The sequence below is a fragment of the Blennius ocellaris genome (genome assembly GCF_963422515.1).
Source record: "Blennius ocellaris genome assembly, chromosome: 18".
NCBI classification, from domain to species: Eukaryota; Metazoa; Chordata; class Actinopteri; order Blenniiformes; family Blenniidae; genus Blennius; species Blennius ocellaris.
In genome coordinates this window covers 4249792-4321372 of record NC_137667.1, presented here as the reverse complement: position 1 = coordinate 4321372, position 71581 = coordinate 4249792, and the positions used below count along the sequence as shown (strand labels likewise).

Genomic DNA, 71581 nt, shown 5'->3' with positions numbered 1-71581 from the left:
TGATTAAGCTCAAATGATTATACCTCCATATTTGGTGCATGATGAATATGCCACAGGTACCCAGGGTCAAGCTTTTCTGACCTTAGTTTTAATGATGCCAGAGCCGAGCTGTGAGAAACGACTCGGTTGCCAGGCGTGACTGCGAGGGCTGCTGTGTGCACACGTGCATGTGTGCACGTTGTAATAAAGTGCATCCTGCTGCGAGGTGGCGAGTTAGGAGCCGCTAAAACGGCCACATCTGAGATTGCAGCTGCACGAACACATCATCTGTGCTCCTGGTGATAGCCTATAGGCTCGGAGAAACTCCGTCCTCCAATTGAAATCCCTGCTCGTACAGGTCTCATGGTCGACGTTAAGGGGGATTAAACTCCAACGTCGAACCTTTCCAATGCGTGAATCGACGTATTTCGGTAAAATTGAATGCTTCCTTTATTCTAAATCCAAACGACTTAGTAGTCGGGGCTCCAATGTGTGGATTGCTGATGGACACAGTGGAGCATTTAGCAACCAAAAGAGAGGAATCTTTAAAATGTTGTACAAAACAAAGATGTTTTGAAATGTCGAATCTTGACGTTTCTAAACCATCAACGATTCTCAGTCATCTGGGCAAGAATGAACACATTGTCAGCATTATGATGTGGTTGTGGTTTGGTGGCGCTCAGGCACAGAACTTGGTTCGGCTTCTAAGAAAAGGAACACTATGGTTTGACTTTTTTTTGTGTGTTTTTTTTTTAAGTATGTAGCTTTAAAATTTTTATGGCGCTTACTCACTTGAAATGTGCTTTCACTGAAGTACGAACAGTGGGCTGAAATGTATGGCGCATTATCCAGCCAAGCAACGCCGATCAATCCCTCAAGTGTGAACTTTATGCCGTGTCACCTGATTTTCTCCATTGCAACCGTCATAATTTCTGCTGCCACTAGAGGTCACCGACTTGCCCCATTAGTGAGATCTGTAAAAATAAATAGGTGGTAACAGCCTCTAAAGGTTGCGCCCAATCGTATACATGGTTGGAGAGACTGCGCCGGCTTTAGGAACTCAAACACAAAGAGAATAACAGTTAATTTTGGCTTTCTCAACCTTGACCACGAATAAAATGTAATGTTAGTTTGTGTCCGCTAAATATTTAAACAGACTATTGTTTTGTGGTACATTAGCACATATTAGGTTTTTATCAGGTGATAATCTGCTGCTATTGTGTGTTTTCTGCTTTCAGCATTGTGCTAAAGCGGCTAAAAGAAGACTTTTTGTGGCGTCACTTCTTCTTGACATTGAAGTGTTGTTTCACATCAGGTCTTTTTTATAAACTGTAAAACACATAACCGGACTTTATGTGGATTAGTAAACAGGAGATAAAAAAAAAAAAAAGCATATCTATGAAATAATTACCAGCTGTTTCACATGCTAACACGTCTGTGTGAAAGTGTAATGGCTCTCTCACACACACACTCACACACACACACACACGCATACGTGCACACACCACTCTCACATCCACAAACATAGGCCCGTCTTTGTTATGTCCAAGTACACAAGCGCAGTTGTGCACCACTTTAACGACCTCATTTTGCCTGGCCAACGAGGTGTGCTATTAACAACATAACACATGCTTAATGAATACACACTCGCACACAGGCGCTCAAGCGCATGTTGTGTTACAGCACAGAAAAATATTACCTGGTTAACAGAAACGCAGTTCAACGCAACTACAGCTAAAAACAAACACACACACACACACACACACACACACAAACAGAAATTAATTTCGCCAGGCCACTTTAACGCGCACTAATGAAAGGGAACCGACTTTATTGGCTGTATTTAACAGCCAACACCCCAACTAATCATGTTCACGCAGACAAAAACATGTGCGCATTTTCCTACACAGGTCCAAACAAAGACATTATAGACGCGTAAAATGAGATTTGAAGCCGAATAATCACTCATGATTCCATTTCCTGTTGGCTGAGGTAGAGGGACGCAGTGCCATCCGAGTATCCATCTGGTTTCCGTTTTGAATCAGAGGATCCCTCGCTGCCCCGCCGGCCCCGCCGGCAAACCCCACTGCAGCCGACTATGGGTAGCAAGAAGAAATATGAGCTCACAAAACATCTTTTAATTGTGCCATTAAACTTAGCTAAAACTGTAATTATTTGTAAATTGAAATAACTGATCTCTCTCTTCCATATTCCGATTATTTTCTAACTCTGTGGTTCTTCCCTGTGAGGTGATTAGTTTAACTTAGAGAATTGTTATAGTTTTGTTTTTTTGTTTTTTTTCCCCCCAATCACGTTTTAGCTGATCTCATCCTCAGGCAGAGTCAGAGGTGCTGGTAGCCAGCTGTCAGCTGGGACAGCAGAGCGCCTGGAGGGGGGGGGGGGGGGGGAGTCACAAAAGTACTTATTGAATGCAACGCCTCGCAAAACAAAGCACAGTGTAATGTATGACTGAAATGATCCAAACGCTCCGTGTCTGACACCTCCTGTAGGGCGTCTTAGGAATAAATAAATTAAAAAAAACCCTCACAAACAAAATGTAAATATATTTTGACTTATTGTACTTTACAATTAGATCTTGTGTCGCCACGATTGAGGCCTATAAAGGTCAACAACTTTCAATTATAATATATATTTTCATAGTGAACATTTCTGGTTATTTAAATAGTCTCCTTCTTTTATCTTATAATATTTTTCCTCCCACAACTTTACATTTCAGTGCAACAGATGACGTGTCTTTTCTTTGAAACACCTTTAAATCATTCCTGGCTCATGCACACTGCGCACATCAGATCTCGCTCACCGGGAGTGCTTTTCTTTTCAGGGTTTACACACTCTGCAAATGTGTTGAGAGTTGCCTCGTAAACATGCAGCGTATCTGAAAACTGACTCTATTTCTTCAAGCATATAAATAATATATTGATAAAGTGATTGCTCAAACATTCCTGTTAGGTAGAATCATGTTAAATCATTATGGGATCTTTTTTATTTTCTATTTAAAGACACATTATTATTATTATTATTGGCCAGTTTGAAGGATTATCTTTGACGAAACAAAGAATATTGTATTCAATCCTCTTGGGGAAATTATTACTGGGAAACTCCTTTCGTCCTATTCAACTTTAACACATATTCTTGTGGCTCCTGGGGGTCAAAGGTCACGCTCAGAGACCCATAGCGGTAACCTTTCATCTGTGGGATTCGAATCTGAGTCGTTCCTCTGATCACCAGTCCATTTCTAATATCTGGGCCACATCTTTAAGTAATTCATAATTTCATTTGGTGAAGCTTCTTTTCCTTTTTCTTCTTTTTTACTTTTATTTTGTAATAATGATGACTTCCTTGTTTCAAAAGTGTGTTATGTAAGTTGGCTCCAATAATGTCATTAACTTGTGTTTTACTCATCTTTTCTCACACTTTCTTCCCTTTGGTCTTTTTACGACGTGGCTGGTTTAAAGTTTTGTCACACCAGCTCCCATCTTGTATCGTCCATATAAACGAAACCCGTCCATGTGCATTTCACAAAGGCAATAGTGCAGAGAGAAAGAGCGAGAGAGAGAGAGAGAGAGAGAGGGAGAGAGAGAGGGAGAGAAGTGTATCGGCTGATACTTTACAACGCTTTGAAAAGCAGTCTGAGTAATTTTCTGCACATTATTCACACCCTTTAAACAAAGGCTCCTCGCTCATGACACATCGCGATTTTTGGGAAAACAAATTATGAGCTTTTTATGGTGTGTGTGTGTGTGTGTGTGTGTGTGTGTGTGTGTGTGTGTGTGTGTGTGTGTGTGTGTGTGTGTGTGTGTGTGTGTGTGTGTGTGTGTGTGTGTGTGTGTGTGCGTGTGTGTGTGCGTTCATGGGAATGGAGTTAATATTAAGTGGTCACGGCATCACTGCGGGTGGAGCTGGCAGCGCCTTTACCGTCCAAATTAAAACAGCAGAAATCACCACAACAATTGAGAACAGATTTTCACTCAAGGTGCCTTTAATGACATCGTCGGGTTTTTACCCTGCAAACACACACAAACACACACAAGATGAGGAGAAGCACCACATGAGAATGCTGAAGGCTGAAGCTATATCCACTTAGAGGCTTTCCGATATATATTTATATACACTGAGTACATGTATGAATTTAGATTTCGTGTGTGTGTGTGTGTGTGTGTGTGTGTGTGTGTGTGTGTGTGTGTGTGTGTGTGTGTGTGTGTGTGTGTGTGTGTGTGTGTGTGTGTGTGTGTGTGTGTGTGTGTGTTTGGTAGGCATCAGAAAAAAACCCACACCCGCTGTTCCAGTCTGTTTCCTCCCCATAAAAAGCAACACTTAGCACTTCATTCTCGAGCAGTTCTGACAACATTATACAGGTTAGTTTAAGAGAAGGGAGGAAAAAAAACCCAACAAAACACACACACAAAAATAAACCCAACAAGAAAAAAGTTTAAACAGAAAAATAAAACGAAGCAAAAAGAATAAGAGAAATGGGGGGGAGGAAAAAAAAACGGAAGCCTGGTCACTCAGCTGGGAATATTCAGAGAATTGTTTTTAACGAGTAGAATAAATTCTCCCACAAATGAGGTGAGGGAAAGAGAGAGCGGCAGAGGAAGGTAGAGAGAGCCCGGAGTGTGTGAGAGAGGGAGAGGGAGGTGAAGTTGAAGTGAGTGTTTGGCGTGGTGTTGGGAATATTTTACAAGCTGCATTAATGGCTGTTCTTAAAACACGGCTATTAAGAAACGGCTGTAACGCTGTATATCACGGGCGATTATGTTCACATACACATGCTGGGGCTCTGCACAGCTAAACACTCTCTTATTACACACACACACAGACACACACACACACACACACACACAGGAATGCACAGGCCAGAGCTCTTAAATGTGCGCTGGTCCGACACCTATTGAGTAAATAGCAGCTTCTTCCTGCTCAAACAAACTGCACCTCTTCTTCTGCACAATGTTCTCATTCACGCTGTCCGGCTGCAGCTCATTGTGCCCAAGGTTTTTGACGAGTTCGGCGAACATACGGTTCCTGATAACACAACAAAGCCCCGAGTTATGTTTGTCCAGAGGACATGTTGGGTCTTCACTGTCTTCTGCATCCCGTTGAATTCCAGTCCGGGATGAGAAAAAGAATCTTATCTGGACATGATTCTAACAACACAGGTGAAATTTTAGAGTATCCTACGTTTTTATTTTACTTTATTTCTTTCTTCTTTTATTTTTTTTCAGATTTCCACAAGTAGCAGCAGATTTGTGTCCCACTAACTTGAGGACGGACAAATTACAGCGTCATAGGCGAAGCCGGAAAGTCACGACGCTATTAGCTTAGCACCACTGTAAGCAGAGACAATCAGAAAGTTTAATACAATTAATAAACTCCATATACAGCAGCACAAAATAAATGCGGATCATTGATTCGTACCACATTTCTATTTTAATTTTTTGCAGAGGACGAAAAAAAAAAAAAACCCCAACCTGGATATTAATGTTCATAAAAACACATTATAAAACAGACTTTGTTTTTGTGTGAATATCATGGAGAGAAAATTTAAATCGTAAAATAAGCTTCAATACAAAACCATAAATGTAACAGGTGCAACTGTTGCTGATTTCACATAAAGACCAGATATTTACAATTAAAAACACCCAGCTTGCACTTTTTTGCTTTTCATTGCATGCGGTTGTCAACATCTGTTAACGTTATCACCAGTGTGAAAAACATTAAGACGTCTGGCATTGAACCAGACGTTGCTACGCCGCATGATATGCAGAGTGAAATACGACAGGGCGCACTGTGGTTCAAAATGTCCGTCCCACTTTGAAAAGCCCCGATCTACAATATTTTGGTGCATTTTCGTGACTTTGGTGCAGCTTTGCTAAGTAGCCACGATTTAGGGGTTTATGGTGACGGTTTCAGGAGAGTGAGCAACACATCAAAACTCGCTCTTCGCTTTTGTAAAACCAATAAATAAATGATCCACTTAAATGTAAACGTTGCCAAGTTAGTGGTTTTCCTCATGAAAAACGCCTTTGATTTGGCTTGATGCTCGGGACATCACTGTCAATACAATTACACTGCGTTACTCAAAGGGTCCGGCTGTGCATTCAGTGTCCTTGAAGATTAAACACGTCGCAACACTGAGGATCATCCACACCCCGACGTTATTTCCTCCCAAAGTGACTTCTGACAGAGTTTTATTGAGCTGGCGGAAGGATGGCGGGGAAAGGATCTTATTGTATTCCTAAGTTAAAATCCATGAATCATGCATATATGAGAACAGAAGGGTTGGAAATATTAAGACATCAGGCAGAGCGAGGCCTGAATATTTTCTTTGTTATTGTAGGCGCCAGGGCCGGCTCCGAGGGGAAGTGGCGGGCATTGTGGTCAGTAGCCGAGTACAGTATGGAATAGTGTGTGTGTGCGCGCGTGTGTGTGTGTGTCCTGAGTGGTGATTGGAGGTGTGGCCATCAGTCTGTCAGCCTTCTCTTGCTTCCTTGCCCCCCCCCCACCCCCCTTCCTCCTCCTCCTCCTCCTCCTCCTCCTCCTCTCTTCCTTCACTTTCTACACCGCTGCAGTCTCACAAACTCCAATTAAAGTAATAAACCACACTGCATCCACCACCCCTTAAACACACATGAATGCACACCTTTCCGAAGCAAAAACAAAATAACACACACACACACACGCGTGCACACACACACGCACGGCCTCAGTTCCTGCCCTCTGACTTCCCGCCTCCCCCGGTTAAATATCCTGATTATTAAGCAGAAATGTGCTGCAGATTTTCTGAGGCTCTGTGTGCGACACATCTGGCCTGGACCTTCAGGAAACGACTGGTTCACTTCACTCTTGTCATCACCTTCCAACATGTTTCTTTCACGTTTCAATTTGGGGAGCGGCACAGCGGGCCGCCACAGCGCACATACACACACACGTCTGTGCGTCTCGTACGCGCACAACCACACCAGGGCGAACATCTGGGGGTACGCACATGCGCGCGCGCACACACACACGCACACACACATTCACGCACAGACACACGGTCCACATTAGCGACAGTGGGAGTGCACTTTTTTGCTGTTACAACGCTCCATTTTCAACCTCTCAGCTCCGAGGGGTGGGCTCTTTTCATCCTCTAGTTTCAGTATTCTCTCTCTCTCTCTCTCTCTCTCTCTCTCTCTCTCTCTCTCTCTCTCTCTCTCTCTCCGGTTAGTGTTTTGTTGACAGTAGAAAAACCTCTAAAGCACCCGTGACACAAACTTCCATTTCGAGCTCGTTGAGGATTGTGTGGGATTAGTGGAGTGTGTGTGTGTGTGTGTGTGTGTGTGTGTGTGTGTGTGTGTGTGTGTGTGTGTGTGTGTGTGTGTGTGTGTGTGTGTGTGTGTGTGTGTGTGTGTGTGTGTGTGTGTGTATATCCTTGACCTACGATACCAGCTTCAAAGCAGCACAAACATTAAAGTGGATTATATTTAATTCCATCAATCAATGTCTTTTCCATCAACTTAGAGAATATCCCCGGTTCTAGTGGAAGTCCCTCGTCTTTACGTTCTGAGTTCTCCTTTCTTTTCTCGGCTATTTCAGTTTTCTCCCTCTGTATGCAAAACATGCATTCATTTGAGAATTTGAGTCCAAGTCCCTGTTTTCAAAGACAGTGTTTTTGTGTTTTGGTAACTGTTTTTAAAAAAAAGTTGCATTTTCAGTGGTGTGTAAACGAGGCCTAAGATTTCCCAGAGGTTTTTCCCGGTAGTGTTCGCTCTGAGGAACCTGCACAGTGTGTCCTTCATCGCCATCGATCCAATATTAAAGATGGATAAATCAACCAATGGATGAATGTTAAAACTTGGCTATTGTTCTTTAGATCCAATATGATCAATTTGGACATTTATCGTTCAACTGATTTGAGGCCTGTCGTGTTCAGATATTCATCCGAATGGTGAGCAAATAGGACTTATTAATAATTTTATAATCGGGGGTGGTGATGAATGTGTGAAAATAGTGTCAATAATTTAGCTCTGGGATTAATAAAATCTTTCTATTCTATTCTATTCTATTCTAAAAAAATTTAACTGTGGGTCACAACTGCATGTGTTTTCCATCTTCTTTTTAAACACTGTATTTATTTCAGTTGCTCTTGGCACATTGCATTTTCACAAAACTTCCCCAAACAGTTTAGAGAGAAATTTCACGACAGCTTTTGGTTGATTTCAGCTCTCGGATCAAACCCGATCCGGCTGAAATGTTACACATCGGTTCGGTGGCGCGGGCCGCTGTCACAGCGCATGTGATGTGGGAGACGCCGGGGCCCCGGGGCCCTCCACTGCTGCTCGCTCTCTTGTTCCGTCTAGAAACCGTGAAGATCATTTCTAATCAGCATCACCGGGGGGGGGGGGGGGGGAAGACCGCGAGACACGACGGCTTTAAGGCCGCGGCAACATGCAGACGGTGACCGATGACGGTGACGGCTTGACTGTCGCTGACAGCTGATGACACGTCAAAGAAGCCGCCGCCGCCGCCGCCAATGAAGCCGTCAGCTTCGCCTTGCCTAATGACAACATGAAGCAAGCGATAATTCAGGACTGGGACGACTTCCAGCCCCAGAGAGAGTAATCTCCTTATTTTATATCGGATAATTGGAAGCATGTGAATGAGCGCACACGCACCTGTTTTCTCTGCTCCGACCTTTGTCGGTGGGGTTTTTTTTTTATTTTATTATCACGGCCAAGTCATTACTCACCCGTGATCCACTGCAACGCCAAATGTTTACATTTTGACGAGACTCAACTCTCCCCCTCAAGCTTGTTTACTTAATTATCCCCCCACATTTCCTCAAATCCTCTTAACAAAAACAGGCTTTAACATTAACAAGTTAAAACACTTGTTGTATTGGGAGGGGGGGAAGGGGGGGGGGGGGGTTCTCCTGTAGTAAATGAAAGACACAGGAAAAACCCCTTTTTTCCTTAACTTTCCAAGTGAGTTCCCTCACAAGGCTGAGCGGCAGGTTTGCTTGACCTTGCATCAATATGTTGTGTCCACTGGAGGGCAGAGGGGGACAGTAGGTCTGCGAGAGAGCTGACTGTGATGAAAATCAACATCTATGCAACAACCTGTGATGACGTGACACACAGAGGCCTTCAAAACACAAGCGTGAATAAACTAACTTTTATGACGGACGACGACCACCGGGGATGTGACTTCATGGTACTGAGAGGTTTCACTGAGTTTACTAGTTTATGTGGAACTGGAGGAAAAAAAGGTCATCAGAAGGCAGAGAGGACTCCCGCCCTTCTCTTTTCACATCATCAGCATTAAAGCTACAAGCAGCCTTGATCGGCACCTCGCAATCATGGCCTCTGGTCCATTTAAATATTTATAAAATAAACGTTTTCAAGGTTTTAATAAACAAGGACTTATGTTCTGGAGAAATTTGAAGAAACTTAATTAATTTTTAAGTGTCATTTTTAACAAATAAGGACTTTTATTCTGAAGGAATTTGGGGCTTTTTATTTTGAAAGCCAATTCACCCCTAGACAAATGAAACACTTAATATTCATCCATAGTGTAACAAAGGAGACATTACAATCAAAAGAGTTAAATAAAAATGTCTTCAAGCAGCCAAATTGGTGTTTTATGAGCATATATGTATTAATTTGTCTCAATCTAACTAATGTTACCAAAAACAAGCGACACATCAGACCTATTTCCTTTTTGTCTATTGTTCTTTGATCCGTCCACCTGTTTTCTAAACTGCTTTATCTGAAGTGTGACCGGAGTCGATGGGGTCACAGCAGTGTGTCTGGGATGCACTTTTGTTTAAAACTATATGTGCTTACCTTTACTTGGCGACAAGAAGTACAGATTGTTCAGAAACAAAAGTATTTCTTTATCATCACGGCCGAAGAAACTACAAAGTTTTGGTGTGATGCCACTCGTAATTGCCTTCACACACTAGTCACAGATAAATATCATATAAGTATAATCATAATGCTGTTACAAATACTGGACGTTTTCATGAACTTTTGTCATAATAATTTGTTCTTAAATCCATTTTGTTTCTTCAAGAACAGGTGTAATACAGAATTTTGTAGGCTCTTGAAACTTGCTTGTAGGATCATATGCAATTTTATATTTTACATTTTAGAGAAGTAAGTGGTGACTCGATTCAAGGGCAAAATTTATAGAAAAACTGTTGAATCTAAGACATTTTAATAAATGTTGTATTTGACATTTTACCACAAATAAATTTGACTCACTTACCCCCAGAAAAGATTTGGATTTTTGGAGGTTATAATAATAAAATTGTGTATCACCCTTGCGCCTTTCATTTGATTGTTTGCATGTTTCCTAAGAAGCGCGCTGATCGCGCTAATTGTACAGCAACATTTTGAACTCACATCCATTCATTACATGTTATTCAAAGGTCAGCATTTGCAGTTTTCTGTGGCGACAACAACTCAAATGGTTTCAATTCCGCAACAAAGAGGACAAAAGTGAAAGATCGTTTATATCTGTGATTGAAACACACTTGCAGCCTACAAAACAATAAGTGGCACCGAATGGGTTTTATTTTCACTTTAAAGTCTTTTTTTTTTTTTTTTTTTTTTAAGAAAATGAATAGGAAACAGAGAGTTGAGAAGGATGTTGAGAGGGTGGGGGTCGCCTGTGTCTGTTCTGGTGTGGTTTTGTGGAGTTATTTGGTGTTAAAATATGCCTTAATGGTTGCTGGGGATCCATTTATTACAGGCAGGAAGCAGAATGGGGGTTTCTCTACTCATTTAATGTGACCGCCGAGAAGCTCGCCAAGTCCTACAGGCAAGCCAGCATTCCTGTGCACCAACGCACGCACGCACGCACACACACACCCACACACACACACACACACACACACACACTACAGACTATCTATACACTCATAATTACACCGTGAGGCATGTAAATGAAGTTTATGTGTATGTTTGTCTAGATGCAAAGACGCATAATCTCAAAAACACACGTTCATTGCAGCGCTTTTAGAAACGGCGTACAAATATGTGCGCACTCGTAAAAGCACACACACACACACTCACTCACACACACACACACAAATAGACTGTGGTCTCTGGCAGTGAGAATGACCTTTTCTGAACCATGGAAACACACACACACAAACACACATGTGTGTGTGCACGTTCACGTGCACACAAGTGAAGCCTCTGCAACACATTTAAGCAATACAGTGGTTAGGTTCTATAAAAACAACCCAAAATGTCTCCTGAGAGCTTATTAATTCACATTTGTTTTGCAGTTGTGAAGCTCGGTTTCTCTCCTTCTCACTCGTCCCGTCTCACTTTTTCACTGTCTTCTTCCGGTTCCGTCGCCTTCTCGGGCAGCCTCCTCTCTCCCCTCCCCTCTCGTTTTCATTTTACCCTCTCTCGCCCCGGAACCCATCCGGTACTAAGCCGGATCCGGCTTGACGCCCGTCCTCGGCATTAGGCGGGGCGTGTTAACACCTCCCGCGCACACGCCAGGGCCTTAAGACGCCTTCATGAAGTGCAGCGCGTGAAGTTTTGAGTTTTTTTTGGTTTTCTTTTAGAAAAATGAATGATTTCTTTGAAAAGGGTTTAGTTGGTGTTTTCACAGCATTTTGAATTCTGGTGATGTGAAACCACTAATCGCAGGCTGCTTCTGTATTTTGTGGCTCATTTCAAACTTGACACCGGCACTCTGCGTATTTATGCCTTCTTCTTTTTCTTTTTTTTTTTTTTTGTTGCCTCGTGGCTCAGACAGCTTGAACCTCGTCTGGTTTGTGTCGCCGATCGTATCTCGCAGTGCGCTGGCACGGCCGCCTAATGGGAGAAAAATCATCGACGACGGTTGTTTTCGTTGCGATTACACCGGGTTTAACGGCGCCGGGTTGCGCAACTGTGAGTTCGGTCCGAACGCCAAAATCAAATTATACAGTATCAACGTATTTAAGGCAAAGTAACTCTAGAGGATTCGCTCCGTTACTGCAGTCGCTCAGTTAACGGTTGTGCAAAAGCCTCTGTGTGTGTGTGTGTGTGTGTGTGTGCGGCGTGTTGGGTTACATAGCGGATATAAGGCTATATCCCTCCTTTCATCAGCTGAGTGAGGAAGAATCGAGCAGCAGGCAACACGGTGCAATCCAACTCCCCCCCCGACGTGCACTTTAATCCACACAGTAGCAGAGATGCAGAGACGTTCCTCGGTGCTGAACGGGGCTCATCGCCTCAGAAAACCTCCATTGGCCGCCACTTTTCATGGCAGTGGTTTCGATCGCTCCGGCCAGTATTATATCATCAAGTCAGCATCACCTGAAGCCTTTAAAAATAAATCCCTGAAGGCCGCCAGCCATTCCGGGGAATTCGCATGCAGCAATAAGCTTTTGAGCAGATTTATGATGTTCAGCCAGTACGGTAATTGTTTCCTGCGATGATGAGATGCAGAGACTCATCCGGCGTCACAGTGGAAATCATCTGGCCTGCAGAGGTTGTCACTCTTGTCTTAAGGCATAAATGACACGGGTTTGAGTCGGAGCTCGTCTTGTCTGTTGGTTTTCTCCTCGTGCTCCAGTTAACTTGGTCCAAAAGAAATGTACTTTTAAGCGTGTGTCTGTTTCTCTATGTTTGCAGTGTGACTGAGTTTAACACACCAAGCCTGCAATGCTGAAGCGCTTGAAACATTGATTAATAAAGTAATTAAAAAAAAAGGAATGAAAAGCTTTCTGAAATTTTCTGAAATATTATATTATTGCATTTACAATAGTTTTTCTTCACAATAATGACCTGTAGGTTCACAGCTAACCACTGAAAGAACAAAACTGTTGGGTTACAGATGAAAGCTTTACCTACTAAAATATCTAATGAAACTCTGGAGGAAAAAAATATGAATGAATTGTGATGCTGAGCAAAAGAACGCCCCGTTTACATGCTGAGTTTCAAGTAAAAACGTTTTTGCATTTTTGTCTCAAGAAAGCTCCGCGTTTACAGGACAACGTTATGAAAATAATAAATGTTTACACAGAAATGGCAGAAACACCGAAAATCGTGTATTTTTCATGTTGTCCACTAGTGGGTGCTTTTGGTTGTTATTATAATAAAACCACACATGCATGGAGAGAATAATACCCTGTAGACAGTAACAACCCGGGAGAATATGGACGGTTCCATTGACTGATTGCATTGATTGTTGTCACTGTCCAGCAGTTACATGGGGAGTCGGAGGGTTTTTCGGAAACGGCCAGCGCTGTGTGTGTAAATGGACCCCAAAAATACCATTAGAACGACACCTACACACACTTGGCTTTGAAAAAAAAGAACAGACCATCTCTCTCACACTGCCAGTTAACCAAAAAACATGGCTTCAGATCAACATCTTCAACTCTCCGTCGTCACAGATTCTGGTTTCAATGTGTTTAGATGATTTATGTTGTTCAATGATAATAAAGAGAAAAGGTATTCCGAAGTTGATTCAAGGAACCACGGTTAGACTATTTCAAAAGGTTACTGTGTAACTGTGGCAGTGTGTGTGTGAGTGTGTATCTGAGGGGGGGGTGGAGGAGGAGGAGGGTGATTACGGTGTAGAATGTCCTCCTCATCACTGGAGCTGACCTAAGAACACACCGGTTAATCATCCACTAACCGGCAGCGAGACGGGGGAATGAGGGAAGGAGAGAGCAGCCAGGGCCTGAAGGAGAGACACTCGGAGGCGCAAAAGTTAAAATATACATCGGAGACCAGAGGAGGGTGGGAACAGGGATACACAGACCTGACGGAGGACTGCACCTGCCTTTGGACGATTTGGATCCGAGCTCGGTGGCAAACAGCATTCGATGTCCTTCATGTAACCCACGCTGCTGACTGATTGCTTAGGTGTGTGTGTTTGTTTGTGTGTGTGTGTGTGTGTGTGTGTGTGTGTGTGTGTGTGTGTGTGTGTGTGTGTGTGTGTGTGTGTGTGTGTTCAACATGTACGCTCTTAAAGGATCGCCCTGCTTCTAGACTAGACTGTGAGCGTGTGCGAGGCGGCCACATGGGGCCTGGGCCCTGTCCGCCATGCCAGCAGCAGCAGCAGCAGTGAAGCCCGCTCTGGAGGACATGGTGGCAGAGGGAGCGGGCGTGGGAGAGCCCCCAGTGTCCCAGTGGGAGGCCCCCAGGCCGCCTCTGCCCTCCCTGAAGGTCCCCAGGGAGCTTCTGCGGCGCTTCCCCCACTCCAAGCGGGTGGGCTCCTACCTGGTGGGGAAAATGATCAACAAGGGCTCCTTTGCCAAAGTGATGGAGGGGCTGCACATCGGCACGGGGGAGAAGGTTGGTGACTCGAGGCTGGAGGGATCACACATGTACAAGTGTACTACTACACGTTTACAACTAGCGCCTTGCAGCTAACAATTATGGAAGCCTGTTATTACTGTCGTGATGTGAACAAAACCTCAGCCAGGCCAGACGCTTATTTCATAATTGTGTCACGGAAACATGTAAAGAGACATGTTTTCCCACAGTCTGTGCTGATGGAGCTAATACATCATGAACATGTGAATACAATTAGTCATCTCATGGTATTTTTAACGTGTAAGAGAAGCTACTAGACATGACAGTGTGCTGAGCTCACAGGCCGAAGAGGCCACCAAGTCCCGACTGGATTGTGGGGTTTGCATGTTCTCTCTGGGCATGCATGGGTCTCCTCCCAAAGAACAGGCCCGGAAAGTGAACTGGTGACTCTAAATCCGGGGTTGGCAACTCATTTTCAGGCCACATGAAAACATGAAAACAAGGAAATTATTCCTTGATAAAAAAAAAAGTGGTTTTAGGACATGATTATCGAGCTACTGTTGCTCTGTGCTATTTTTTTTTTATAAATAAATATGAATATCTAAATATAATAATGTTTTTTAAATTAAAATTAAAAACATACCTTTAAAAAAAGCCTTTTCCTAATTGCTTGGTGTTCCTTTTGAACACTGTTTTTTTTAAGATACCTTTAAAATTGCATTATTATTATTATTATTATTACTATTATTAATGATAATGCTGTCGTTATAAATATGTAAACAGGATTTTTTTTGTTATTAACCATATTCATTTCCACTGAGAAACGCCAGTCTCGCTTGAGACGCCAACAGCACAGTGGACAAGACAGTGTCTCGTTTGCGGACTGGCTCAGTCGGGTGCGTAAACGTATGTCTGTGTTCAACTTCCATGGGTCACTGAGTGTCTGACCCTTGGCTGTGTACCTGACCTGGTTGCTGTAGCAATGGACAAACGTAGCGCCCCCCCAGGGTGGGTGTTTGTTTCTCTTAACCCCTGTTGCCCTGCACAGGTACAGGATCTGTGAAGGTGAGGTCTTCAAATATGCAAACGCTCACTGCTGGAGGCCTCAGGGCTTCTACACAATCTGTCTCAGAGTTATGTTGTGCCAGAAACAGACAGGATGTGAAACTACTCTTGATCTAAACTGCGTTTTCCTGTTTTGTTCTGACTGAGGGGGATTTTTTTTTAATAATAAATACTGATTTTATTTCCCCATGTCCAACCAAGGTCTCTTTTTCTCATCGTCATTATCTTGAAGGTAAATTAGTTGTGAGAATGTAAAATGTTGCCAGTGTCCAAACCGAGGAATGGGAGAATGAGATGTAATAGAAGCTGACTTCTTTAATATCCGTCAGTGCTCGTTATAATATAATTTTGTCCTGCAATCAAGGAGTGTTTGCCAAAAGATTTTTCTTTTCACGTGAATTTAACAAAAAACGGTTCATTACAGAAACTTAGAGGCACATTAGAGGCATTAGTCTGATAGCTCATTTTTATAAATTAGTATGGGGATCACATCCAAGTCAGTTATTATTCACATGTGTTGAAGTGTTGTAGATGCACCAGACCACTGTTGTGCTTGAAAAACATGCTAAAACCTTTTAATGAGCAAATTTGCTTTCGTTTAAAAAATGTTATTCATCACTTTCTTACTGCGAACAGGCAGTTTTGTCATAGATTCTCTAATTTGTAAGACCCATGGTGTAAAAACTTGACTTAGTCAACTGTGTTATAAGAATTATATTACACTATTTCAATATTTATAAATGGAAATCATACGGATTTCTATATGCATCTGGTCAGGATGTCTTATATCGTGTGTGTTCAGGTCGCCATCAAGGTGATAGACAAGAAAAAAGCCCGCCAGGACTCCTATGTGCTGAAAAATATGAAGAGGGAACCCAGAATCCATCAGATGGTCCGACATCCTCACATTGTGGTTTTGCTGGAGGTAAAATCCTTAAAAACACTTTTTTTTTTCCAAACTCCCACATGAGCGGTTGTTCCCTGCATTATACTGCTGTGTGATATGAACGCCCGCATGTGTGTCAGACCCTGGAGACGGAGAACAGCTACTACATGGCCATGGAACTCTGTGCCGGCGGAGACCTGATGGACAGGATCTGTGACAGGAAGAGGCTGGAGGAGAGGGAGGTGCGGCGCTACACCCGACAGATCCTCTCCGCTGTGGAGCACCTGCACAAACACGGCATCGTGCACAGGTCACTACACACACATACACACACATACGCACACACACGCATTGCATAGAGAAATTCTATTTGTACAGAATTCATTCATTAAAACTTCACCTCAAACAGCTTTCACTCAAGTGCTTTTCATTTTATGGTCTTTGATATTACGGCTCTCCTCCCAAATAATAAATTGCAGAATTTTGCAATATTCCGAGTTCATTGTGGTTATATCTGTTCTTTTTCATTTCCTTTGTCATTTCCTGCTGACTGGATGAAATAATAATCTGCTTATTTGAAATACAAAACCATTTTACTGATCATGAAAACAATACATTTTTCACAAATGACCTTGGGCTGTGTTAAAAAACCGTTATGACCTCAAAAATCTGTGTATTTATTATTCTGGGAGCGTTTGTTTACTGCTTGTTTACAGCCACGGATTCTTCATCTGGGCTCATCACTAAGAAGGAAACAAACACTTGAAATAACAAATGGATTGTGAAAACTGTTGGATGTTGCTGAATCTTTAAAGGTTCCAAATGGTTTACACCATTTTCAAGCTCGTCCATATTATTTGCATAAATAAGTAATTGTAGGCATCACCTCTACTTTGGGGTTGACATGAACAGTTGTGACAACAATTGACCTACTAAAACTATATTATGTATGTCTTTTACTAATGTATTAACATCGTCAACGTTGCTATTTGGTGGTTTTCTGCACCAATACTTGGCTACGTATGTATGAAATTGTAAATTCTTGGTTGTAGTACTTCTGCCATTGTTGAGTTTAAACAAAAACTCCTCAAGCGAGTTCCACCAAACAATCATATCCTGTTTACTGATACAGTTTCTGTCATAATTATTACATATCTATTACTTGCTAATAAGTCGTTTAGTTTAGTGTGATGAGACATAATCCAATTACATAATACGGCAAAGAGATTCTTTAAGTGAAAGGAACATTACTAAGGACTTCAGGATCTTTAAAGTAAGCGTCGGCTGTGCAAAATATCCAATCATGAAAGACTTAAACCAGTGTCCATGAAGTTGAAGCTATTTGAATGGAAGTGGAAGAATCACAAGACCAAAACAAGAAGGACGCATTCACATTCCCCTGTTTGATCCGGACCAGAATTCTCTTCGGAGAAAAAAAAAAGTTTCGTTTGGATGATGTGAAAATTCCCACGAACTCCGAACCGTATCTCACAAGCGATCGCTGGTCCTCTTGAAGACTTGGGTCTTGCTCTGCTTGTAAACAATGCATTCTGGGTAGTAAACAAACAAAGCAAACTGCACGAATTAGAAGAAGCAGACCCACGAAGAAACAGTTGTAAAATATCTCACGGGCAGATGTGGAGAAGAGGGGAAGAAGTTGTGAAAAGGGCGCCTATCGATATCTGGTCTGAAGGAAATCATTGACACGAGCTAATTAACCTAGCCACCATAGAGGAAAGCGGCGGGACATTTGTTTGTTTCAGGCAAGCAGCAGCTTTTGTAATTGCGTAACATTTTCCAGGCGGTTTGTGAACCAAATGGAGGAAGCTTGATGTTCTGAAGGATACATTCCAGGTTTAATTGATCCGTTTGAGCAAAAGAGCCGAAAATTGAGAGGAAAGAATGTATTTTCACACCGTGGTACAACAGTAGCTCCAGAGTCTGCTGGTCATTCGTGCACTTGAGAGCTCAGCCCGACACACTGTGAGTAGTTCGCAGGGCATTAACAGCCTGCAGAGGAGGACGAGCTGCAGGAAAGGCGATACCTGGCACGAGGTCGGTGTGGGAGATGACAGTCTTATTTTACTGGCATTTTAGTGTGTGTGCAGGTGTTAGAGATCCAACGCTCACACACACACACACACACACACATCTACACCCACACACACGTTCACGCTGCACTGCAGCCACACTCGCCACGCTCGGCGCTGCGTTTTGCTTTAAGACTTTGGCTCCTCTGAAGGTGGGAATGTGATTACCAGGCGATGACCTCATCATCCTGCGCCGGCGCCATGATTCACACATCATCACGACATCATGGACTTCCTCTCTAATGAAGTCCCTCAACGACGTCGCTCTCGGCCGTTCGCCGGCACCTCGCCGGGTCCCTTCACCCGCCCACGCCCACGCCCCCCCCCCACCCTCGACCGCCATCCCACACAGAGATTATTAAACTGGAAATAAATGGAAAATTTGCACTTGAACGCACCTCCTGCCACCCACAGTCAATAGGTTTACCGCATTACATTTTCTCCTTTATGGCGACGTCTGCTCTCGCTCTCTCTTGCTCCGTTTCCCTCTTTGAACTCGCCCCGGGTCCTGAGAGCGGGGTTCTCTGGATTTTCGAGCGTCTGCTGCTTAGATGAAGGCAGATGAAAGGAACATGGCGGATTCCCAGGCTTTAGTTTATGGGAGCTCTCTCTCTCTCTCCTGACCGCAGATTTTCATTTAGCACGGTCGTTTTAGAGCAGGCAGTAGTGTGCGGTTGGTGGCGAGGCCGGGGTACTTTCTAGGGAAGTCAGGCAACTTTTTCAGGTAAACAGGAATAGATCTTTGTTGGAGGCTATTGGGTGAAGCTAAGGAGAGCCTTTGAACTTGCTTTGGAAATCGTGTTTTCTTGCTTTGGGGTTACATTTGTTCAAAAAAGATGAATAACTTTGATTACAACCAACTGTTCATTGAAACTCCATGGTTTTTTTTTTTTTATATATATATAAGCTTGAGCTCCATTCAAAACCAAAGTCAGCTTTTGTTTTTTTTGTTTTGTTTTGTTTTTCTGGCAAACTTTATTTTGGTCACCCATAAAAGCTCCAAACAGATTACAGTATTTGTTAAACAGCTGCCATCAAATCTGTGAGGGGAAAATGCTCAAAAGGCACTGGGAAATAGTTCATTTCGGATAATTTGCCAGATTTACTGATCTTTCTTACGTTACAACATATAATTGTTGACAGAAGTTGAGCGCCACAGGAAAGAAAAAGGATTACTTGCCTTGTGGGAGTTACAGGCTGCAGGGTATTTATGGAGATTACCACTGTGGCTGCATGCATCAGAGTACATTTTATCAATTTAATTCATGCAAAACAATCTCATACATTATTTTATTTTTTTAAATTGTGGTTTAAAGCGATATGTTCTGTTCTCCATCTAGTTTTCCTGAAAAATCAAAAGGAAAAAAAAAAATCCCTGTTTCCCTTTTTGTGAAAATCCTGCAATAAAACTACTTCCTTGATTGATCATTTATGCTCTTTTACAGAGACTTAAAGATTGAAAACTTCCTCCTGGATGAGCACAACAACATAAAGATAGTAGGTATGTTGGCGAGCCTGCTTTCTTTACGAGTTGGGAAAATGTTAGGAACTTAATGTAATTTTTTATTATTATTTTTAAAAACAACAATAATGTTTCACACAGATTTTGGCCTGAGCAACACTCTGAAAGCTGAATCTTTATCGCTGGAGCTCCTCAGCACCCAGTGTGGAAGTCCTGCCTACGCCGCCCCCGAGCTGCTCGCTCACAGGAAGTACGGACCCAAAGTGGATGTCTGGTCTGTGTAAGTCATACGGCCGGACCGGACTCACGCTTTCCAGTTAAACTTCAGAGGAGGAACCCAAACGGAATGGGAATGAAGTGGGCCACGTTTTGAAATGATGAAATGGTTGAGTGGGTTGTATTACGATCCAAAGATTGAGCCCCGCCTTGATATTGTTGTGAATTTGTAAGACTGCTAATGCGCCATTAGCGATGTCCAGTTGCACTTTATGCACCTTGTTTAATATTTAAACTCAAGAAAAGTATACTTTTTAATTACTTACTGCTTTAACTTCTTGTTGTTGCTTTTGTTGACTTCGTTAACGCTCAACTCACACACAACTAGGGGACTATTTGATCAAATCACACAGTGTAAATGATACAAAATAATAAAAAAAAAACTATTTTAGCAAAGTCAGTCATCACATAGAGTAACATTTATATAAGTTTTTTTTTCTCAGGTGAAAACCACACAGAAACATACTGACAGTTTATTCATGGGTCATGATCTTTCTACTATTATTTTCTTATCAAATTGAGGGATGAAAGTGGGCATTGGGCGGAAAATGATGGGTGGACTGTGTGAAAAGTGGACGGCTAGACTAACAATTGAGGGCCAACATGCAATGGACAAGAAGAATATTGCCCTGCTGTTGATTTCACGACAGCGAATTAGCATTTTTGTGTGTAGCACACATTGTTTGAACGTATTATACACATTTACCTCGCTACAGTTACTGTTATATTATGTTATTTTGGTTAAGAAGAAAGAAGAAGAAATCATACAGTGTAATTTCAAGTGATCCATATTGGAATGATGATTTTTATCAACACAGTCATGCAGTCTCTGCAGTATTAAAGAGATTCAAATGGCACAATGTGACAAGAAAGCTAATAAAAAAATGTTTGAGGCTCATACTCTGTCGTTGCAGCTTGCACTGCAGACTCTTGCCGACTTTTTATTAACCAGATCTCCTTCCTACCACATCCGGGATTCAAGCCTGCGTCTCCCACCCTCTCGCTCAGGATTTAATTTGATATACCACTGGGGGGGTTATTAGCCTCAAATAGTGAGCTGCAAAAGGAAAACAACTTTTGAATGATTATTATAGCGTTAAGACCAGACAAACCAGGTGCCAAACAACACAGAGGTGATGCCAACACAGAGATTCGGTGGCTCATGTTTTTAAATGTCGCTTATTCGTACAATGCCTTGCGTATTGGAGAGCAATATTGAATTTGTGTTGACGAACCACAACAGATTTAATGAGCCAGTCGCAGTTTCACTGTACCGGCGGTGTGTTCTTCAAGAGAATCATATGCCGCTGGCGCCGTCAACCAGGAGGCCTTTGGCCTCCAAGGAGCCTCGGTCTCGAAAGTAACTGTAGGAATTTGTGCAAATCTTAACCTTTCATGCCTTTCGACAGGCTGGTCACATTTCAATATTACAGTACAGTATGTATGTTCGCTGAATGTGTCATTTGTTAAGGTCAGATTCCTCCACAGGAAATATTTCTTTCTCCCCTCATGTAGGAGCTTCTGAAACTTAATTCCGGTTCGTTTATCCAGCAAATACATCCCTGTTCTCTGGTTACATGATTATTTGAGTTCCAAATGTAAACCTGAACACACGCCAGGTACTATATTCACACAGCACGTTTAGATCGGTACCTCGTGACTTTTCCCACTTTAAAATAAATGCCACAGAGCAGTGGGTAGCAGTGTGGGAAGCAGACAACTCACTAACAAAGACATTTAAATCAACATGTGCAGGAAAAGAGCATCCAGCATCACACACACTGTTTGCCCCCCTCACAATTGGCCCCATGTGTCCTCGCTCACTATTCCATGTATTTATATTACACTGTCAAAGTGTCCTTTTTGTTTGTTTGTGTTTTTTTTTATTTGGTTCCACCTCACGTGATGGCGTGCGATAATAAAGTGCCCTTCATGTTTGCAGAGGCGTGAGCATGTTCGCCATGCTGACGGGGACGCTCCCGTTCACCGTGGAGCCTTTCAACATCAAACAGCTGCACCAGAAGATGGTCAACGGCGAGATCAGCAACATCCCGACGGACATCAGCAAAGGTTCCTGTGTGTTTGTCAACTATAGCTTAACCCACAGGCAAGGGATGGCGTAAGGGATCGAATGAATGGGTGGTTAATTGAGCTGGGTTTTTTTTTTTTTTTTTTCAGGTTCAGTTTCTCTTCTTTATCTGTTTTCTCTCTCGTTCTCACGGTGTTACTTCACTACGATCTGTCATGGTGCCATGTCACCACAAACAAACATAGCTCCTGTTACTGCAGGTTAGCAGCAGAACCGTTAGCACCACTGGACCTTTCACACTTCCCTTCACCTCGGAAATCCCCCCTATTCCCCGCCAATTTTCACTGTTTTCCTGATGACTGATCCGACTGTTGCTTCCCCTCATTTCCATGTCTTTGTATTTATTCCAGATACTTGTTAATAATATTATTCTCATCGTTGCACGGTTTATTTTCTCACTATCATCTTACCCACAGCTTTCAGTTCAAGCCAGGGTGTTCGCATAAATACCGTTCCTCCGGGTTTCTTCACTTAAAAAGCAATAAATACTCTATTATATATCTTTTATTCGTGACAAACAGCTTGAGTTGACTTTGGCTGAGGGAAGCAGCTCTGGCGCAGCCACTGAGAGGAACTCATAGTAAATGGAACGCCGCGTCGCCGGGTTAAATGTCTGCGAGCGTGGCAGCCGTCCCATTCGAATCTGTCCGTGTGCCGTCAGACTTGCGGAGCTTATCTGGATTCCCCATCGGCGCTCGAGCCGTCAAGCCGCGGCTCGGCTGCCACGGGACAGACTCATGTCAGAGGGTGACGAGACGAATCGGTTCCACTCAGAGAGGGAAACCCTGCCTGTCGTGTGGTTTTCGCCAGAGTCACACAGTCAGCGATTAGTCTGACGGGGTTCAAGCACACTTTGATGGGCGCGATGTGAAAAACACACCAAAAAGAGACGCGGCTCATCTTTTTTTTCCAGTGCAAAATGTGTGACGTATGAAGTGTAGCATGAAATTCAACAATGACATCCACTTTTTTAAGGAGTTGGTAAGTGTGTAATTTTCCCGACAACAAATGTGACAGTGCGTCTTTTTTTTCTTCTTTCTCGCACTTCAGGAGCTGTGTCGTTTGTCCTGTCGCTCCTGGAGCCGGACCCGGACAAGAGGCCCAGCGTCAGGGCAGCAATGGAGGAGAAGTGGATCAATGAGGGACATGCCAAGAGGCCACTGCACACACTCGCTCATAAAAACAGGTGACTTACTTTTTTTGGATCCCTTTCTTGCAACCATTGCTCTGCATCCTCATCATAGTTAGAATGTTTTTTGTTTTTTTTCAGATTTATCAAAGTCAAAGTTAAAGTCAAAGTCAAAGTCAGCTTTATTGTCAAGTGTGCTAATATGCATGACATACAGCACAGATGACATTTCAGTCCTCTCAGACCCACAGTGCATTTATAGGGATAAAACCACAAAAATGCCACAATGTTTGAAATATTTGGTGTTTTTGAGTCATTTTGACTACTATTTTCTCTCTTTTTTGCATTTTATAACCATTTACAATACATTTCTTAGCATTTCCAAGGAATTCTCTATATCATAGACATATCCTTTAACTTTTTTTTCTTCCTGGTTGCCAATTTTTTGTTTGAGTTTTGTGTTTTTCTTTTGTAACCGCACATTTTCCGTGTGGGATCAATTAAGTATCTGTACTTTTAATTAGGCTGAAAGGCTCCCGAGGGCAGATATACAGTTTTTTAGCCTGGAATATGTTCTGCCAGCCATTGTTGTGATTAATTGTAAGTTATCATACGAATCATGTATAATCATGCTTATAACTGAATCACAACATGGAAATCAATTCTATAACGTTGTATAGTTTCACTACTATCTCTAAATGAATTTTCACTAAAATACTGCATAGTAAATGTAACTTCTGAAGTAACAGCAGTTTGCACTTCTGTTCTGTGGAGACAGAGGGACCCATCATGTATTTTCTCCACATTTCCTCAGCTTCAAAATGGATTTCACATGGAAACATAAGGTTATGGTGTATTATTTTTGCATTTTTTTGTAGTTGCATAAGACCTTTTTTTTGTTGTTTGTATGAGAAGAGCAAAGAAGGTCGCAAAAACTCTTCTCAGAAAAAAAAAAAGACCGCCGTAAACTTTACAATGCGGGCAAATGAATCAGGAGGGAAATCTCTGCATGTTTTCAAACGAAATGAAAATTTTTGTGGTCTGCAGTGTAACGGCTTAGTGCACCAGAACAGGACTAAAAAACCTTTTATCACTTTGCACAATGTGGAAATGCAATCATGTGTGGCTTCTTTCTGGCAATTACGTGTCTTTTTGAAATCCCGCTTTTGTCTGACTCAACCAGAAGTTGAGCCCTCAACGAGACTCCGGGTGGTTGGGTACATCTCCGCTTTCATTTTCATGTTGTCTTTGCCTGTTTTTTTTTTATTTTCTCCCCCCCCCCCCCATCCTCCCCTGCTGTTGTTTCCCAGACTGTGTCCAGAGGACCTGAACTCGTCGGTGCTGGCGTACATGACAGAGACGCTGGGCTACTCGCTCTCCGAAATCATTAACACGCTCACCACCAACCGACCCTCCGCCATCATGGCCGCCTACCACCTGCTGCTCGGCAAATTCAACAGGAGCCAGAAAGGGGCCAAGGCCGGCAAGGTTTACACTTCATCCCGTACAGGCACATAAACACACACACACACACACACACACACACACACACACACACACACACACACACACACACACACACACACACACACACACACACACGCAGGCCTGCGTTATGTTGCTGTGTGCAAATATAATACATCTGTGGGTTAAGTTCAAACAATAACCATGGCTGATTTGGCAGAAGCTGGAAGGAAACGACTGGAGTCTTTCGAGCAAGAATACGTGGCGAGAGAGGAACAGCGGCGAATCCAAGCCTCAGAAACAGGTAAATATTAGACCTGTTTCATTCATTCAAAGAAGTGAAAGTGATTCTGATCAGGGGTGGGACCCAAAATGACAAGATTCCATGTAAATTTAGTAAAGAAACTAAGTTATAAAAGAAGGTAATTATGGATTAAACTAATCCGTTTTTGTTAGAATTTGAAAGAATATTTATGTGTCATGATTTAAACAAAACTATAAAGTTTTGTGATAGTGAATAGAAAATAGACAAAAATGTATGACTCAGTAATACTCAGGTTTTCCACGTGAGCAAATTCTTTAAAATTGTATTTAGACTCCTGCAATTGTTGCAAACAATATATTTTCTTTGTGGAACTTTTTAGGAAGTTTGGCATCAACCAAAGCAAATTAAACTTACATTTGTAAGTAATGAAATGGGTGAGGGAGGAAACAACGAATGGATGAGCAAACAAAGAACAAAATAAATGAATAAATAATAAAAAGTCCTTAAAAAGTCATCAACAAAATCCTCAAGGAAATAAAATGATAATTATAGACGTCAACATATTAGCATTTGCAAGTCATAGAAAAATTACAAAGTGAATTTAATTTGTATGAAACTTTTCAGCTATTTGATCAGATTATTTGAGATTAAATAAAAAAAAAAAAAAACTACGTATATAGTATATATTGTGGTTGTTTGTGGCTACCCATTAGCCACGAGCTAATGTGGCGGGATTTCCGCTTTCGGTCCGGACCAATCAATGAGCCTGGTTTCTTCTTCACTTCCTCTCTGGTCAGTGTTTGTTTCAGGCGACAGCGCCCCCAAACCAGCAGCTGTTGTAATTGCGTGACATTTTCTCGGCGGATTGGTTCGGTTTCGAAAGTCGATGTGAACCAAACGAAGGTGCGAAACTTCTCGACGGTCAATCACTGATCAATCCGCAGAACAATCCGGCCAGTGACAGGAGCTCGAGGCAGCCCGGCCGACCTCTGAGGACCCAGCAGGCGACCGACTGCCAGAGCAACCGGAGGAGGACCGAGGACCTGCACAAGAAGAACCAGAGAGGGGACGACGAGAATCTCCCCCCGTCGCCGTGTCTCCCCCGGCTTCCCCACTCGGCGTCCCCCTCCCTGCCCCCTCGCCTGCCGTCCCCCTCCGACGCCCGTCCGCCCGCAGAGGACGGGGCGACCGACGAGGAGATCGCCATCACCCTGGACACCAGAGAGGTTCTCTTTCCCGAGGGTGAGGAGATGAAAGAGGAAGAGACTCGCGTGTGTCTCTTTCATCTTCGGCCACAGGTTTTTTTTTCTCCATCGTATCTCTGTGTGTTTCAGTGTCGGTGTTTGGAGAGAGGGAGCTCGTCCGTATCTCGCCCCCCAAAACGTCGGCGTCTCAACTCTGTGACTCCGCCCCTTGCCAAGTCCCGCCGCCGCCGCCGGAGCCGATCAGGGACGGCGGCCCGCGCCGACCCGTCCGACACGCGCACCCGCTCAGGACGACGCAGTCGGACGGCGCCGACCCCGGGTCGGACTGTTTCCGCGACAACCTGCGCCGGGACGACTCCCACCGCCTCAGCATCGACGAGCGGCTGGAGAAGCTGCAGACGTTCTACTCCGCCGAGAACAACGGCGTCTCGCCGCGGATGCTCCTGGAGGCCGACGCCCGCTCCCCGGAGCGGGCCCACCTGGGCGCCACGGAGGCCGCGCAGACGTCACCCCCGGCGCCGCTCCCCCGCCTGCGCAACCTGGGACCGAAGGACGGACGGGGCCGGAAGATGACCTGGGTGGGTTTGACCCGACCGGGACCGCCGGGGCTCCTGGTGAACGGGTCCAAGCCCCCGGCTTTCCCCTCGCAGAGGCAGCACACTTTGGTCATCAAAAGCCTCAGGCAGGAGAGGGGGAAGAGGAAGGAGCTGTCTGTGGCTGAAGGAGGAGCAGAGAGAGGGGGAGGTGGAGGAGGTGGAGGTGGAGGTGGAGGAGGTGCAGGAGCGGGATCAGGCATGAGCGGAGCCAAGAGGAACTCAGTTCAGTTGCGTCCGTCGCTCCAGCGCCGGGTGGCGGACCTGAACCTGCCGCTGCTCCCCGCAGCCCTGCAGGGGAAAACCGACAGGAAGAACCAGCTGCACAGTTTGGACTACTGACGCGCTGAAGGACAGAGTGGGGACAGAGCGGGGACACAGTGGGGACAGACAGCCTCTATCAAAATAGGAGAATCTCTTAATGGCAGCTATAAAAAAAAAAAAGAAAACAGGACTAAAGCTACTGTATCTTTCTACTTTTCACGTCTTGCATACATCCAGTGTAAATCACTTCTCAGTGCCAAATAATGCGATTATAAGCTCATTCAAACACGGAGGAATTCAGTCCACACAAGTTCATCTCCACCCAGCACAATGTGAAGTGCAACACGCACACTGACTCTCTTCAACGTTTAAATATGTTGTTTTTTTTTGTACAACTACTGAAAATTTTAATAAAGAAACGACTCTTGGTTAAAATTGCTCTTGTGTATCTGTGGCTTTTTTTTCTCTTCTCACTATGTACAGTTGATCATGATGAGTCAAACAATTCAAACTATATATAATCAGTAGTAAACGCTTAGTTCATCGTTACAGCAAATAAAGATTTGCCTCACGAAGGGAAGCAGGTATTTTCTCAGCAGGTCTCAAATTTGACAATTTGTGATGAAAGGGAAATAAGCACAATTTAAAATGAACACAATTTTGATTAAAATACTTTTTTTTAAACAACTAAATGTGATGCAAATAAATTACAAAAAATTCATTACATTTTTAGTTGAAATAATAGGTACAACAGTTGCTGGGCTTCACATTAAGACATAAAAAAAAGCCTTTTCTCTACTATTAAAGTCAAAAATAATGTAATAAATGGAAGCTGGAGATATATACAGTATATACCCCAGATATTAATGAAGCTATAGCTTCTGCTACTGCAGTGACTTCATTTATTCAGATTTTATGGTTTAGAATTGTGTCCATATTGGGTAGTTCTTCTGTGCAATATAAAAAAAAACCCAGTAATAATGAGGTAGCCACTGTAGTGATTAATATATAGTCACTAAGCTACTTTCTGATTCTATTTTGCATCAGAGGGTTTCAATAAAATTGGCTTGATGTCGAGATCGTAGTAATTTTCAGTAGCAATTATTTGCTTTTTGCAAAAATATAGACATTTCCACCGCGCACTACGCAACTGCAAAGCCAATTTCCCAGCAAACAAAGTCAGTAATCTCTCATAGAAATCTCCGGCATGTGTCATATCCCTCTATACCGTCACTCGTCTCTACTCATGCTTTGTGGGTCATTAATATTCAGCCGCAAAGATGTGGAAGAATCTGGTTGCTGCATCGAGGCGCTCATCGCTGCTGCTGAATAATTGAGCGGTCGGTCACCTAATACTGGCCTTTTTTTTTTTTTTTGCGAGTGTGCGCGTGTTTGTAATGGCGAGGTGCACGTTATGTGTGTGCCCAATGAGGACAGATTGAACCCACTCTAGTTACCACTCTGGCTACTTAACTGTGATATGAACCAGTAAGCTCTGACACTGAGTCGCACATTCACACTGCACAGTGCTCTAAATAAAGAATAAAACAAAACCAAGCCAGGAAGGAACACAGAAATTAATTTACAAAATAAAAGCACATTTTTACGGTGATACTATGAATATTTTGTTGTTGTTGTAGTTTTGGTGCATGCACGTCTAAAGAACTATCCCCCTGTTTGAAGAAGCGTGTCAGACTGAATGCGACCAGGCCATGTATGAAGGAAATCGGACAAACAAGGTATGGAAAAGCCATTAATGATGCATGTTGCACATAAAGATGTACCCAGGGCCACCGGAACATTGCGTTTACTTTGCATGCTACAGTGAGCATTGTTCTGTCTGTACAGCTTGTGGCTCGGACAATGGCTTTCAAAAGGCGACTCAAATAACTGCTTATCGATGGTACAGCGCCGTTCTTAGTCTCAAACCTAATTACCTGTAAAGACCTGGGACATTTGATTTGGAGGCGTTCTCGCTGACTCACGCACACAAATGTCACCACGGAACGATTAGGTAATGTCTCTTCTCACAGAATTTGGTTTTAAATGGCTGAGAAAAGTTATTCAAAGCTTTTTGGTGTCAAGAGAAGTGCTTTAGATTTGATTCTACATTCCACCCGCTTCACAAAGAGAAACAATGACCCAACCAAAGCATGATTAAGTGTATTTATTCTCATAGTGATCTGTAGCATCCTTGTTCATTTCCATCACTTTTGTATGGATAAAAATGTATGGACACTTCGACAAAAAAATAAGTTGTCGAGTTTCTGACACCACAGCAAAAATAAACATTCCTTAGAAGTATAAAGTCAAGACTTCAAATCTAAATTTTTGCTTCTTTTAAAACTTATTTACTTATTTTTTGTCTCTGATTTTCTAGAATAATCTAAAAACTAGCTTTAAAGATTTCTTATCAAGTAAATTTTACCTGCTGAATAATTTAAATTATCTTCATGTTATATGTGGGATACCCTGTTTTTGCATATTCATGACTATAGCTTTATTTGCTCACGTGCACTAGAATTTTGGCAACCGTCTTCATCGAGGCTAATCTTGTTTTAGCGAAAAGAAGTGAAAAAAAACATGGCTGTTTTGGTCATATACCGAAGGAAATGACATGCAAAGATGTGTAAAAAAATCAACACTTGATTTTAAGTCGTTGACCACGATGCAGAAAAGCCGCAGACTGACCGGATTCTGGTTGGTAACACGAAACCGGAGTGTGCTTCTACATGTATGACTGTCTGTGTCGTCACCACTGAGGGTCAATCCCCGTGTTAATGCCCGATGAGAGACGTCTTTTGTGCGCCTCCGGCCCGAGCACAAATGCGATTAAGGGCGGACACAAAGGGACGAGACCGCGGCTGCCCTCCACGTCAACTTTCCCACACGGCGGCCACAATAATCGTATTGTCCACATGCATGACTTTCGCAATGTAATATCGTTCGTTACGGGATGTAATGCAATATAGATTGACGATAATATGAATTCGCTTGTAATGATCCCGACGTCGGAGAATGGAATACTAGTGGTCACCGGGAGGCCGTGGTTCCAGAATGAAATGGATGGTGTTACCCCCATTAGCACTTCAATAGTCTTGGGTGTCTCTGGGAATAATCGCCATGCCCATCACAGTGTTTATTAATGTGTGTGTGAGAGAGAGAGTGTGTGTGTGTGTGTGTCAGTCTGGGTAAAGCCTGTGTTCCGGCGTTTCTGGTTTCTAATGATGGTCATCTATAATTGAGCGTCGCCTCACAGAGATGAGTGAGTGGAGGCGCAGAGAGAAGTTTTTTGTTGTTGTTGTTGTTGTGTTTTTTTAGAGGAACAGTCCAGGACGGTGTGGAGGTGATGGTGGCTCGAACCGCTCGCCCCGCCGCCGCCACCACCGCCGCCGGCGGTGTACGTACGAGACAACAAGGGGTCAGCGCCACACAAAAGCGTCCAGAGCCGCGGGGCTGCAACCTGAACCCCTTGGCGCTGGTTAATTGATGCCACCTCTGATTAACTGTCACTTGGGGGGTGGGGGGGGGGAGTCAACACCAGCCAATTCACTAAAAGACGTCGCGAGCCGCGGGACAGAGTGTCGCTTTAACCTCTGCACACGTCCAGCTCGACCTCGGCAGCGCAAAAAAAAGAGGTTCGGTTATCAGAAAGTTCCAGGAGGAAAACGTTTTTTTGAGGCAACATTCAATTGTTCTTCATTCTAACACTTTGAACTGCTGAAACGTGACCCTCCGCCCCCCCCCCCCCCGTCACTCGTCTCTGCTGGTTTCCCTCTGACATCGTCCGGGTTCTTGCCTCCGTCCATGTTCCCAGCAGCTCTGAGCCGCCTCCCTGTTCCTCCTGGAGGAAAGCATCCCGACGGCATGATGCTGCCGCCACCGTGCTTCACAGTGGGGGATGGTGTGTTCAGGGTTTTCCAGCACGTAATAAAGCAATTTAATTTGGTTTTCAAAAAGTTGCCGGGTAAAAATGCTTAAACTTTTCTGAAATGAAAACGCTAAAACAACAGTTGTGTGATCCCAGCAGGCAAAATTATAACACGACATAGTAAAACCATATGATAAAATGGGGAGAGAGAGAGCACACTTTTTTTTATGTGGCCTTTTGTTAAAGTGAGTTATTGTTGCATCAGATGAAGCGTGACGTGAACGTTCAGACTGATAAATATGAAGATATGGATCTGATTTAAGACGGCATATAAACGTGATCTGGATGTGATTTGAAAAACATCAGATTCATTAAAACATCCGATATGGGTTAGATATATAGCTCAATTGTCTTGACCTGAGTATGAAACTGACATTTGGAAAATCTGGGATCTATTTTTTCAGATAATTCAAACGCCGAACCTCGTACTTCTCCAGAAATGCAGTTATCTGACTTTTCTTTCCTTTAAAAAAATAAAAAAAAGTATTTTTTCTTTCCATTTGAAGGAGATTATGACACTGACCACTGTTCTATTAATTGTTTTGTAGCTTCTAAAAACCCGAATCAACTACGCTTGATGGTCAAAAGACGTTTTTAAAAGACTATTCCATTATTTGAGGCACTTTTTGCAGATCTACACTATTATTGGGATTCACTTTTGGGGTATATATGTTCTTACGCCTCGTCATTAAATAGCAAAAGATACAGCTGCACAAAATTCATACACGTCTCAGTTTCACATCTGCCGTCTCATCTGTTGAAAATGTGAGTGGATTCAGTACAACAGGTCTTTACTGGCGTTATTCGAAAAGTAATAAATAAAGCAAAATGACCCGGCCTGCTCAGCTGGACGACGACAGACACCGGCTGAAACCACGTTCCACATCTGGACACATTAAGACCTTCTTATAAAATCATTAGACCTCCCCCACTAAGGCATTCACAGATTATTAGGTAAGCAATAATAAAGCTACCACTCAAAGAGAGAGAAAAAAGCTCTTTCAGTTTCATAATGTTGGAGTTTCAAAGGGTGCGAGTGAAGAGTTCCACATGTTCCAGGATTAATTTGAGAGATTTTAACCATTTTCTTTCTTGCGTTGCCACATTTGTGGCTGTTTTCAGTCCGTTATTATTGTTATTTCAGCACAAAATGTCATCATTTGATACTGAAAAGAGTCTTTACGGATTCAAAAAAAGTAAATTGTTCAAAACAATGCAACACAAGGAAACTGCATGTTCATTTAGTGAATTGCACTTCTGTAAACAGTAGTTGATTGTTATCCCTTTAGACAACAGTTTGACTTTATATCCTCTCATTGGGGTCATTTAGGACAAACACATCTCAACAAAACCTCGAGAAAACCCTGTTTGTGTAATTTCCCCCCCTGCATAAACCTCTTGAACATTTAGCTCAAAAATACCAAACATTCAATTCATTTATGAGATAATGTATTTTGGGGAAAAAAAAAAAAAATCAGTTCTGTGTTTCTGAATGTATTTTTTCAGAAAACCATTATCTCATAAATTCAGAAAAACAGAGCAAACATTTTTTAAATATATTTTCTCTCATAATTATCTCATAAAAACAGAGTGAACACTTTAAAAAATAATTTTTTTCTCATAATTATGAGATAACTATCTCATAATTATGAAATAATTGTCATAAATTCAGAAAAACAGAACCGATTTTTATTTTTCAGAAAACCATTATCTCATAAATTAAAAAAAGCTGAATTTCTTTTTAACAATTACTTTTTTTCTAATAATTATGAGATCATCTCATTAATTCAGAGACTAATTTTTCATCTTTTCAAGTGAATGCAATATGCGTACTAAGAACAATGTCAGTGGTTATTATGGTAGAACTCTTCCTCTAAATGAAGGGGCTGTATAATAAATAGCCTTGGTCTGCAGTGTTAATACTGGATTATTTAACAGTGACCATAACCATCTTAACCTTCCTCTATTCTGCACTCATTAATGAAATAATATAGATCCTACAGTGCTGCATTTATTATTTCAGTCCCAGACATTGAAGTGGGTGGCTTATTTGATCGACTTGCTGGATGTTTCAATGAGTCATTGCTCGATGAGAGTCATTCTTCTGGACTGAGCAGCTCTTGATCAGCTGCCAGCGGTTCTGACAGGCTCAGCTCAGCACCTCCTCGTGTAAAAAAAAAATGGAGGCCCGGGCCTCTCGGCTCTGTGATATACAAGTGTTTATTAATGGGAAACTTACCACATAGTTTCCTCTCTCTCTTTCATGTTCTCTGGCAGCTTCTCTTGAAGGTTATTAAAGGATGTCAGATTTTTTTATTTTTTTAAACTTTTCAATGGTTTTGGATTATTTAAAGAGTTACCACGAGTGCATAGATGATAAAAAATAATTTAAAAAAAACATACCATTTTTGGCTGCCAAACATCAATTACTAATGAAGTCTGTAACAGAGCAGAGTCACATGAGTCAGAGGTGCAAAGTTCAACACACTTTTTGATTTAAAGTTTGCAGAAGAGCATCAAAAACAAAGAGAAACTGTTGTTTTACCTGTGAAACAAAGAAGGGGGTGTGGAGGGGGGATCTGACAACAGTTTGATGAATTCCAAGTTCTCATTTACTGAATTGAGAAGCAGAAACTGAGATGATCCGATTCATCTGTTGATCTATAGCGCCATCTGCTGGAGGGGCTGGAAAATCCATCCAAGAGACGTCAGAAATCCTAAAGTCACCAGAGAAGAGAGCGAACCACTGCACATTTCATTAAATAATTCTCGTCAGAATACAAAATAATACTGTAAATGTTGTGTGGAAAAATACCTTTTACCCAAGTAGAGAAAAGAAAATGGAAAGTCTGCAATATTGTGTTGATAAAGAAGGGAAAAAAATTAACAAACAGCTGTAAAGTCACTTGTGAAGTGTCAGGGAAATAGTTTAAAAGTGGAGTTGGTATCAATGAAGCAGTTTGAGAGACATGAGAATGAAAATCCACTAAATGGACAATCTTTTTTTTACGAGAGGAATTAGTATATTTGGCACTCTACAAATAAAATTTAATTTACATAACTGAACATTTGAAGTGACAACACTCATCAGATAGTTAATATATAATATCTAATTGTGATAGTCTAATATTCTAATAATACAAATGTCCTATACTAAGTGGCACAATAAACTATTTAAGAATAAAAGAGAAAAATTTGTTTATGCATAATAAATGTAAAACTTTTGGAAAATCCACTGGTTGTATTCTACTTTGAGAAAATGTACTCGAGGACACAAAAGTAAACTAAACAAGAAAAATGTAAATTAAGAGTTAAAGAAAGTGAAAAAAATAAAGATTCTCATCAATTAAATGTAGTTTATGTAGTAACCTGATATTAAACTCATTACATATTTCACATCTCTTCCAATATGTTGATGCGACGCCCCCCAGTGGACATTCATGAAAGTGAGACCCCCCCTCATTTATTAAAGAAAATGTTGTTTTTTTTATTCGTTCCTGGACAATCCTTTCTTTCACCAGTTAAATACGACATTACAATGAGCCGCCCCGACGCCCTGATTGAGCCAGCCGGGGCAGATTGCACACAACAACTCACTTCCTTGACCCAGGGGAAGAGAAATTAACCGTTTTATTTGTTTTCCTTGAAAAGTGGTGCATGAAGCTCTACAAAACCAAAAAAAAAAAAAACCCTCAGTGAAATAGCTGTGATCATGAACATAAGATCTGTAAAGAAACTGAGTTGAATCAATGGCACAGTTTTTAGTTTTTCCTCCGAGTTAACATTTTCCTTGTTTTAAAGCGTCGTTCTTATTGTTGGTCGCCCCCCCCCCTCCCACACCTTGAGCTCAAATGTTCCATTTCCAAACAAGCCTTAGAGAGAAGACGGGGAAGCTGAATCAACCAGCCAGAAGAGAAGCAAAGACACACATTCCTACAGTTTGTTTAAAATTAAAAAAAATAAAAAGTACAGGATGAAACTTGCCTTGCTGATTGGAATCGACAGTCTCAACGAGAAATCTGCCCCCACACGCCCCAGCTGTAATTTAAAAATACTAAACTGAAAGAAACAATATGTATTTACACATATATTCACACGTACAGAACAGACACGTACACGTTGGGGCCCGGACAGTTCACGCAACTACAATCTACAGAGTCCCAAACGTCACAGATCGATCTCGGCCTTTCTTGGGGGGGTGGGGGTGGGGGGGTGGGGGACAGCAGGGGGGGGGGGGGGTTCTCATTTCAAATATAGATTTTAAATATAATGTGCTTATGACTGCATAGAAAACGAGCTGGGTGTTGGTTGTAGTTCCACGTGGGTTTCGTTCCTCCCAGACACAACAAGGTTGATTAACCTGCAGTCGAAATGTTCAGTGCTGCTCGTTACTGGTTTATGTACAAAAAGTCTGTGGTTTAAAAAAAAAAAAAAAAAAAAAAAAAAGCAAAGTGAAGAAGCAAACCTTGATTTTTACCCTCAGTTTACAGATACATCTCAAAAGATTAGAATACAATTGAAAAGTTAAAAAAAAAACCCAACCTGTCAGATCTTATCTTTTTTTTTTTTTTAAACCAGAAGTTATAATTTTTTTAAGTGTTTCTACATGATGAATGTAAAAAATATCTGACAAGACATTTAACTTTTCCATGATAAATAAACTTATTGAGATTCTTTTCCTATGTCGCCCGTTAATCAAGTATTCCTAAAATTTTTCCCATAGATGACATGATTCCTACCGTCTGGACATTCATATTCTCACACACACACACACACACATATACAAACATATTAACTGCAACCTGAAGTGAACTCAGGCTTTTCCTACTTTTCATATTCTGCTCTGATTGAGCAGCTTTCCTTAACCGTTTGAGATTTGAAAAAAAAAAAAAAAAAGGTGTGATATGCAGCTTCGCGGCACCGCTGGGTGTTTTTGTTTTTAAGCGGCTTGGCCGAGGAACTTCCCTTATTTTGCGACTGTGTTCCGACGAGGCACAGGAAATGGCGCTCGGTGAATTCGGAGAGAAAACACACACACACACACACACACATAAGCTGACAATCGCGTTTAGTTGTAGCTCCCGTAAGGCCCGGCAGGTCTCGTTCAGCCTCGCTGGTTGAGAAATCGTTTGCGGCGGTGGCGACACGTCATCGGACGAGACGCACAGGAAAGAGTACCTGCGTTGCGCAGTGTCGACGCCGGGCGCTCGTCTCGCGCGACGGCTTGTTCCTTCAGAGTGCGTCCGCTCCGCGCGCGGCTTTTGGACGCACTCTTCATTCAAGCGACTCCGCGGCTCGACCACGCGCCGGCGCCGTGGCACCGGATCGACAGAAATAATAATAATAATAAAAGAAACGTGAAGATTAAAAAAATGAAATAGGAATCGGCGAGAAAACACGACACCTCGGGAGGAGGAGGAGGAGGAGGAGGAGGAGGAGGAGAGCCGGGAGGCCAGTGCTCAGACAAGAGGTGGAAGTGGAGGGACAGTGAAGGTCACCTGGTCAAACTCCTCCACTGGTTACTAGGAATTCCCGCTCTGATCGCAAACTGATCAGAAATCAATTGAGCTGTTTAATCTTAACAGGAGAAAAACTCCGGCTGGACAGTAAAAGCCCCACACCAATGAACACACTATATGTATAAATATAGAAATATTAACATACATCACAGAGATTTTTTTTTTTTTCTCCCTCCCCCCCCCACCCAACTGTAAATCATCTGAAAATTTAAAAAGAAAAATGTGTGTGTGTGACCAGAGTCCGGAGGTTTAGTCAAGTTTGTAATCACACTACTTGAGGCATTCTTGTTAATAGAATCAAACTGAAATAGCGAAACCCCAAGGCTTATTATACATTCATAATACTATGTGAGTATAACTGTGTTCGTACACGAGGCTGCGTTTGTAGTGAAACACCCGCCACCAGATAGAAATGATCTGCAGGCAGCAGAATGTGTGTGTGTGTGTGTGTGTGTGTGTGAGTTTGGACATCTATTCCTGTGAGGACAAGCGAGTCCTCACTCGGGGACGAACGCGATCAAAAAGGCCGTTTCAGGGTTAAAACCAACGGTGAGAATATCGACTCTGGATCCACGAGCGTCCCCACAATGGTTGATGTACAAAAAGTGTGTGTTTGTGTGTATTTGTGTGTGTGTCTTCGCATGGCTGTTCTGGGTTCCTGTCCTCACGGCTGAAGCACATTTCCGTAGGAAACAATTGCGCCTCGTTGGCTCAACCGAGTTAGCCAATCACCAATGACGGAAGCCAGAGCCCCTTTAGCCCGCCCCCCCCACCGCTGAGACCGGAGCGTGGTTGGTTAGTTGGAATGTTAATGTGTGTGTGTGTGTGTGTGTGTTTGTGTGTGTGTGTGTGTTTGAGGGCTGTAGGCAACACAGAAGAGGCCCAACAGTCTGTTCCACTTGCAGAGTCCTCATGGATGGGGAGGGGGAGGGGAGGAGGTTTCCGTGGTGATGGACGTGAAGTGCCGGTAAGCCGAGGAGGGAGGACGTCTAAACCTCTGCTCCCGTCAAGCCGATTCGCTCCTCCTCCTCCTGTCAGTCGCTGCTGGGCTTCTTCAGGGAGAAGGCGAAGATGTTGAAGTGGCCGCTGAGCTGTTGTACCTGAGGAACGCCAAGAATATTCATCGGGAGGTTTTACAATGTGGATCTGAACAAGGCTCGTGATGTTTTCGTAAAAATTGTACTTTGTTTTTAATGCCTGGAACAACAATATTTCTGGTGCTGAAGTGTGAAGAGATTTCAGGTTCAACCAGGAAAGACACAATGTCCACGAGGAAAACGACCCTCCAAGATTCCCGTTGTCTCACGTCTTTCATTAACCTGCATTACCATGCAGTGAAAAGGTATTTAAAGGAGAAAAAAAAAAAATCTTACCACTGACACGCCATAGTGGATGTGTGCCAATATGACAAAAACCGTCCACAAGTAGAGCAGCAGCGTCTCGTTGATGGCGACCCCGGTGACGGCCAGCAACACCACGGCGGTCATGGGCAGCAGCAGGAAGCTGAGCGGCTGGCAGCGCGTGTTGCTCATCTGACACACGATCAGCTTACACTGAGGCGGGCAGAGCCGAGGCCAATAGTCAGCAACAGCGGCAAAACGTCGAGGGGGGAAGGGGGGGAGGGGAGGGGAGGGGGGTCGTGAACGGAGAGGCTCACCGTGACGTTGGCGAACGCCGTCCCCACCATGAGGTAGAAGATCCGGGGCTGCATCTCCACGATGTTCGACGGCGAGAAGACCACCCAGACGGTGGAGAGGACGAAGAGGAGGACGGGAGAGAGGAAGGGCAGGAAGGCCTCGTACAGGCTGCCGTGCTTCAGAGTGTTGCTCCGATGGGCCCTGCGGGAAAAGAAAAGGGTGAAGAGAGGAAAGGGAAAAAAAAAAGAAAAAAAACTTTCCCGAAAGATGCGACGGAAACGCAACCCGTCAGAGGAGCACTCACTTCAGGACGTTGTAGAGGCTCATGGGTAAGGTCACTGTGAAGGAGCAGGCTGGGGGGAAAAAAATTTAAAATGATAGCGCCTGCTTTTATAAACCAAATCGCGTGTTGAAGACACTCCCGTCTCACCGATGATCATGAAGGAGAAGAGGTCCCGGTACAGGAAGTGCCACAGGATGGGCTGGTACCACGTCTCCACTCCCACCACCGCCGTGACCAAGTAAACCAGGGAGATCGTCTGGGAAGAGACGAAACGACACACCGATGACTGGAGGAGTTTGTTTTGTTTTTTGTTTTGCTTCACAACAACAACAAAGGAGCACACGTCTTTCACATACACACTAATGGAGCCACTCATTCTCCTGCCTCAGTAATAATAACCAACGTAATAAAACATGAGTCTATATGGGGAGTCTGAAACAGAGATGGGTGTTGGGGGAAAAGTTAAAATAAAAAAATAATTAAAAAAAACTACAAAATATATGTGTCAAAAAGAAAATATATCAATACAAATTCTCCTACTTTATTCCCTTATATTGAAAAGAATTAGGAAACAAATAGGTGTTTATCATTGCTATCAATTGAGTTATTTGTGTCCATTTTGGCTGTGATTTTTCATATAAACTCATTTTACTTTCCACTGCATGATGTTGAAGGTTTTAGGCCATTATTACTTTCTTCACTATTAAAAGCAGGACTCTCATTAAGTATCTACTTCCTGTAGTCACCGCCTGTATTATCCACTACAGGTATGCAGCGTGAGCAAGATGCAACTCGATTCACAGTTTGATTTTGGAAAAAAATTGTTCCAAAAAGTCTCTGAGTTTCCCCACAATTCCTCCCAACACAAATTAGAGGTATTAAAATATCAACTCTTCGCTTTCCGATCGAACTCCCTCCGTGTTTGGCCGTTAGTTCATTCATGTCCGGACCTGAACGTTTCCCACCGTCTGCTTAGGACAGCAAATATATCAGTCATTGTCATTATCGTTAGGTAGTTGTAGTTGTTTTTGGCTGAGCTCCGCCGTTATTCAAAGCCATGATTGCACAGGGAGTGTCCAACTGTTCAGTGTGTGTGTGTGTGTGTGTGTGTGTGTGTGTGTGTGTGTCCTTACCACCTGGCTGATGTCGTATCCCCAGGGCAGGAACAGGATGCCCGTGTTATATTTCTCCCAATGTGACAGGATGAAGGAGAACAGCACCACCCACAGGATGTAATAGAGCGTGGTCACGCGCACGCCGCTCTCCCCCCGCCCAAATATGGAGTAGACGGTGGCCACGAAGAAGATGCACGCCCAGCTGTCCAGGCCGTGATCGAAGAGCTCCCCTAGTGGTGTGGAGGAGTTGGTGCGACGCGCCTGTTTGCCATCAACACCATCTATTTTTTTTTTTTTTAAAGAAAGAAAGAAAAACACGAGAAAAATGCAAGTCAGTACATGTTACACATTTAGGAATTCAGAGTGCAGATTGTGTTGCTTTATGAGATCTTCACTTGTATAAAGCTGCTGCCCACACTGGCATAGTTCACATACAACCACATTCCTCCTTCCCACCGCGGCCGTCCCACATGATCTGACCTGTACACCGTGTTTTTTTTAAAACATGGCCGCTACAGTCACAGAATATTCGTCTACATACCAGCACAAAAGAATTTTAATGGAAAAGATTAGCTGTGCTTTTTTTGTTCTCCCCCTGGACACGTCATCTGACAGACTGCTTGAATTCGCGCCTATATTTTTCCACACTTTCACACCTTCAGTAATTGTTGGGCCACAATAGTCACTAATCTTGTTCGAGGCAGCGGAGTGCGAGGGTGTGATGTCATAACACATGCATCAGGCAGATTACACACTCCAGAAATGCCGTTAATGATCGCATATTTAATATCAAACATTAGACTTCACACTTAGTCAAGAAGCAACGCTCACATAGCAGCTGTTTAAAGCAGCTCATCCACATTTCTTACATCATCTTCAACACGTTTTCTGAATATTTAGCAGCGACGCCGTGGTGGAAATTCATGTTTAAAACAGTTAAAATGTGGTTTCATAAGGATCATGTCCATTTTTTTTCACATTATTTAAGCAACAGCACTGAAATGTCTTTCTGTATCTGCTTTGACTTGATACAACGACTTAACCTATTCAACTTCCCTCAAGGACAAAAGGAATCGCTACGGTAATTTCAACTTTACAAAAAAGTGATACAACATCATGTGTCGACTAGTTTCAAATAAAACTGATGGACACAACTTCCAGAAGGTCAAGCGGAGCATTAACAGGAGATTAGAGCATTTTAGTGGTGCGTTTATAAGGCATTTATGGGTCGGCGTGGCTCGGTTGGTAGAGCATTTGTTGGAAGGTTGCAGGTATAATTCCCATCTCTGCCTATAAGTGTCCTTGGGCAAGACTGAAACCCCAAACCCTCAAAACCAATGCATTATTATTATTATTATTATTATTATTATTATTAACAGTCTGGTGGGAAAAACACATCTAAACAGTTAACATTGGCTCCTAAAAGCAAGTACGACGTCGCTCATCATGGCTTTTAATAAAGGTTAATAAATGTCGTTGTGTTTTTATTTACTATGCTATTTTCATCTCTGCTCATCGGCAGAATTTACAAAGATCCTCTCTCCTTTGCAGACAAACACACTTGTCGTTTGTAAGTTTAACGTCAGCAGGAGAGTAAACGCGTTGCACCTGAGCGCCATTTCTTCCCCCATCTCGGTTGATACATGTAATAAACAGCTAGTTTCAGTGTGTTGTAACAGTTACTACTTGCCGACTGAAATTGGAACTGCTATAGCCTCTCATATTATAATGAATTTATTCAGCAGTATACATTTTCATTAAAGGAAGTGATAGTTTTGGAACTCTTGAGTCTTGAGCACCATGTTCTGTTCTAACAATGTATAATAATGTAATGAGACACTTTCCTCTGGTGGTGGACTCTACTTTGACCCCCGACAGGTCGATTAAAAACCTACAAAGATTATAAAATATCAGGAAAAATCTACAGATTTCACGAGTGCAATAGAAACGTTTAAAGCCCACACATCGAAAAGCTTAAAATAAATAAATAGACCATGTTTGCTCAATGTTTAAGGGTAATAATAATAACCAGAACACATTCCTGAGCGGAGGGGAAGTTTTTAGTTTTCGCTGAGCGTCGCCCCCCTCGGAGCCTCTCGGAGAGTTAAAGAAAAAGAAAACAAGGCAGAGGTTAAAACTCACCGAGTGTGTACGCTAAAAAGTTGAAGATCCCCGCGGCAACCCAGACCCAGCTGGGCACGTGGTCTTGTCCTGCAGCTGAGACACAGATAATGTAAATATACAGCATACCACACAGAGACGGTGCAATATCCGAGAGGCGCATGCAGATGTCACAATGTTCGCACCGAATGCCACTTCGTGCAGGATTTAGAAGATGTGCCAAACTAAAGATTGGAATTATAAGGTGGAGGTTTCAAGCATTTGTGTGTGAAATGACAAAAAAAGAAAAAGACAGCGTGTCCTACTTCTCTTATTGTTAGTAATATGACATAAGCAACAGATCCATACTGTGAGGGAGGGTGTGTGTGTGTGTGTGTGTGTGTGACAACATGCGTGAAGGCTGCATAAAGTGTGTGTGTGTGTGAGCGCCATTGTCTTGGGACAGTCATCAACCAGCACAGCCTGTCTCGCTGCGGTGACTTATGGACTTTGGCTTTCATAAACAAACTGGCCCTCCGCCCTCCCTCCTCCCCGACGCTGCGGCGAGCGAGGACAGAATAACCTCCACGGCTCGCTCTTGCACAAGACGGGAGTAAAAAGGTAGGACCTACAAGAGGCCGTGAAGTCAAAGTCGTAGAAGGCCAGCATGAGGAAGTTCAACACCAGGAACATGAAGCCCGTGAATGTGATGAGGTTTGGGGCCAGCCATGTTGGGAGGAACTGGGGAGGGAAGAAAGACGGGTTCAAGAACAAGACATTTACTGCGGTTCAATGTAAAATAAATACTTGATACAAATGAAACGTCTTCAGTGCAACACAGCCGACGCCGGCAGACAAGAGAGGTGCTGCCGTCGCCGCTCTGTCTCTTTAAAGTATCGGAGCAGACGTCTGGAAAGCTCATTAATCATGCAAGCGAGCACTCAGACACTCTTTCTCACCTTCACCACGAAGTTCCAGAAAGGATGCATCACGTAGACGGACAGGGGGTTCGAGTCCACTGCGCTGTACTGTGAAGACACAGAGGAGCGTTTGATTTTCCGTAAAGCAGACATGCAGCATCTGTGTGATTCCTTAAAGACCCGTACAAAGAATTCAACCTCGGAAAGGGAACATGTTGACCGGATCAGTTTTTGGCAGGATGTCATCACGCAGGTCAAAACAAACCCGATTCCAGTCACTGTAACTTTATCCAGGCATGACAAACGCCACCATGAGACGCAGCGCTTCAGACCTTCTCCGGTTGATAGAATTTAATAAATGCATCAGGCAAACAATTGTTGTGTTTGTTCCATCTTTACCCAATCGGATGCTAGTGACAGTCTCAGAATCTCTGGAGTTCAAATGACCTCGTATGCTTGTTTACTACAACAGATAGTCTGGCATTCTATGCAAAAGCAAAAGAAAAAGCCAAACAAGAATGCAAATTCACTTTATGCGGTGAACTTCACAATAAACCGAACGAGTTACTCATCCAACCCACTGAAAACACTATCCTACTCTATGTCCGATTACTGTTGCGCCCTTAAAAAGGTGGAGGCACATAATGTGATGTCTCCACAGCTCACTGGATTGAAACAAAGCGGAAAGTCTGCGCTTAAGCACATCTGGATTGTTTTATTTCAGGTCGCTGGAGGGGCTGTAACTTGTGAGAACTTCCAGATATTTATGGATGTGACTGCATGACTCACTCTCATGCACAGCGAGTAATCGATGCCCCACGAATGTCAACACAGGCATTGATCTGATTTACTCTCAAAAGGAAAAGTGGCACTGCAGTCCGCTTGCAGTGTGGCAACAGTTGGGCGACGGATGTACGATGAACTATCTGCAGAGCCATCTCTGAATTCAGCACTTCAGTTATTTACACGTATAAAAAAGCTCTGTCGGTCACTTTTACAAGAAAACAGCCGCCGTGTAGAAAAAAGGGTCACAGTAATTGAATTCCCTGCCATTTGTCATCCTCTGCTGTCGTCCAGCCACCAGTGTCAGAATCAGACAGTGAAGCCTCTTTAAAAGCAATTATTGGAAAGCAGTCTCTCATGATAAACAGCCCTAAGGAGTCGATTTATGCGTTGATGAAAGCAAGAGGATACGGAGCAGACATGGACAACTGGTAGCCTGTGGGCTATGGAGCCCACCTTTCTATTTTTTTGGGGGTGGGAGTTGAGAGTAAATCATCACGAATATATATATTTTTTTTAATTGATGATATGAGTTAGAAGGTAATTTTAACCACATTAGCAGCAGGTATCGCTTCCAGTGACTGTCTAAAAATAAATGCATACAGACTAAACCACCAATATATAAACCTTATTCACGATTTGGTCGTCTTTTGCCAAAATGTATTATATCTTTGAGACATTTGAAATGACCAGAGTTGCCATCACTGACGACAGGGAACGAGTTTAAGGTGAAGCGACACATTATATCATATCTGCTTTTTGCGTCTGTAAACGTCTCATGTTCAGCCAGTGTCATCAGGTTGACAGTCCAGCATGACAGCAGACTCCGTGTTTGTATTGCCACAGCTATGCTCATCTTTCTGGCCATTAAAAGTGAACACACACGGGACTGTGTGGTGCTCAGTGTTGGGTGAGACAAACCTGATGTCTGTGTAACATTGATGATTTCACATGACAGCCCTACAGTGTTTCCCATGTGCGCACTGGTCCTTCACATTCTCAGTCACGCACCGTGTTCATTTGTTGGGAATGTGAACTCATGAACATAAAATGCTTTAGACATAAGGTGGGTTAGAAGAAGAGTTGCAAAAGCGTTTTGCTCATGCATCTTAAAAGTGTACACAGAGTAAGTGATGTCGCTTTACATGAGTGAACAAGAACGTAAAATAACTCTGCGATTATCATTACATAGTATTCTGACAAAAACCAGAGTGTGTGCATATTAATCCAATGACAAGGGGCTGGTAGAGGGTGACTAAAGCAAGACATTCTGCTTCATCAATGATTAACAATGACAACTTCCCAGGGAGCAACATGATTATTGCTGCTACATTTCCGGACATTAATCCCGGGTGTAGATTGTCCAGCATGAGTTATGGTTTTAAGTCTGTACACTGCAGATCGTGACAGCTAGCAGCTAAACCCTACACGCACGCGCGCGCGCACACACACACACAGTCGGCTAAGTGGCTAACAGGTAGCATATCTTTTTGTTGTTTTTTTTTACTGTACCTTGTATTTGTCGAAGCCCGCAAGCTGCTCCTGAGTGACATATTCGTAAAGAGCCATGGCCGCCCCGTCTGGCTCGGCGATAATGTGAAAGAATAAATATATCCCCAACGTTAGCTGCCGAGTCCAGGTACCATGTAGCTTAGCCGCCTTGAGTCGTTCACGCCGGGTGATGTCGAACCATCGGAGCCACTCCTCCGTAGCGGAACCCCGGCTCCACCGGGGCTCAGTAGCGCCCCCTTAGGCCCGGAGGACTATAAAGTCGCCGCATACGCTACCGAAGCGCAGGCGTTACGGTGGCCATCTTGGTCCGGTCGTAAAACTTGTAAACACCATAGACATAATAGACATAAATAGACATATGTCTATGGTTTTATCCTTTACTGCCTGTTTTGAGTGACACTCTTCGTCAAGTGATGGTCTTGCGGTGTCAATAGAGAAATGGCGGCTCTCCTTATTCAAAGAAACACCTTCTTGCGAAAACCCAAGGTAGCTTTCTGTGACAGACTCACGCGACTTTATGTGGTGGTTGACTTGAAAATGTTGGATATTTATTCAATCCCTTTTCATCGAGTGTTATTATTATTTATTTTTTAATCAATTCGATTAGTTTCCATGGACACTTTAAACGTGACGTGGCTTTCCGCCTCGACCGGAAGTCACACTGTTAGCCCGTTTGTTGCTCTGCTGCAGCAGTGTCGTCCACGCCAGGATATATAAACCGAAGATTTAAAGTAAGAAAGTCTCCATTAGCTCAATTCTGGCAGAATTTAGTCACCATTCTCAAGCTTTACGTGCGTGAATCCTTATGAGGGACGCGTCAGTCAATGTGCGGGGAACCAGTTAGCTCGCTAGCCCACGAGCTAGCTCGACTAGCATTGCCAACAGACTCGATGTTTAAAGAAAAGGCAGATTGTTTCATAAATGTGGCTGAAAGTGGCTCATACATGTTATTTTAAAACCGACACTCGCATTGAGCCGTTAGTGCGATCACAGTCTATTGTAGTGTTACGTTGAATATCTGCTCCAAAATGGTCAATAAAGCTTGTGGACAGAAAATTAAAAATCTTCATGGCATTCAAATACATCCTGTTGTGCATTATAGAGTGACAGTCTAGCTGTTTTGGTGATAATAAAAGGGTGATCCGAAACATTAGTGGTCATCTGTATTATCACTTTTGGTTTTTTATGTGTTAACTTGTGCAGACTGCATGAAATGAACAGGAGTCGCCACTTGTGCACTTTTTTGCAATATATTACACACTCGGCAGTCATATTGTATTGGATGTTGTTGCTTTTAACCTATTTTCAAATCCCGTTCCACTCTTTCACAAGTGACTTGTACGTCCAATCCATTTTTATTTGTATAGCTCATTTTAACACAACAGCAAAGGTTGACCAAAGTGCTTCAGTGAAAAACAAATAGTGGGGGACAAAAAAACAAACAAAAACAGGGCAACATGTAAAGCAGAATTAACGATTTTTGTGGGTAAATTAGTCCTCAGGCCAGTGGTGTTTAACTGAAGCTCAAAACTGGCCAGAGCATCCCTGTATTATATGAACTGCAACCAATGAAATGGATTTGTGATGTTCCAAAAGTAATGTTTACTTCAGATAACACCGAGTAAACATGAAGCAGAAATACTTTAAACTTTTTTTTTTTTTTATGACCAATACTCTCATTTGTCTCTATTGCAGGATGGTGACAGACGTGCAGCTCGCCATTTTTGCCAACATGCTGGGCGTGTCGTTGTTCCTGCTGGTTGTGCTTTACCATTACGTTGCTGTCAATAACCCCAAGAAGCAGGATTAGGTTTTCTCATCATGACTGGAGAGGTGAGTGCAGTTGAAGCATCGTCTAGCATCAATTTAAGGACCATCTTTGTGTGTGAAACGTACAGAGGCTGATGATAGTAATGATTGATGACTGAGCATGAATCCCAAGATTTACCACCTGTTCACTGTGATTTTTCTCTTCTCTCTCCAGGTGACATGGGAAGCAAAGCCGCCACCTTGGAAATACCAGAACATTCCCTGCAGTCCTCTTTCCAAGAGAAGAATGGCACTGTTTGCACAGTAATGTTTTCTAATAAAAATGTTTGACTTCAGTTTGGTTTTAAGCTGCTCGATATGCAAGCACACACCGAGTCGTTTTAACTTCAAAATACAGTTTATTTCAAGGTCAAGACACAGTATGCCAGTCAGTCACAATAGGTTTTTTTTTCAGAAAACACCAAAATATGAAATCCTATATGGATATACAGTGTCTAGATATGAACTGAAAGAACTCGTTCCCTTTTAGTGTGCTGCCGGGAAAAACAATCCTACAGATCTGAGAACAGGAAAAGTATATTCAATACAAAATCCACCGTCACCTCGCCATGAACTTCTTCATGGTTTCTTAGGTGACATCCACTCAACTCAAAAAATTACAGTTGCAAAAAGGAAACTTTGAACAGTTGCAACTATTTGTATCACATTTCTTAACTTCTATCACAGGCCATATCAAGTCACAACACTTCTGTATTTTACTGCATTTGATTTGACCATTTAATGTCTAAAGATACTTTCAGTCTTTCAAGATTGGGTGCATCTTGGAAAAAAAATATGTTCCAATTCTGTTACATATGGACTTTTAACCCCCTCTCCTTCAGATATGCAACATGTATCATGTTAAAACGAGACATTTTCAAACAATACACACATTTGGAATTACCACATTACATATTTGGTTGTACATCCAAAAAAAGTGATACGAAGGTGCTGTTGTGTGCTTCAGTCAGGACAAAATTACAAAGTGGGCCGGCCCTTTGTTGGAACTGTACACGTGGCCGACTCAAATATTCAGCAGTGCATAACAGTATTGGTCAGAGTGCAGTTCTCGTGTCTTCGTGGACTGAAATGACGTGAGAACACAAATGTCAGGGACAGTTCTTGGTGCTGAAATGTTCACAGATATGCAAGTACTGATCTGAGATCGTCTGGAGAACCCGACTGCGGGAAGTTAAAATCAGTCCCCCACCCCAGTTGTGGTGGTAGTGTCATGGAGCAAGGCACTTGACCCTCAGCAGCTCCAGTTAAAAATTAAAGATATTGTTTGTGATGAGCAACAAGGTCAGTCAGGAATAAATACAAATTTATATTGCACATTGTCACTGTACACTCCTGATCACCATCCTAAGATGTGTTACAAAATTACAAGAATTTGCATTTTGCACTGTTGGATCTTGGGAAAAAAAAGATGCAAGTCGAGCTTCAAAATACAAAAAGAATAAATGGGAGCAAGAGACAATTGCCGGCTCAGAATGTTTAAGTGTCTTTCTCCCATTTCTTCTTTTTGTTGCATAATGAAGCTCGAGTCTTTAAGATCCAACAGTGCAAAATGCAAATACTTGCAATTTTGGTAACTGGTCTTGAGATTTCTGATCAGAAGGAGTATCTACATGGAAACCTGGTGCTCTGTGCAGTTCCTAAGCCTCTCCACATAGGGGCGCTGTCTCGCACACGTGCAAGGCTTCAGGCATCAGCGGCGCTTCTTCAACCTTCAAAAACAATCAAGTTTGAGTCGTTCAAGTAAACACGCAATATTGCGGTTTTGACGGGAAGTCTGCGCTCACCTGTTGGAGCCGTTGCTCCGTCTGTGGCGCCGCTTCTATGATGTGGCTTCCTTTAGACTGGAAACTCCCGCCCGCGCTCTTTTGCCCGAGCACTTTAGAGGATAGCTGGATGACACCCTCCCTCTCTGCAAAAAAAAAAAGAGTACGTGAGGATAAGTCTGGTGAAAGGAGAGGAAATGAGGCTCGTCACTGCCAGAGGCCAGTTTGAAGGTTAAGACACTTAATGATTCGCCGGCACTAATCAAGTCTAAAGAGTCTACAGCCACCGGCGACTCGAGGCACAAGCGGAGCTTGGAGTTAAATGCTAATCTCGGTATGCCAACAGGCTAATGGCTTCTTCAGAGGACGGCGTGACCAGGTTCAATATTAACCGGGGGGGAATGAAGACGTGTGCATTTTTACCTGTCTTGTGCGTTTGTGGAGCGTCGCTCGATCCCATCCTCCGGATGGGGATGCGGCTCACATGGGGCTGCAGATCACACCTGGACAGACGGGTGACATTGTTGGCGCTCGTACAGGAGAGGAAGCCACGGATATTTATTTACAGTGTCGCGGCATTACAATGGAAGCTTGTAACATCATCCCGGAGTCGTTACCAGCTCTGCTCCTCAATTTACTGTCACCAGGCGGAGGCATCAAAATGTTCAAAAACAACACACACACACAAAAAAAACCCAAAAAGAAAAGATTGGACTTACTTGGTAAATTTGATGGAAGAAAGAATGTGATCAAGCCCAGAGTCTTTAGCAGCCTGTGGCAGATGGAGACATGACAAGGAGAGGTTACCGGTGATACGATGGTGAACATGGAGCTTTTTTGCATCTGTGTCGACGCGTCCAGGTGAGCTAACCTCTCTACTGGCCTCCGAGGCGTGATGGGTGACCTCCGGAGTCCGGCAGCCTCGCCCGACACGAGCGGGCCGCGCGGGAAAGGACATCCTGGACCATCCGGCTGAAGTGGCTTCCTTGGCCTGAAAGTTTGGGCAGCTGAGGCCTGTCAACCAGACGGAAGGGACATGAATGCGCCGTGCGGAGCGTGACGCATCGGGGAATTTAACCCACGGCGATGCCCGCTGACGTCTTATGCAACACGAGCTTGTCAATTTCGCTTAAGTGGGAGGGTTGATTTTCAAAAGACGTACGCAAAGAGCGAGAAGAAAAGAAAAAGAAGGGGACACGCAGGGTTCTTGATTCACAAAGGGATAGATTTTATTCCAGAAAGGAGGTAAAAGACAGCAGCACATTCAGAAAAAGGTGACGCTTGTGAAGACGTGACAAGAGACAAACAGTACAGGAGGCTAGCACCACATTGAAGGAATCACAATTCTCATAAGGAGCACGAAGCAGAAGGACCTATTGAGAATGCGGCTACGCATACGGTGGTTTTTTTTTTTTTTCCCTTCTTCCTTTTCAGATGAAGGTGTGGGGAGCATCAGGAACAAGAGACATCAAAGTTCACAGTGAGAAAGCGGAGTAAATCTACAGTCCACCCCCTCCTTTTGGCAGCTCGTAATGACATCCACCCAGGCTGCGTTAAAGTCATCGTCACAGAGATGGCAAAGGAGCATCAAGTAAGACGTTTTATGTCCCATGAACGCAAAACAGCCACTTTAATATTCAGATATTTGACAATTTGTTCTCAAACCTTTTTCTCTTTCGGGAATTTACTCTTTAACGTCCCGGCGTTTGGATGATATCAGTTTTATTATGTTAAAAAAAACAACAAAAGAAGGCCATAAAAGTCCTAAATATGCCCCTCCAAACAATAATAAACTGTGAGTAGAATTTTTTTTTTTTTTGAAAGTACAACGAAGCAAGGCACAGCATGACCACACGGCACTGGGACACAACGGGAGCTACAGCGAGGCGGCGTCAGACGCTCGGTTCACAATCTGCTCTGTTAGCTGCTCGTGAAGCATTTGGAAGGCCGCAGACCCGCCGAAAGCAGCCGATTCGAAAGACGGGCGCCACCGTGAAAGGAGGGAATCACAGCTGTAGTTCCATGAGGTTCACATATAAAAACCGAGACGACCACAGAATACGTTAAACCGCCTACAGCCCGTCACAGGAAACATTTATCCGCCTCAATAAATAAACATTTACTTCACCGGGTAGGTGAAACATATATCTGAATAAATAGATAAAAAAAAGAAAAATAAATCATTTATTTACATGAAAACTACAAGGAAATTAGGAGAGTAAGCCAAACAAATTCGTATGATATTGCTTGTTGGCAAACGGCTCTATAATAGAAGCTTCCAGAGCAGCAAGATATATAGTTTTGGTCCATGTGAGGTTTCTGGCAGTAAGCTACTCGTGACCAGCGACGGCCTGTTGCTGGAATAATACAAGGTTTCATTGCCATTATAGACTAATTCACCAACTTGCATACGGATAGTAAATGTACATCTTGAAGGGAGTTTTAAATTAAACAGTGAGCTTGTTGTCATGGAGAGGAAGGCCGCAGACACTGAAAACACAACTTTGTTTTTTTATTGTTTTTTTTTAATGGCTCGCAAGGTGCCTTTCCAAAAACGCCCCGACTCCATCTCCCTGTAGATGGCGGGGGGAAAAAACGCCACGTTGTGGTCGTGAATACAGGTGCGTCTCAAAAAATGTGAATATCTTGAAAAAGTTCAGTATGTTTTGTCAAGTTATTTCAGAAAAAGAAATCCATATATACAATAGAATCATTACACATAGATTGAAATGGATGATTTTGGCTTACAGACAATGAAAACCCAAAATTGATGCAGCGATTCATAAAAAGATTTTTTTTTTTATTGATCTTATGTGATATTCTAATTGTCAGACACCGAATTTTAGGTTTTCACTATCTGCAAGCCATAATCGTCAAGATGACAAGAAATAAAAGCCTGAAATATTTCACTGTATGTGTAATGAATCGATATAAAATAACAGTTTCATATTGCTACTTTTTTAAGATATTAAAATTTTTTTGAGCTGCACAATAACAACAATGTTTGCCTCCAGAGTGTCGCGACCACCAGTCAATATTCTCCTGGGACTTGGTAGTTTTACAGCTTCTCCTTATGCGTGCGTGTGGTTTCATTACAAAACAAAAAACAAATAGCAGCACCCACTAGCGGACCTGCATGAAAACTACATCGTTTTCAACGTTTCTGCAGTTGCAGTGTCAGTTGTTGTGTAAACGCAAAACTTTTTCTGATATGAAAACCTGCCAAACCAAAGCGTTTTCACTTGGAACGTTGTAGTTTAGAACGGAGCCTTAGAACTTTCTCAGATCTACTCCACGTTCTAAAAAGCGCCTATAGACATCTGCAGACCTAACTTTGAGGAACTTCTTGGTCCTGGATTCCAAACTTTTAACTACAGTGTGCGACTTCCTCTCTTGAACCGACTCGAAACGGTGGGAAGGTTTTTGGTCAAGGATTTGCAGAGAAACAAGAGTGGAAAAAAAACAAACACATTCCACAAGACACCCATTGAATAATTGAACAGAAATGAGCAGTCTGACATGGTACAACATAAAAGTGCATCTTTAGCGCAGCAGGCGATTGTGAACAAATACCGTATTGGTCAGAATATAGGACAAATATTTTTTTTTAGTCGGGGTTTATCGTTCATCGCTCGGTGTTACACCAAGTTTTGCGTCACATCGCTGTGGAATGTGGCGAGTGTATCTTTCAAAATGTTAATAGTGGCTCTTTAAGTTCACGCAACCTTTTAGAAAGGTTCATATTTAAAAAAACAAAAATTGTTCAAGGTTGTCTTGTATTTGGACCAATACGTTATATTGAAAGCCTCGACAGAAACATTGAGAAAACAAGGATATCCAATAAATAAAGTTCTGGCTACTTTCCATAGATCGGCACAGTTATAGCTATTACATGTCTTATTCACTTACATACAGTCTGAGAAAGAAGCGTGTTGTAGAAATAAGCCGGATTATATTATTTTCAATATGAAGGCAGCCGGTTATTGTTCAGCATATGTTCTGCAAGTCCCAGAGGGACGACGCAGGCCGCGTCTACACTGGACTAACACATTCAAACTCTACTCAGCCTGCTTGGTTTATAGTTTAGTCGAGAATATCCACAAGGAGAACACAGAACAACGTGATGACCAGGACATGATTCAAGGTTGGTGGAAAGACGAACTCCTCACCTAAACACATCGATCATTGAGGAGTTTTGAGAAACGTTCGTGTAACGTTTCTCCTTGAGGTTCGAAAACTGTTAATATTATGTAGTTTCTCAGATTTGTGTATGAAAACAACGGTATTCCAGGAAAAGTTAGAAGAGCCAGCACCACTGATGGTTTAGACACACTCGCACACGTTTTTGGACCTAGTTTCTACAAAGACAGTCGGTTGATGGAGTTTTTAACACGCGTCTTGTCACATACTCAGTCCGTTCACACACACACACACACACATGAGCACATTCAGTCCGGGGTGGGCCCAGCGGGGGTGCCGCTGGCCGGCGGGAGGCTCTGGAGGAGCAGGGGGCTCAGTTTGGAGAGCAGCGCGGGGCGGGGCAGGGCCTGCAGGGAGGGGAGCAAGGTGGAGAGGCTCGGAGGCTGGAGGGAGTACAGACCTGTCATACTGACGGAGGCCGGGAGGGGGCAGGAGCCCGCCGCGCACACTGAGGAAGACGAGGACGAGGAGGAGGAAGGGGGTGAGGGTGGGGGGCGGGCGGTCGCGTGGCTGTTGCCAGGAGACCGGAGGACGGAGCGGTGGTGAGGGGGGCGTCTCTTCTCCTGAGGCTTAGTGTCTACGGAGAGGGAGACACACACCTGCTCAAGGGGGGGGGGACACAAAACAAGATGGCGGCTGGATCTCTTTGGGTTGATGGGCATGCAGGATGGGGCAAAAACACGTTTCCACCAGAAGCGCCATGGAGCGGCTCTGATCCAGATCTCAGGAGCGACAAAAGCCACATCAAGCTGCGTGGAAACGCTCGAGACTGGAAGCTCCAACTTTGTGAATGGAGCATCACGTCAAACCTTGATGGCCAACAGGCCAGATGGACAGATGCACAAAAAGTCCAAATAAATAAAAATCAAGGAACACTGATCATCCGATGCGTCGGCACGGTGGACCAAAACCACATCACAACTCTACCGAGCTGCTTCTGGTGGAAAACCGGGGGCGGATCTGGCGTGATGGCAAACGTCACCACTTTGGATCGGTGCGTTTTCAACCAAGGAACCGCAGTACATCCTCAAGAGGAGACGAGGCATGCAGTGCAAGAGGCAAATGAGCGGGTCGTGAAGGAGTCATGCGGATGGGTAAGGCTCATAAATGAGCAAAACGCTTGATCGTGTCAAATAAACGAGAGAAACAAGACGGTATCGAGGGAAACTTGACAGATGACAGTCAGACACATCCGCTCTCTAAAAGCTCCTCTTTTTTTTTTTTTTTCTTCTTTAGAGTTTGTGATGATTCAAGACGAAGAGGACAGAAAACCCTCCACACAGGAAGAGGCGATACAAAAATGCCAGCCGGGCAAATCCCACGGCGGCAAGATCAACTCACCCCTGACTGGCCCGAGTGTCTTGTTGCCTCCCCGGCCGCCGCCGCCGCCATGCGTGCCGTTGTGCTGCGCGTGAGCTCGCGACGGAGGGCAGCCAAAGGTGAAGCTCGGGGAGTTGTGCATCTTCGGGGAGGGCGTCTGGCTGCTGCTGCTGTGGCTGTTGCAGCGGACGCGGCTGAGGGTGTTCTCCGACGCCGACCCGGAGATGCCGCTGCTTTTGGACATCGAGAACGCAGAGAACACCGCCGTCACTTGCTAGCGGGAAACCGAAGGGGCGCGCACGTCGGGACGGCGGGGTCTCGCGGAGACACTCACGTGTTGAAGCTCTTCGGCGGCGACACCCTGCTGCCGCCGTGGTGGATCCTCGGGGGGGCGTGGACGTGCGCGTTCAGGCCTTTGGTGTTGCGGACGTGCTTGAGGATCCACGCTCGGAGGTTGGTCAGGCAGGTGTGCTCCGACAGCACCAGCCGCGGCCAGGGGTTACATTCCGCCATGTCCAGGGCGGACACGGCCACCGCACGTCCCACCTGAGACACAACAACTCGCTTGAAAACGACCTCGCGTCTTTAAATTCTGTGACTTGGGAGCATTAGGGACTTTTTTCGTCTACCTGTTCGAATATCTCTGGAGTGTATTTTGGAGGGAAGGATGAAGGTGGAGGTGGCGTCGCTCGTCCGTTGTCGTGGCAGGCCGGCGGGATGGTGTTCATAGTTTTTCCGGTGTTGTAGTTGCACTCTAAAGTGTAGCTGGTGACAAAATGTACATTTACTCCTCAGAACTAACTAAAATGTGATTTTTGTTCCAATTGAAAAATTCCGTCCCATCTGACCTGTGAAGCAGCCCTATTGCCTTGTGAATGGCAACCCGGCCGCTGCCTTCTTTAGACTGACCGTCTCGTTTGTCTCGAGCGTACATGTTTTTCTCAGAGAAGTTGCAGCCCAGAAAGTCAAAGTGAGCCGAATTCACAGCAATAAGCTTTGGATACAGCATGTTCTCCACCTGGAAACACAAGAAGAAGAAGGGAAAAAAAAAAAATACAGCACCTTGAACATGCCAAAAAGTAGTAAAAACTACTAAAAGTTGCCGAAAATATCAATCAAATCTTGAACAATTCTGTACTTCAGTGTTATACACAGAAACACTTGAGTTTACAAAACATGATATATCACTTAATCTATTTTCACAAGGTTATTATGTTTTTGAGCAACGATAAAACCTACAAAAAAAAACAGAAATGTAGCTCACTGAAGAGTGAAACAGTAAAATAACTGACCTGCTGGCTCTCCTCTGGAAGGTTATTCCCATACATGAAGCATCCACGTTTGGAGGCGTGGCCATGTAAGTCCACATAATAGGCCACGCCCCCCTCATGGGGCGGCACCGGCTCCGGTTCCTCCTCCCGTGGCGGGACTGCTCCGTCTCCAGGGGTTTCCGTCTCCGCGGGACCCGACGTGCCATTCTGGTTTCCCTTCTCCGTCTCCGTGGCGACCCAGGCGTTCTCCTCCATGACCATGGGCACTTCGGGCGGCGCGGGGTTCGCGTCCTTCTCCGCGTTCCGTTGGTTCAAGCTGACTTCCAGGGCGGTGAGGGGAGGAGTCTGGTGCTGGTTGGTGGGTTTGACGTTGAGCGGGGTGGAGTGTGTGTGCGCGCGAGCGGGGCTGCTGCCGCGGGTGCTCGACTGGAGCTTGCGCACGCGGTTGTGGGTGTGGTGGTAGAGCAAAAGGGATTTGGCTGCATAAATGGATGGGTGCAGCTCCGGACTGGGGTTCAAGTATTGCCTGTTGAGGTTCACACCTCTGGAGTCGGTTCTTAAAAAAAAAAAAGAAGAAGAAGAAGAAGAAAAGGTAAAGATCCACAGAATGAGAATTGTCATCGTTTATTCATTCCAGTACTTCCCGGCAATTAATGGTCAGCTTGAGCCTCCTGACCTGGGTATGATGTGGTACGAATTCTGGAGGTGTGGCTTAAGAGCAATAAAATATTCAAGTGTAAATTGTGCACACAAGCCTGATTCGCTGGGTTATTGATGGAACTTTGTAGCAAGGATTTGATGTTTTGTATAAAAGGCTGACAGCCAATATAGTGCAAATGTACCATAATTGACCATTTAACCATTTAACCATGTTAAATCTTTGAGGAAACATCACAAAGGAGTCAGTTACTGACCTATAAGTACTTGCTGGCTTCTTAAATGGCTATTAAATGTAATATATTGTATTTATATGTCAGAATTTTCAAAAGAAAAAGAGCAAATTAGCTTTAAAACAAAGTAAAACTAGCCTACATGCTACTTTAAATCAAATTTCATGCAGCATAGAAGTCCATTTTCTTTCTTTTGTGAACAGTGTATTCATATTTGGACTTTATTTTGTTGTTGGGTTTTTTTTTTTGATTGATCTGGAGTTGACATTACGGTTGACGTGTGCGATTTCCTCACCTGTAGTGCCCGCGGACGACTCCGTCCGGGTTGAGCATGGGAATGAGCTTGAACACAAACAGGTTGCGCAGCGCGTTTGCCCGCGGGTCGTCTCTTCGGAGGATGAGGTTTAGGAAACCGTTGAACACAAAGGACGACGGAGTCTCCCCGGGGTGCACCCGGCTGCTGAGAAAAAACACCTGAGAAAACACACACACACACACACACACACACACAGAGACGCATATGGCAAGAGTAAGCCTCAGTGGTTTTTATTTATCATACGGTGAGTGAACAGCAGCGGAGTCTTTTCATGGAATTGTGGGACTATCGTCGGATAAGTCTTGCTTTCTGTATGGAGTGTTACCCTTTTGCCAGGGAAGCGGTGTGGTCGGGGAGTGTTGGCGTCAGGAAACAGCTTTGGCAGACGCGGCTCCCTCTCATCCTGCATCCCGCTGCAGTTCGTCACAGTGAGCAGGTCCACCCGGTTCCCGTCTAGAGAGTTGCACAGCAGTTCTCTGTGGTAGTACACAGTGCCTGGCGCACTGGGACATGGAGAGGAGACAGAAGGAGGAAGTAAAAAAACAAGCCAGCGCGTGTACGTTCACGAACCAAACACAAGGTAAGGCATGAAGACGTCAGCCGCTACCTGCTCGGATTGAGCCGAGCGGCATTGGGGTAACTCTCATCCAGCTGCTGCAGCATCTCCTGGCACTCGCCGTAAGAGAACGGGTAGCAGAAGGAGAAGTAGGTGGTGGCTCCTCGCACCTCCAGCAGCCGGTGGCAGAATGACAGAATGAACTGGTTATCTACGATCTGCAAAGCAACAAAAGAGAAAAGACATGTCTTATTTTTTTATTTTTGTAGAAAGATAATAATAGCTCATCTGGCAGCAGCTCTGCTTCACACACTTTGATGCCAACATCCTCCTCCCCTCCCCTGACAGGCTCATCTCTACCTCGGATGTGGGTCTGTCCCGGATCCTTTCCCACCGGTTTTTGCCAGGTAGAGTCCGTACAAGAGGGGCCATGCCCTGACTGTACAGCTTCCTCTGGTTGTTCATGTTCATCACGTTGACCTTCAGCAACTTTCCCGGTGCCGCCCCCCGCACACTGAAGTAAAACCACGATCTAGGGAACAAAAGCCCGGGTTAAAAAAACCCCAAAAAAGACAACAATGATGTATTTGTTCTGTTTTCAAGCATATAGCGTCACAAAATCGGAGGCTCTTGCTACCTGTTTCCATTCTCGAGCTCCGTGCCGGCGCAGTCCGGCTGCGTCCACACATTGAACTCATAGTCAGGGCTGAGGTTTGAGCCCGAGGAGGAACTCCCGCTCGAGGCTGTGTCAGACGTAGGGCTGGAGTTGCCTTTGTCCACCTTCTCCACACGCGCCAGGTTCCCAGAGTCAAACTTGGAACTGAACACAATATTGCCAAAGCGAGCCTCCATCGCACTCTGGCCTCTTTCACTCACTTTTTTCCACCAGAAAAAATCTGTAAAAAACCAAACAAACAAAAAAAAGATAATATTTTTGTTTGTGCAGCTCGCTAGCGCTGGAGACTGAACTCTCTGACGATCCAATCAGAGGGCTGGAGTACAGGCCAGTATCAAAATCTGATTGGTTAAAGCAGCAGATGCCTGCAGAATTGAATATGAAGGCATCATGCAGATTTCTTTACCCTGGCAACAGGTGACAGCTAAAATGCGATTGGTTAAAATCTTTAATATGGAAGTGCACAGGTTTTGGCCCACCTGCCTTACCTTTGACACCCCTGGTATAGAACCTAGATGGATGGATAAATGCCAATAAACAAATAGGATGCCACAAATCCAATCTGTGGCAGCATGTAAAAACATCAATAACACAAGATTTGGGACTGATTTATGCTGCATAAATATCCGGACAAAAAAAACACATCAAATCATCAGTCTGATATGTCAATGAAACTCAAAACGTTATTGCAAAATTTGCTCAGCTTAAATTATACCAGAATTGATCATTAAAACGTATTGACCTGAATACATGCAGGTCAATAAACAACAGCGACTCCCTACGGTCGTCATGCAAACTGCAGCAAACGCTCAACATCTGACATTTTCAACAATTACAAGACCGTTTCTCCAAAAGCTCCGTTACCTCTGCGTGTTTGCCGGAGGAGTATTTTGTGAAGGATGTGAGAGCCTGTCGGTCCAGTAAGATGAAATAACGTCCCTGTTGTTTGGTTTCTGGCCAGAAGCGGAGCCACAACAACAACAGCTGACCGACAAATGGAGTAAAAAGGGGGAGTGGAGTAAAAAGCTGCAAGCCTCGCTCTCGGTTTAAGATTAAAATTACGCTACGCGTCGATAAACCGAGCTGATATTTACTGATTTTCTCATCAAAACCACCAATTTCACTGTCCAATGTCACAGCGATCATAATATTGCACACAGCTAATGCACCGCGGCTAACAACGTAGCAACCAAACAAGCTCGAAACGGTCAGTCCTGCGGACAAAGGGGACAAAAGCACTGTGCCTCCTCGCTCGACAACATCGACACAAATAACCCGCCCCAGTGTCCTCGCCAGGCCGAATAACGCTCCGGTCTTACCCCGCTGTTTTCAGTCGAGGTCCATTTTTGTTTCCATCGTCCTTCTCAACCCTCAGCGTGCTGCGTTCACGGACCTCCGGAAAAATGGTGGTCCCATCACCAGGCAGCTCGACGTCTCGTGCTATTATTATTATTATTATTATTATTGTTATTTCTGAGTTGTGCTAATAAAAAATATTGTACGTCCCTCATTTCTTGCTTGTTATTTTCAAGCCATCAATTTGTCTAAAATTTTCTTGCGACGATGCACTTTCTACCCATTAAAACATTTTTTAAATAATATTGACGGGAGAAAATGATCACATTTTAGATAACTGTCTGTCTCTGAAATCTATTTCAATACCCCTTATATCAGAGGTGTCAAACATGATATAAAAGAATTAAAAAAATTCTAAGAAAACATTGATTTAATAAAGACAAAACAGAAAATATCTATAATGTTCCCTTGAGAACTATCAGTAGCCTGAAACCATGTTGTCAGGGTGACATTTTGAAAACATGCATGCAAAAGACCGTGAAATGCACCAGCTACTATAGATGTTTGTTTTTTTAACACGTCACTGAATTACATTTTGCATTATGAGAATTGGTTTCCCAAATATAACACAGACCGCATGTTGTAGCAAGAAGAGTACTTTTCCATTCTGGTTTGGTTTAAGAAAATCCCAGACATGAGGGACAAGGTTCGGAACAGCATCTTCCCTTTTGGGTCGTGCCAGCATTGAGGATACTGATGCTTAGAAAAGATATGTGATTCAATATTTGATTGGGCTTCTATCCTGGAAAAAGACGGTGAATAGAAAAATCTAAAGCAACAATGTTTCCTGACTGATGATTCTTGTGTTTATTTCTTTTAAGAAAAATTTAATTTTCCCTGCTACCAAGAAGGTCAAAACACACATGTATGAAATAGTGATTCGTCACAGACGAGCTGAAAGACATTTTTCCCCCTTGTGCAGGACTTTTTTTTCCATAAGTATTGCTTGGATAATAATCTACAAACTTCTATTATAATGAGACTAGCACAAATGTTTCCACAGTGATTTACTTAAAGCTTGATTAAAACTCACATTGTTGATTACATATCAAATGATTGATGTTTGATGATTGATGTTTTGCGGCTTCAGAGTTTTAACATCATTTTGGAGAGTGTCGGTGTTCTTTTACATTACAAAGGCTGATTTCTCATCTGTCATTGTCTCTTATTGTGAAAATATACCTGGCACGAGTTCGGGCTTGGAGGCCTAGCTGTGTCTCCAAGAAATAACACCTTACTCAAAGATATTCGAGTAAAGAGTTTTGTCCCATTACAGGTTTTTCAGACCCCCCTCTTTTTTTTAATGTCAATTTCAATTATTAACATGTCACAAGTTTGGTGCTGCACACTGCTCCACCCAACCAGAGGCATTAACATTTTCTTTAATCAGCCAATAGGCAGTGGATTTTTACAGTGAACACGAACTGAATAATGTTCCTAGAGTGTCATGGATGATTTTCATGCCAAAATATTACAGTTTCTACTCCGATTTACAGCAAGCGGCACGTTATTTCAATGTTTTCTTGTCATAAGAAAGAAAACATGGGATTAGATTTGAAAAGATTGTTCGAGACAAAGTTGTTTTGTCTGGTAAAAACCAGCTGAGATGTTTGCTTAACTTTACACAGTGACAATGTAGCTGGATGTCAAGGCTACAGGATGATTATTTTGGATGTACCAGGAAGTGGTCAGAATCAATTCACCTGCAACCGTCATTCCTGGGTTCCTAGATTTTTTTCTCTGTTTATATATATATATATATATATATATATATATATATATATATACACACACACACACAAAACACACTTGAATACTTGATCCTACTTCCGTGTGGATGAACCTTTATCATTTTCCGCTTCTGATTTGTTTTAAACAAATGTTCTGCTTCTCTATTTTGTGTATGAATCACTTCATCTACACATTTCACAGTTTTCATTGTATGCACAGGGTGCTCGTTTCATCCAGCCCTCCACAGACGTCCTTGCTGTATTCACACGTTGTTCAGTCTATTAAGTGAAATGACATTTACGGTAAACTTTGCAAGCGTTCTGCAAGCTCTCTTTGTACACCGCATATCATAGTCTTGTGGAGTCTGTGTCGTGTGTCTAAGACACTTTCTGGTACGCGGCTCGTGTAATTAATGTGCCGAACACTTCTTCTGCTATTAATTAAACCAACACCAACTTAACAAAATCATTTAAAAAATAAAAAAGTGGATCATGTCATTGCTTGTCAGTGTGAAGGATCCACATTATGTAAATGACCTCGTTCCACATCAGGAGATGAATGAAGGTGCAGTGGTCAGTGGCCAAGGGATGAGAAGGTGATTGTAAGTTTGCAGGTTCAATTCCCCACAGCGGACTGGCCACCTGGTGACCTTTGACCCCCCCAGGTCACCAGCTCCACAGAGTGTTTTTCTTACCCAGAGAAAACTCGCACACGTTGAAGTAAAACTGAGGATATACCAAAAATGATTTAAAAATCATATTGGTTATGATGGCATGAAAGATAGCTATCCTCGTTGCTCAAAGACACGCTGTCAGGGTGAGTTTGGAAAAACGTGCATAATGCGAAATCTATAGTAGTTTTTTTTTTTTTTTTTTTAATGTTTGTAATATTTTACTCAATTTTGTATCATAAGGTTTCATCAACATTGGCTATATGTTGAGATTGTAGTAATTTTTGGTGCAGAAATTTCAATCCCATATTATCACAAAAACTTCAAAACGTAAATTGAATGATTATTAAAGCATTATTGTACCGGTCCTACCCATTAAAAATGAAACTGGGCTGTGTGTGGCCTCTGAACTGAAACGTGTTTGACACCTTTGCTCTGTGATGGAGCTGCATTGAAAATCATGTTTTTCCACCACAAGAGGGCAATGAAGCCTTTCTGCTGAAGCACCGAGCACACACGCGCACACACACACACACACACACACACACACACACACACACACACGCACACACACGCACACACACACACACACATATTCTGCTCACAGACTAGTCGTTTGGTAAAAAGTACCAACTGGTTCAAATCAGGGTGAATCAGTTTTATATTATATATACATATATCATCTTTTATAATGGGACTGAACTCCCAGTAACGAATATTTAAATACATTTTTTTTAATTGTTTTGACAAGCTGATTTAAAGATAGCAGTGAGGCGTTAATTGATAATTTTCCTATTTGTGAAAATCTGTCATGTTGTGCTTTTTTTTTTTTTTTTTTTACAGAATATATATTCCTCAATTTCTTTTCTTTTCTTGGTGCTTTTTGATGATTTTCTTGGAAGTGCTGCATCCGGAAGATAATGTTTTGTCAGTTGACCTGTGTTGAGCTCTTTGCGGAGAGATGCTTTTAAGTCCTCCATTGTCTTTGATTCACTGTAATTAATGACAGAGAGAAACAAACATCAGTTATTACTGGATGCCAATTGTATTTATGCTTTTTTTTTTTTTTTTGGGATGAGGAGGATGATTTCACCCAGAAAACAGAGAAAATAACACTTGATTGACCACTTTAAACTACTCCAATTGTGGTGCAGATAGTGAGAAGCCTCGTTTTGCAACACAGACGAGCTTTAGCAAATGTAAACAGTAGGACAAGAGAAGCTTTTATAATTATATGTGGTACAAATAGATTTTACAGTCTTTTATAATTCTTTCCCATCCCTAATGTAACTTTAATCCCACAATGCACAGTCGTGAGCTGGACTCACTTACTAATGACAGTAAATGGGCACAAGGCAGTCTTTAATGCTCCAGAGCCATCAGATTTTTCTCATCAAATCATTATGTGAAATGAGAGCTTGAGGGAGAGCTGGAATTAAACGGCAGTATTGACCACTTTATGACTTTATGACCTTTCGAGAGCACAGAGCGTCTATTGTACTGCACCTTGTAAAATCTTTAAGTGCAGTTTAAAAACATTGCCCAAATGGTACTTTGAGTGAAAAATAAGGCACGCCGGCTTAATGGGTATAGTGCCACATTAATTATGTGATCTGTAATCATTCACGTCACATTTCGAACCGAACATGTTTGAGACTGGCTTCGGCAACGACAACAACAACAACAAAAAAAAGAAAGAATAGCACAAGCTGGCTTTCATTGGCTTTATTGTGTTTTGTTTATATGCATGATGTATCATTAGGGGGAGATTTGTGCCAGACGAGACTCCCAGATACTCAGCCATAGGGAGCAGCCTCATAACATGCCCTAGTTAAAGCTTTTCTGTTGTTTGCATCCCCAATCCGGTCAAAATTTCCCCAGATATGGCTTGTAAGAGTGTGTATGTTGTTGCTAAGGAACAGTTTTTCCTGTGCCCCCAGTAGGTGGTCTCCTTATGAATATCATTACAAATCCCCATTCAGGGAAGGCAAGACATCTTTATCCCTTGCAGACCGTGTTCATCACTATTCTCCCTTCTAAATTTGGGAGGGATGCTGGTGCTCACTGCTCACACCTTTACTACGGGATCCAAATGAGATCCAGAGTAATTGCTGATGTCGACGATACGACGCGGCAGGAAAATATTCCCGAAACTTTTTATGTAGTCGTGTCTATTTGAGGGGAGTGGCGGCCTCACTCACACTTGTCTCTAATTAATCATGGGCAACATTAGGACTCCATCCAGAGGTTTATCCACAGGAGGTCCAGTGTAGGGTATGGGGCTCCCCTATAGTTGTGGCCCCTCTCGCCCCCGTGGTGTGCACTCTGTGTGGGGCAAGAGGCTCGGGGCATGGCCCCTTGTCTTCCTGCTGGGCCTCCATCTGCTGTGGAGGTGGTTAGGTCCCCGGATTGATGGCGATACAACGGGTTGATGACATGTGTCGCGGTGAGTGACAGAGGGCCCTGTCCCAACTGGGCCTCCTGACGACCACGGAGTTCCACATTTTGTCGTGGGCACTGTGCCAAGGCTAATGGGCGGAGTGGTGCTCCTGCTGTGGGATGGGACTTGTAGTTTACAGCTGGCTGGCGAATCAGGACAAAAAGCTCCTAACTGCCTTCTGTCCTCAGACTTGAAGTCGGATTGATACTGGCCTCAGTGATTCTGAGATCAATAGAAAATAGTGCTAACTTCTGATGCCTACAAAAGTCCGCTGCCAGTGAGCCTGCCACCCCCCCCCCCCCCCTCCTTCCTCCTCTGAAAGACTTCATGAAGCCTTCTAAACTGGTTTCTGAAGTTCCCCAGTTGACCCAGCAGTACTCCTTTCACACACCTGTCAACAACGCTGTTTCTTTCCACTTTGGTGGGTCCAAGTTAAAAAGAAATAGCTTCCTTCATCTCCCACTCCTCTCCTCTTCGCCCAAAACAGAATGATAAAAGCCGGAGTTTCACATCTGAGCAACTGCAACAATGCTACTGTACCTTCAAAGGGGAAGATGCCACACCGTGAGATGACAGGGTATTGATATGAAAGTGTTGTCTCCTTCCTGGGTGAGATCAGAGGAGGCCCGCTCGATGTGCACTGTGTTGTGTTGCTCTGAGTGATCTGACCAGTGTGCTGGAAGAGACGTGTCATTCACTGGGATGTGTGCCTGTGTCAGTTTTTCCTTGCAGGAGTTCAGTATAACACATTTCGTAAAAGGCATCTCACTCTGGTTTTTTTGTTTGGTTTTTTTTTCATCTTTTCTTGGCTTTGGTGTTCAGCGTGTGGTACTATAAATTACTACCAGTCTTAGAAATAATGTAACTTTTTAAAAGAAAATATCAAGACTGTGATGTTAAAAAGAAAAAGTTAATGTTTCTGTTATTTGAAAAGTCCTGCTGTGATTGATTCTGTTGTGTTCACAGATATGATGCAGAAGAACTATTTACTATGGCCGTGGTGTGCTGTCACAGTCGTAGTTTTTTTTTTAAAGTTGCATTTTCCGTCTTTTGAAGCGTTTTCGAAAAGTTCCACATTGAGAGGTGTAACAAAAACAACAAAAACACAACTTGAAGACACATGTAAGTAGGGCTGGAATGTATTTTAGATATGTTTTTATACTAAATATGTTTGTTTGCTTCATCACTTGGATTCCCGCTCTGCTTTTTTAACACTGAATAAACTGCCTCAACTCATTCCTCATCTGACACAACGTAAACCTTAGAATTACTAAGAATTCACAAGAGAGGAAACTTTCTTCACGTCGTTGAAGTATTTCTGACCCAGTATCAAAACCTTCCACTGTGCATTTTCTGTTTTCCTGTCGCAATATCTACATCAGGTTGATTTGGGAGGCTTTGGAGGCACAAAACTGACATCACCCACACTTGATTTAGTGTAACACGACAGAATTTCCAACACAATTTACATGTAGATTCATAAAGAAAAAGCACTGAAAACTATTGTACAAATATCCTCTTCTTTTTTTTTAAGTAAACAAATGCTGTTTCCCTTCATGCTAATCTTATTTTATGGAAATATGATTGGTACTTTGCCTGCAGTACAGGCTCTGATCAGCGTCTCCCTGGACTGAGTCTCAGTGTTTCAAATAAGAGTTACCTATTGCATATGTGGCTCCTAGGTAAATGTCCCTAAACACCAACTCTGCTTGGGCTTTAAAGCATCCAGGAAGATGTAAGAAACTCAGCGCCAGCAGAGCATGAAAAGAGAGCAAGAAACACCAGACCATTTGAAAGTTTTTTTTTTGTTCCTTTAAGATAATATGAGTGAAAGACGCTAATTCAATAGTTTCAGCGGGTAAAACAGGTTGACCTGGATAAAAAGCTGCAGTGTGAAATCAAGGCCTATAAAGTAAAGTGAAGACAGAAAAAAAAGAAAAAAAGTATTTGTCACAAGTTCTCAAAACTGTGACAATCTTATGATCTCAAACACAAATATCGAGATGAAAAATGCATGACTCTCCTCAACAATGTTTTCCTCAAATAACTCCCATTAAGTTGCCTGATACAATAAAGATATTCTACATTAGTCACAGTCGAACCTGGCAAACAAAATAGCCTACAGCAAACTCAAGCAGTGAAAAGGACACAATCACATTCAGTGGAAAATCCAGAAGTGCAGTTAAAGAACTGGAGCTTTAGTCACAGATATTTTTGAAGACTTGAAGACCTTTTCATATTACCTGCCTTCAGTGGCCAAATGACCCAAGCTGCGGTTGGAATTGAGCGAACGAAAAGGTGAGCTTTAGTGACGCAGAATCCAAAATGGTACAATTAAAAAAAGTCCCAATTGTCCTATAGAGTGTTCTGGATGGGATTGTGAAGTAGGAACACACGTGCTGGTATAAACACAAGGAAAGGAAAGAGACATATGAGGGGACAGCAGACCAATACACACCAGGAAAGGACAGACAATGAGGCACAGCAACTACCAAGGATGAGCAAAAAAAACAAACAAACCTGAAACTGAAACTGAAAGGACGGGGACTATGGGTGAAAAATAAGATGTGAAAACAGGGCAAAGCACAACACAATGTTCAGATATAAATGTTCTAACAACAGAATAAACAAAGTTTAATAAACAAAGTTACCTTGATAGTGGAAAAAATGACAGTTGATCAAACATCGTCACAGATTCCTGCTTACTTTGTGATGAGATTTTACTTGCAATATTTATGTATTGATTGATTGAGTTCACATACATACATACATACATACAGTTTCAGACCATTTCAGTCTTTTGCAACCAAAAAAACCAAACTGAAATGAGAAGGTAGGAGCTTTCGTTCTGAACAGACTGCTGAACCTACGAGAACGTAAACTGTGATTTGTGTTGTGAATATTGAGAGGGACTGTAGATATAGAGGAGTTTTCCCCACAAAAGTTTTGTAAATGAAATGAAACCATTTTGCGTGCATGTAGAGAGGCGGGGAGTACCAGGGGCTCCCGCCACGAATTGAATGGCAGCATGGTAAATAACATCTAGCTTGTGAGGAGGAGTTTTTAAGAACTGCCATTTTAACCAGAAGCTGTTCAACAGAATGTGTAAAGGAGGATTTGTTATGATTATGAGGATTTTATCATTGTCAACATACAGTTACCTCTGTATGGAGACAAATATTGCTTCATTTACTCAAGTAAGTTTAAACAACCTATGTACAGTTTTGGACTAAACGAACAGCTCTCAATATCGCACCACTGATTGTGGAAGATTAGTTAACCTTATCCAAGCAAAACTCACAGAAACGCACTTGAAAAAGTCTCATCCTCCAGTGGGGATGACTTGTAATATGTAAGTGCCCCTTCGTGTCTCTCGTGCTCAGTGCCACTGCGATTATTTGCCACCAAGTTAAAGAGCAAAGGCCTTCGCCAAGCGAGCAGCAGGACCAGTGGATCCCCATGAAGAGATGAAGTCAAGCACCCAAACGTGCGAGCGGTGAAAAAGTGGGGCTCGGCGGAGAGGCGCCCGGACTGTCTGAAATGCCTCCAACGCGAAAGCAACCTAAAGGCTGTAATTGAGGCCTACGGACACCATAAGCACAACATGGAGCAGCACCTGTTCCTGGATGGCACCCTGCCACTGCTCTCTGTCTGCCTGCTGTGGAGGCTAGCTACCCACTGATGAGGAATTAGAAAGTCATTAAGGAACACAAATAGCAGGATGGCACAGTCGCAACCAACTCCAGAGTAAATGTGTGTCTTCATTTATAGACTCGTGAGAGGAGGAAAAAGAAAAAGAAAAAAAAAAGATCTGTATTTGTTCATTATTGATTATATTTACACACGAATTCAAATTTTCTGTTTAGCTTCGGGCTCCTTTTTATTAAACTGAAACTTTGACGTCCCTCTCCTGTACTGAAATCACAATGTGAAAAGTTAAAATTAAATTTTCTGTTTGTGTTTTTTTTTTTTTTTTTAATGTGTTCCATTGAAAGGTTATCATAAAACTTTTGGTTACAATTGAATATAAATCCGAGGAGCTCCTCTTGCAATGTGATGCGTTTCCTCCTTTATCCATTCATCTGTTTATAGATGATTATAGATCATCTTTTGATAGTCAATAGTCAATATTATTAGATTGGGAGTTGTAGACCAAGACCCTGTTTACACAACATTTCGAGCATCATTTTTGTGGTTTTTATTTCAGAAAGGTTTGGAGTTGCCACAGCAACATTTTGGAAACGAAGAAAAAGGGGGGAATACGTAACAGACAACACATTTGAAGTACGTATTTGTCTTCGCTATATTTGGTGCACGAATCATTACGCATCCAAGACAGAAGTACAGACAGAAATAATGTGCATACAACCATGTTATTTCTGGCCTTTGATGATCAGCAACAGTGTTGCTGGAAAAAGCAACTCCAGAAAGAGTCGCCTCGTCTCGAAATCGGCAAAACTGGAATCTGCTCAGGTTTAGAGCTCCGGCAACTCGTGAGAAAACGACCCAACTTTCTGAGTTTGTTGCTTTGAACCGGGCTGTACGAAAATAGACAGACCTTTGATTTAACGATTTCAATCATACAGGGTGTGTTTAGAAATTGCTTTATCCTAGTCAGTATGTTCTATTAGCTAAAAAACATTGTTTGATCAGTCAAGTGTTTGTATATTTTTAAATGTTTTATCCAGTAAAAGCAATGTAGAGTCTATTGTAATCTTTGTTTTCACTTCAGTAAATAAGATGCTCAATGTTTTGTTCGAGATTCTACATTCTGCTTCAATCTTTTTTATTTTTTTTATGAGTCTACATTTCAATCGAGTCGCCAGTGTTTTTTGTTTTGCTCTCCAGCACAGTAAAGACCAAGTAGGTACACCGACAAACATCATCAGCCTTCTTGTCTCAACTCAAGTTAGGATTATGAAAGAATAATCCGAAAGTTAAATAGGTCTCGGATGGAATCGTGTGATACGATTTGTGCGTTTATTGTTTAAGTTTATGCGGATTGTTGCGATAACGCCGCGGAGTGAAAGTGTAATATTTTGACAGCAGCTTGTGATACTCTTGTTTATCGGTATAATTTTGAAAAGTACATGCCTCCTGCAACAAGTCAGACCCGCATCTCGCAGAGGCAGACAGTCATACTATCGGCTTTTACTGATATTTAGGAGTGATCCGAAAATACTTGACAAACTGCAATTTTAGGCTTCGTGACAGCCGAGAAGGAAAAAAGCCCATTAAACACCAAAGTGAGAGTCATTTTTCCTGTGGGGAATGTCAGGGCGAGATTTCATGACCATCAATCTAACAGATATTGATGCTCAGACGCACACCCAGCGTCAACGACACTGTAAAGCATCGGACTGACCTCATGACACTGGCACTGATGTCCTCTCACAGGACTGAGGAAAATAATAGTTTCACCTCTTTAATAGAAACTGATTGGCTGGAGCATTAACATGACAAGGTATTAGTGTCTGCCGGGAGCCATCTGTTGCTCACTGGTCACACTTCCCCTGCATGAGGGCTTGTGATACCCTCTTAAATGTCTTCAAATGAAGTTTGCAAATGAAGTATTCAGCTGGCAAAGCCTGACAGCGCAGAGTGAAGAGGATTAACCAGAACCAGCAGCAGAAAAAAAAAAGAAAAAAAAATTGTGATGTTTGTTATAGTTTGAAGGATTTCAAATAACTAGAACGGGTGGCAGTGAGCCAACAGCGAAAATCACTGCATTGAGGTTCATATTGATAATGACATCTCAAATTACTCTAAACTAGTGCTGTCAAACCCATTTTACTCCAGAGGCCAGGTACAGTCACCAGACTGTAATACTGTGTCTTTCCTATTTACTTAAAGAGCAATTCCTCCCAATAAACCTGGGATTGTCGTTAATGCTGCCATGGTAGAAATATCTGATATTCTGAAATGTTTTGTTGCCAATTGAATTAAACTCTAACGGAGGAGTTTATGCCTGCATTTATATTTATAGCTGCAATAAATATAAAATCTTAACCAGAATCGCGAGGAAGGTTTTTTTGTTGTTGTTGTGACAAATGTGAGGTGCAGCTCGCATTTTATTAATTTTTCAAGTCATTATTATGAGAAAACATTTAGGATACTTTCCGAAAACATGCCTGGAAGGTCATCAGATGGGAGTTTTGTGTTTTCAGTGCTGCTGATAAGTGGAACCCTGAAAGAAATTACAGAGAGTTTGCCGAGTTGAGGAAATCTACAGTTGTTCAGGTAAATTTAAGTAGATTTTTTTTTTCTCCCCCCTCCAGAACAAGGTTATCCTAAATACTTCTGTGCAGCTCTAAAAGAGGGGCTGCAAATGTCAGTGAGCCAGACAGTGGTTCAGCGATTCACATACACCACATGTCCGGCGACTTTAGCGGACTGTAACTGATCACTGTGTGATGAATGTCTGTTTCACCGAGGCCCTCGAATACGTCATGTACATTAAAGCCCATTCCGGGCCGCCCTGCATGAGAGGTCAAGGCATATGAGAATCTGACAGATATCATGAACATGACTATAACTCCCATCTTTTACACTTAAATCCTGAAGCCATAATGCATTGTACTTTGAGAGTTACCCCAAGGCTCACTAGCCGCCTGAGTCATTGACACACCGGTGACTCCGACTGCACAGTCAATTACCCATCTACCTTCCATGGGACAAGAGTAGGAGACAGGGATTGCGTTCACCCATGCATTCAACCTACAGCAGCCATGCCTCCACCAGAGGTGAAGCCCACATGCAGACAGAAGAGACGAGAGGATATTGGGTGAGTATTTTTTTTTTCCCTCCTATGTGGAGAATAAAGGTTAATAACAGTCCTTTCCTGTGTCATATTTGACATGACCAGTCATCGCAGTAATTACAATCATTACACTCCAAAGGATGTCTAGTTATCCCTCTTAAACACAGGCCGCACAAAGGAAATCAATTATTCAATCAGAGCTCTCCCATTCATCCCTGCCTGAGTTCACTTAATTTTGGGCCTGGGTGAATCTGCCGCAAATAAACCCCACGACCGGAGAAGAAAAGACGAACAGGCCCCTAATTTGTACCCTTTCAGACGGTCAATCACTTTTCAAAGGAATGCAAGCTTATTCTGACAATCAGGCCGACGTGAATGGGAATGGGTTTCATCTGCTACTTTACATAAGTTATCTGGTGATAAAGAGGGCAGAAGAAGGGAGGGAGGGGTGAGCGTTCTGTCGACAAGTGCAGCCTGTGGGCCCCCGCCGCTCTCCCTCTCTCCCTCCATCTCGTCCCTCTTTCACCTCATCTCTCTCACCCATCCTCCGCTCCTCATCTTGCCCGTGCCCACTAGGATTGGCAGCATGTAATTTAAGAGCATGGGCACAAAGACCAAATGCCAAGCCCATAATGGAAGCTGGATGTGTTCTGATTTAAATGGGCTTCTCCGCTCAAGGCCCAGGGCCTGTAATTAAGATCACTGGGACAAAGGAGAGGAGACAGTCTCACAATGCAGTCAGGACCTGGTTGAAGAAGAGGGAGTGAAAATATCAGCTCCTTGCACCCAAAAATGGAAAGGAAGTTTCATTTTATTTATTTTTTTCTCTCTCTCTCTAATGGACAGTTGAGTAGTTGGAAGAGGAGAGGAAAGTTGAGGTTCAAGTTAAAGTGAAGCACGGCTGCCACGGTTGTCTATTTATTGTTGTTGCCATGCGCGTGATGATCTGATTAATATACTTTTGC

The 71581-nt window shown here is 43.0% G+C and overlaps 4 protein-coding genes across 5 annotated transcripts; 2 read left to right on the top strand and 2 right to left on the bottom strand.

Annotated features, from left to right (window-relative positions):
- Positions 1-14036: 14036 nt before the first annotated feature.
- On the top strand, positions 14037-27115 carry LOC308143246 (uncharacterized protein; the record flags this gene model as incomplete). The annotated part of the gene is made up of 11 exons (XM_080513985.1): positions 14037-14288; positions 16117-16239; positions 16341-16510; positions 19736-19791; positions 19894-20032; positions 21971-22098; positions 23168-23303; positions 24557-24734; positions 25920-26217; positions 26310-26893; positions 26945-27115. 11 exons carry the CDS (start codon positions 14037-14039, stop codon positions 27113-27115), a joined length of 2235 nt encoding a protein of 744 aa, XP_080370111.1.
- A 9646-nt stretch (positions 27116-36761) lies between these two features.
- On the bottom strand, positions 36762-44979 carry selenoi (selenoprotein I). The gene is made up of 10 exons (XM_080514607.1): positions 44838-44979; positions 42582-42650; positions 42255-42363; positions 41665-41739; positions 39541-39803; positions 38555-38663; positions 38429-38477; positions 38145-38325; positions 37861-38040; positions 36762-37587 (listed from the first exon to the last, which is right to left on the bottom strand). Exons 1-10 carry the CDS (start codon positions 44892-44894, stop codon positions 37477-37479), a joined length of 1203 nt encoding a protein of 400 aa, XP_080370733.1. The 5' UTR covers positions 44895-44979; the 3' UTR covers positions 36762-37476.
- A 583-nt stretch (positions 44980-45562) lies between these two features.
- ost4 (oligosaccharyltransferase complex subunit 4 (non-catalytic)) lies at positions 45563-46942 on the top strand. Its single transcript, XM_080513627.1, has 3 exons — positions 45563-45568; positions 46533-46670; positions 46822-46942. Exon 2 carries the CDS (start codon positions 46534-46536, stop codon positions 46645-46647), a length of 114 nt encoding a protein of 37 aa, XP_080369753.1. The 5' UTR covers positions 45563-45568; position 46533; the 3' UTR covers positions 46648-46670; positions 46822-46942.
- Positions 46943-47042: 100 nt separating this feature from the next.
- Positions 47043-59008, bottom strand: agbl5 (AGBL carboxypeptidase 5). 2 transcript variants are annotated; one of them, XM_080513761.1, is made up of 17 exons: positions 58979-59008; positions 57621-57879; positions 57344-57515; positions 57035-57201; positions 56753-56930; positions 56407-56585; positions 55243-55777; positions 54799-54968; positions 54580-54715; positions 54285-54496; positions 53972-54183; positions 53031-53207; positions 49302-49444; positions 49150-49202; positions 48854-48933; positions 48452-48576; positions 47043-48376 (listed from the first exon to the last, which is right to left on the bottom strand). In XM_080513761.1, the coding sequence occupies exons 2-17, from the start codon at positions 57833-57835 to the stop codon at positions 48305-48307; spliced, it is 2826 nt and encodes a 941-aa protein (XP_080369887.1). In that variant the 5' UTR covers positions 57836-57879; positions 58979-59008; the 3' UTR covers positions 47043-48304. The 2 variants fall into 2 exon arrangements, with proteins under 2 accessions (XP_080369887.1, XP_080369888.1); XM_080513762.1 differs by having other exon boundaries at positions 53972-54180.
- Between the last annotated feature and the right edge of the window lie 12573 nt (positions 59009-71581).

What these genes read in the sequence shown, in the direction of transcription:
- ost4 (XM_080513627.1), top strand. Translation starts at nt 46,534, where the DNA reads ATGGTGACAGACGTGCAGCTCGCCATTTTTGCCAACATGCTGGGCGTG.
- agbl5 (XM_080513761.1), bottom strand. Translation starts at nt 57,835, where the DNA reads ATGGAGGCTCGCTTTGGCAATATTGTGTTCAGTTCCAAGTTTGACTCT. An exon ending in TTCCAGAGGAGAGCCAGCAG is followed by an intron (nt 54,969 to 55,242) that starts GTCAGTTATTTT and finishes TTGTGTTTCCAG; the next exon opens with GTGGAGAACATGCTGTATCC. An exon ending in GACACTCGGGCCAGTCAGGG is followed by an intron (nt 53,208 to 53,971) that starts GTGAGTTGATCT and finishes CCCTCTCCGTAG; the next exon opens with ACACTAAGCCTCAGGAGAAG.